At 38.2% G+C, this 60,948-nt stretch overlaps 6 protein-coding genes across 6 annotated transcripts in view; 3 read left to right on the top strand and 3 right to left on the bottom strand.

Moving 5' to 3' along the window:
- The window catches only part of LOC140933952 (ras-related protein Rab-28-like), a 6,062-nt gene extending 5,530 nt beyond the window's left edge, over positions 1–532 (top strand). The window contains exon 8 of the mRNA XM_073383633.1: positions 1–532. This exon is cut by the window's left edge and continues 91 nt beyond it. Within this exon, the coding sequence (XP_073239734.1) occupies positions 1–8 (8 nt within the window). The 3' untranslated portion in view covers positions 9–532.
- A 1,618-nt stretch (positions 533–2,150) lies between these two features.
- On the bottom strand, positions 2,151–9,525 carry LOC140933953 (uncharacterized). The gene is made up of 4 exons (XM_073383634.1): positions 9,370–9,525; positions 6,205–6,329; positions 5,071–5,309; positions 2,151–4,502 (listed from the first exon to the last, which is right to left on the bottom strand). The coding sequence occupies exons 1-4, from the start codon at positions 9,502–9,504 to the stop codon at positions 2,614–2,616; spliced, it is 2,388 nt and encodes a 795-aa protein (XP_073239735.1). The 5' UTR covers positions 9,505–9,525; the 3' UTR covers positions 2,151–2,613.
- A 38-nt stretch (positions 9,526–9,563) lies between these two features.
- On the top strand, positions 9,564–17,480 carry LOC140933954 (suppressor of fused homolog). Its single transcript, XM_073383635.1, has 10 exons — positions 9,564–10,092; positions 10,572–10,706; positions 12,351–12,487; positions 12,761–12,933; positions 13,035–13,120; positions 13,492–13,564; positions 14,208–14,527; positions 15,245–15,383; positions 16,332–16,400; positions 16,784–17,480. The coding sequence occupies exons 1-10, from the start codon at positions 9,950–9,952 to the stop codon at positions 16,850–16,852; spliced, it is 1,344 nt and encodes a 447-aa protein (XP_073239736.1). The 5' UTR covers positions 9,564–9,949; the 3' UTR covers positions 16,853–17,480.
- A 4,377-nt stretch (positions 17,481–21,857) lies between these two features.
- On the bottom strand, positions 21,858–29,335 carry LOC140933955 (mitoferrin-2-like). The gene is made up of 4 exons (XM_073383636.1): positions 29,083–29,335; positions 26,770–26,992; positions 24,176–24,232; positions 21,858–23,509 (listed from the first exon to the last, which is right to left on the bottom strand). The coding sequence occupies exons 1-4, from the start codon at positions 29,197–29,199 to the stop codon at positions 22,968–22,970; spliced, it is 939 nt and encodes a 312-aa protein (XP_073239737.1). The 5' UTR covers positions 29,200–29,335; the 3' UTR covers positions 21,858–22,967.
- A 3,782-nt stretch (positions 29,336–33,117) lies between these two features.
- LOC140936041 (fibronectin type 3 and ankyrin repeat domains protein 1-like) lies at positions 33,118–40,285 on the bottom strand. The gene is made up of 13 exons (XM_073385618.1): positions 40,134–40,285; positions 39,545–39,583; positions 38,961–39,126; positions 38,376–38,500; positions 37,890–37,971; positions 37,183–37,260; positions 36,558–36,623; positions 35,819–35,984; positions 35,531–35,576; positions 35,071–35,165; positions 34,661–34,738; positions 34,169–34,213; positions 33,118–33,598 (listed from the first exon to the last, which is right to left on the bottom strand). Exons 2-13 carry the CDS (start codon positions 39,549–39,551, stop codon positions 33,500–33,502), a joined length of 1,053 nt encoding a protein of 350 aa, XP_073241719.1. The 5' UTR covers positions 39,552–39,583; positions 40,134–40,285; the 3' UTR covers positions 33,118–33,499.
- A 379-nt stretch (positions 40,286–40,664) lies between these two features.
- LOC140933958 (WD repeat-containing protein 11-like) lies at positions 40,665–59,898 on the top strand. Its single transcript, XM_073383638.1, has 28 exons — positions 40,665–40,806; positions 42,099–42,168; positions 42,244–42,285; positions 42,651–42,978; positions 43,519–43,747; positions 44,160–44,917; positions 45,307–45,391; positions 45,628–45,725; positions 45,868–45,943; positions 46,381–46,489; positions 47,155–47,283; positions 47,975–48,079; positions 48,207–48,313; positions 48,879–48,993; positions 49,332–49,500; positions 50,200–50,311; positions 51,850–51,909; positions 52,436–52,501; positions 52,707–52,800; positions 53,147–53,395; positions 54,257–54,352; positions 54,798–54,868; positions 55,621–55,715; positions 56,119–56,216; positions 56,990–57,070; positions 57,965–58,029; positions 58,743–58,825; positions 59,241–59,898. Exons 1-28 carry the CDS (start codon positions 40,742–40,744, stop codon positions 59,366–59,368), a joined length of 3,783 nt encoding a protein of 1,260 aa, XP_073239739.1. The 5' UTR covers positions 40,665–40,741; the 3' UTR covers positions 59,369–59,898.
- Positions 59,899–60,948: the final 1,050 nt, after the last annotated feature.

Here is a 60,948-nt window from a genome sequence, read left to right on the forward strand (position 1 = left end):
TTCAGTGAACTTATGGATGTCTCGAGTTGTTTTGTAATTATTTACAGCTAGGAGTTAATATACAGACAATTTATTTAAACCTTTCTGAATGAAAATGACGGTTACAGAAGGCGCAACAAGGGAATTGTACTCCACGCATATGTATTGATCAGAAAATTAATTAAGTCCTCCTTCTCATCCCAGTTCTAAATTATTTCTCAAAAGAACAAACTGTAGTTGCTTGGTGTTGCAGATGGTTTGATCATCAAACGCAAAAGATTAACAAGACAGTGAACAAGATTCACACCACAATACAACAGATAACCAAGAAAAGGTTTCTGCAACACCAAGAGACCCTGAAGAGAACTTTACTTTAGCTTTACATGTGTAATTCTATTCCTAAATTAAGACAGTGTAAGCTTTTACAACACCAAGAGACTCTGAAGAGAACTTTACTTTAGCTTTACATGTGTAATTCTATTCTTAAATTTAGACAGTGTAAGCTTTTACAATACGCCATTTGCACATCTTCTCATGATGCACCTTATTTACCTCCTAAAGTTTTGCATAACCTTTTGTTTTGATTTCTCCTGGGTATTAAAGCTGTCCCAAGAGAAATTGAAAACAATGCTTATGCAAAACTTTGGGGGGTAAATAAGGTGCATCATGGGAGATGTGTAAGTGGCGCATGGGCCATTCCTAAGTTGCCATAAGCCTTGTTTTAAAATAAGGGTAAGTGCTAAGCTTTTGTTTGGAACATTATTTTCACAGGAAAAGTTTTGTACTTAGCCTCATGTTAAAAGAGAGAGTTCCCGGGACTTGAAAATTACCTGTTGCCTTCTAAAGTGCAGTCCAATAAGCTATCTGAGGATCTACAGTAGTAGACACTCAGTTGTATAGTTTTACTTATCATTGTTTGCTGTTACAAGATGATGAATGTATTTTGGGTGTGCCAAATTGGGGCAATCCTTGATAGTTTTTTAAACCGTTTACTTAAGCTTTTAAAGAATTCGCTGGCAATAGAAAGAACAGAAAGTTGTCTAGAAATCGTGTTATTAGTTTTTCCCGAATGGTTTTTGGTGACGTGTATATATTGGTAATATAATTTCACTCTATTATCAATTAACCATTGACATACAATAAATTCAATGTGCTGTGAACAGAAATATAAACAATGTATGACAAACGTTTTTACGACCTTTGGTGCAGTTCTAAAGCTGAAATATATGACAGCCAACATTGTCTAAAAAACATGTCACATGTTCCCCTTCTACAGTAAAATTTTGACACAAGTAGTTGTACTTATGCACCTATCAATGTCACCTACCAATCTATCACGAGGAGAGTATATTGAAATCTTTCTTCGCCTGACGTGCACTGGGATCAATTGAACGTTTTTAGATATTGCGGTATCAAAGTAAACGGAAGCTCTATTTTCAAAACGGAATACCTAATCAGTTTGAAAACGTGCAGAGGTCTACTAAGGAGATAAAACCTTGACGATTTTTTTGTGACCATTTTTGAAGGTAATGCGGAAGTAATCGGCTCGGTAATCAAGACCTTTAATAATAAATTTTTTTCACAGAAGAACACAATATAACATTTTTACATGTATATCGTACCCGTGGAACAGGCACATGAGCTGATATTCTATAATTTAGTTTAAGCTCAGAATAAGGTTAATATTTAAGTTTTGAAATGACTATATGTTGTCACATTTCAATCAAAGATGTCAGTTTCTAAATTTACTAGAAACCAGAACATAGATAAAACTTAGTCAAAGGCAGCAATGTGCAGCCCGGGGTGGGGATTTTTTTGTGCATTTGACGGGAATGATTTGCCAAAATGATTTTCAAACTTTATCGATTTTTTTGCCGGTCACCTCGCCACCAAGAAGTCGACTCGCCGCCAACCAACTCGCCATCAAGAAGTCTAATCGCCACTAAGTACTAACTCTGCAATAAAACACTGTGAAATTAATGGTCCGACACCAACATCGTTTTCGCATCGTAAAACAACTTCCATTTCACTTCTCTCCATAGCAGATTCAAGAACAAAACAGCTAAGTTTTTATCTCTCGTTAAATTTCCATTCGCAGTTTACAAATTCGAATAAACTTGGCGAAGAAGCAAAAATCCTAGGTGAGTTGCAACGTCGATTATTACATAGTTATTTTTGGTGGCGATAAGACTTCTCGGTGGCGAGTTAGTTGGCGGCGAGTCGACGTCTTGGTGACCTTTAACCGTCTATTTGACCTGCTCAATTTGTCAAATGACTCTAGGCGACTTTTCCTGGAGTGTAATTCGTAATGACTTTATCCAGGTTCAAAAAGAGAAAGGAAATATCGTCTTCGTATGTTCACGTCCTCCATAAACGTCGCATGAGGAGGTTTCACGCCGAAGTGGACGTCAAAGAAATGAACCAAAAAGCACGATGCACGTACAGAGCTGTTGTTTTGCTCATAAAACCGATTGTCTTTTGACCTTGTCTTCGTCGTCGTAGTAGCTCAAGCTCCGTATTATACCAAACCCAAGTTTGAAGTTGTAAATAAACATTGTTGACAACAAACTATACAGATTCTGACCCAGGATAAGACAAGTAGCCTATTTTAAACATGACGATACATAGGAGAGTCTAACTGTTGCCATCGCGGCTCCGTTTACGAGGGAGAAATACTTCTCTTGTACCCTCACTACTCGGAGAGTAACAACGAGTTCTTTTAATTTGTCTTTGCGATCGCTTGCTTCTGTCCTCGACTCCTGAGCCCCTCCTTCCTGCTGCCGAGCTGATGTCGTCTGGATCACGTATTCTAGAACGCCTTCTCTGATTCGTCGAATGACTTGACGCGTGCGCCTCTTCTTTACGAGGTCGTCCTCTCCTACGCTTCACGGTAGAATAATCACTCCGCTCTTTGCTTGTCTTAGAATGAGTCTTCCTTTGTCTTTTCTCACCGTGCCTTCGTTGGCGACGGGACTCTGCCTTGGTCGCTTTACCACCTTCTCCGCCTGACTGTTCACTCTCACCTTCCTTTGTGCTTCTTCTCGAGCTGATCCTTGTGGATCGTCGCATAGGTGCCGCGTCAGAAGCATTCTCAGTTTGCGACTGCGTATTGGATTTATCTTGAACCTCGCTCTTTGGCTCCTCATTTGCTTCTGTTTTGCCTGCTTCCTCTTTTTGCTCATCACTAGACATGCTCGAAGAACTGATCTCATCGTCAAATGATGACAAATCGCTTGTATGTACCGATGATACTTCAGAAATGTCTGACTCTACGTCAGAATGTTCATCGGATGAAGAAGTGTGAGCAGCGTGGTCATGGTCTCCTTCAATGGATTCTAACTCCACCTTATTAGAACCTACTTCACTTCTAACTATGTCGTCTTTCTGCAAAGACAAAAGACCTCTTTCATCGGAAATTGACTGCTCCTGGAATGATTTTTCATTTACACTAGCCATATCTGTAGCTCCTGCTTTCTCGCTTGACAAAAGCTTCTCCTCCGATTCGTCAACATCTCTGGTAGCTGGCAGGTCAACAGTCCTTTCTTTGCTCACGTCAGAAGTTAAAACATTTATGTTTGTGATCTCGCTTTCCGTTTCCAGATCTTTTATGTCTTCAAGTTTGTTTTCCCTAGTTAACTCCATTTCATCGACCAGATCAGTCGATTTCTTTGAACTTTCCAACTTATCCTCTCCATCTAATGCTTTCCTTTTCTTCTCATCCACAATAGCTGCGTCTGTGTTCTTCTCAGGAACTCTTCGGTCCTCAGTTTCTTCAACTATTGGGGTCGCAGCACAGTAATCGCTTCTTTGAATTCCGGCTTCAGGTCTGGAAATTTCATCATCCATCACTTTTACCCGACCTTCATTTTCATCGCCATCAACAATCTTTTCCTGGCCATGGAGAATAGCACGCTCGCTGCTTTCAACCTCAGTTTTAATCCCAGTTGTCCCGCTTTCTTCGGACTTCACTTGCACCTTAACCTCGAAGGAAGACAAGACAGACCTTTCACTGTCATTTGTTTTTTCACTCTTCACATGCAGGAGTCCAGTGACGTCACCTTCCTCACCAGTTTGGCAGAGCTGGCTTGGGGCCAAGCTTTGAATCGCCTCTGTTAATGCGTTGGTCTTTCCTTCTAGGAAATTCAAACTATCGCTGACGACTGCTAAAGGAGAAGAAACACTTTCGTTTGGATTGAAATTTTCTGGTCTCACTCGAGATATCTTTGGTTTGTCATCTTTTAGTTTGTGCGCACTTTCTTCAGATTTTGCAAGCATATGACTGTGATCATCCCGACTCAAACTTTCCGTTTTTACTCTTGATATTCTGTATTTTCCTTCTTTAGTTCTGCTACTCTCTTCTGTTTGTTCCTTTCTACAGGAAGGGCTTCCTGGACTACTTGCTTTTCCTTGTGTTAGGTGGGATTTCTTCACTTGCTGAATTCCTTTCACAGTTGCTGCACTCTTAGAACTTTCTTGAACACCCAATTTTCCTTTTTCGACTCCATGACTTTCATTCTTTGAACCTTAATAAAATAACACCGCAATAACTTTCACAAACTTTCACAATAGAATTAAATAAACAAAGTTTCTTGTTGGTTGCAGCATCTGACATTTATAGTAATTTCGCTCATAGTAAGTGTCCGCCAATCCTTCAAATTCGCCCAACACCCGTCAAACACTTACTGAGTTTACAAGGAGCCGCAGGGTGAGGGAGAATATCCCTGGAATACTGACATGCAGAGGGCCACGTGATTGTAACAAACACATTACTGGCATGAATTGCTACTCAAGCATGAGCAGTTTGACCCAGCCTTCTTAAAATTATTGTAAATCCCCCTGGTTGAGCTCCTGGTTGAGCCTAAGATGTGAATCAGCAAAAAAGAGCCTGTTGCCCAAGCTTGTAAGAGGAAAGCCTTTGGAATAACTATATGAAAGTCTCAAAAACATTTTGCAGATTGAAACGGCAGAAGATTAAGCAATTGCATACAATTTATTGCCCTTTCTTATCTATATGCCCTTTGTTATCAATTTTAAAATGCTTCTTACAAGAAAAACTGTTTACAACCCACTAATTTGTGACTTTAGATATACCTGTTGTAGATGGCACAGGAATGAGCTGACTGATGTCGCAAATAGGCACTGATGGCTTATTCTCTTCCTTGTCATCCCCCGTCTTACGTTTGCGATTTTGGTTGTCTTGGTTCTGAGGGTGTTTCTGCATGTAAATGTAGTTCTGCACCACCCCTTCTATGCGAGTCTGGAAAGCCTTGGACTTACTTTCAAGAGCTTGCGAAATAAGCTGTTTTACACCTCTGTCCAAGACCTCTGATCTATATTAAATGAAAAAAGTGAATGGACTCTATAAAAGACACCCGGCCTAACTTTCTTACCCATACTCATCTTTAGCAAAACAACTCTCGTCATTTCCAAACAAAAATTGATAGCCATTTACCATTCCACACATGGATATCAGAACGTTTTTCTCAAATTTTTTTATTAAGATAACATTAACCAGCAAATAGAATGATATAATCTCCACCCTGAATATTCAAAGCACCTGCATACTAATACTTAACGACTGGATGTACAAGCAGGGGGAAGGGTGGATGCCACCCCAACCTCCTTGTGAGGTTTTTCTGAGTTTTTTCCTAGACCATTAGACATTAGCACCTGACGTCTTCAGTACCTGTTTGTTTATCCCTCATGTGCATTTTGAAAAAAGTTTAGTGTTGATCAGTTACTATGGTTACGAGATATGATGTCACAAGCACCAGGTGGTCAAGCCATTTTTGAGGGAAATTGCATGTTTTTTCGACTTCTTTCAACGATAAAAGTAAATCTTGCAGATAAAATGAAGCAAAGTACTTATTTATGTGTTATTTTACATGTCAAGCACAAAAAATTACCAATTTTCACCTTGTTTACGTGTTTTCTAGTTCTCGGTAAAATCCAAGATGGTGGCCAAGATGGCGACCATGTTTGGTGATGTTACAGGTCTCCAGCAGCAGCACCACCCATAAAATATACATGTACCTCATCTTGTAGAGAAGATCAAAGGCTTTCCACTGAAGGTAAAATTCTATTTGAAATACGGCAACATATCAGAAACTCTAGGGAGCGTCCCCATCAGCCCCTCCCCCCTTTTGTACCATCATGTGGGTATGTATGTCCAAGGGTTAATAACATATGCAACACCCTACTACACTGTTCATGAACATAACTTACTGATTAATGTGTTTTCGCAAGCTGTCTCTGACTTGGTTTTTAGGAAGGGCATCTGACCATGTCTGCTTAGATAAGAATGTTGCTACATGACTTTCTACTCTCTGTGTCAACTGCCGATAAGATTCCTGTTTACAGCAAGGAAGAAAAATCATTGAAGCCAGGCATTCAGAATGATGAGGGCATTATTTTTTTACATCCACTATGCAGTCAGTATAAAGCACAGACTGTGGACAGGGTATAAAACATGGACTGGACATAAAATGCAGAATTCAGACTATGTTTAAAAAACCGGGGCGACTTACTTCTAGGTAAGGTAAAAAAATGATCAAAAGATCACTTAATAGCATAACACGTCGTTTCAATTTATAAAGACAGCATTGTTTGCATATGTGCCCCTGTATTGACCTTCTCATATGGGTTCTTTGTTTGCTCATATCCTAGCCATTGAAATAGAGTTGTGGCCAGTCTAGGTCTATGACTTATTTTTATTTATTTATTTTATTTTATTTTATTTACCACACAATAATTACAAAAAATATAGGAAAAGTAGAAAAAAAGAAGTGGCGAGGAGACCTAACAGAAACTATAGGAGCTTATGAGAGGTTAGGACTCCTCGAATTACAGCCTAGAGCTGTTTCACATCAATTGAAGAAAAGAAGGCGAAAAGTCGAAGATGGAAAGACTTATGAACTGTTCTCATACTTACTCAATAATTTAATCTTCAGTTTTTTCTTAAAAGAGGAGAGGGATTGAGAGTTGATGATCTTGTTGTCAAGTGAATTAAAAAACTTAGGCCCTTGAAAAAAGGGCAAGAACTTCTTCGTGTTTGTATGACATTATGGTAGACGGTAGGCCTGGAAATTTCTTGTATTGTAAGAGTGGAATTGATTGCTTTGAGAGAAATTGTTATTAAACTTTGGAGGTAAGAATGAATTTTTGCAAGAATACATAAATTGGCCCAGTTGAAGCAAATGGATATCATTAAATTTTAGTATACCGAGGTCCTTAAAGATGGGTTCAGTACGAGCATTGAAATGTGATTTATTAATAATTCTAATAATGCGCTTTTGCAGGATAACAAGGCGGCGGAGATTGGTTTTATAGGTCGAAGCCCAAACGATATTGCAGTAGTAAAAATAAGGATAAATTCAGGAATAGTAGAGCATACGTAAAGACGATTTAGGAAGAAAGAAGCTGCATCTAGATATTATACCGATTGACTTCGCAACTTTACTTGCAACGTGTGATATTTCAGACTTCCAATTTAGGTTTTCATCCAAAATTACGCCTAGAAAATTTGTCTCCTTTACTTCAACAATATTTTGATTATCTATACTTATTTGAATATTACAAATTGAACGCTTTTGTCTTCGTTTAAAGACCATAAATTTAGTCTTTTTAAGATTTAGAGAAAGCTTGTTTGCTTTAAACCAGATTGACAGTTTGTCCATCTCCAAGTTTAACATATCTGAGAGATAGTTCAGATCTTTATGTGACATGAATACATTGGTATCGTCAGCGAACAATATCAGATTTAATAGATTAGAAGCATTGTTGATGTTGTTAACGTACAGTAAGAAAAATAGAGGTCCGAGGATAGAACCCTGAGGGACCCCACAAGAGATTTCATTTCTTAATGAACGGTGGCCATTATATTCAACATATTGCTTTCTGTTTGAAAAGTAACTTCTTATCCAGTCCAGTGCTAAGCCACGAATACCGTAATGTTCAAGTTTATCAAAAAGGATGATATGATTTACAGTGTCAAAGGCTTTTGAGAGGTCAAGAAAAATACCTACGGAAAATTCACCTCGGTCAAAGGCTGTGGAGATCTTATCATGCAAGTCGATTAGCGCGAGTGCAGTGGAATGATTTTTCCTGAAGAAGTATTGGTTACTACAGAGGATGTTGAAATTCATCAGATATTGCATTAAACGATTGTAGATAACTCTTTCAAAGAATTTTGAAAAGCTGGGAAGCACCGAGATAGGTCGGTAGTTGGCGAAAAGCAACTGATCATCAGATTTAAAAATAGGTATCACGCGAGTGATTTTCATTTCATCGGGAACAATACCATGCTGGATGGACAAGTTTATGATATGGGTGAGTGGTTCAGAAACAAGTAGAATGGACTCCTTATTAAATGAATGTCATTGGAATCTGGTCGTAGCCAGCTGCTTTGCCTGGAAGAAAAGTTTTCGCAATCTCAGCGATCTCATCTTGAGTTATAAGGTTGAAGAGTTGAAGCTTATAGCCCGAAAAAGGCGTATTAAAGGGATAACATTTTTGTCGGTTGGTTTTATTTCTTGATGTGATGCTTTTCAGATTTATGTCTTTTATTGGTTTAAAGCTAAACTGTAAACTAAATTGTCCTCCAACTCTTTTTTTCAAAAAATCAAATTCAGTTTTATTTTCAGTAACATCAAGTATTGTCTTGAGCTTCCTTACCTATCCAATTTTAAGGCTTCACAATGCTTGCCTTCCCCATGTACATCGGGGAGACGAGATTGTGTGAATGAATGTTAATGTGGGAGGCTAGGACTACTCTTTTATGCTAATAAGCAATACGTTTACCACATGTTTACTTAACTAGAAGAGCTGTTTATAAAACAGTCCCTTGCCTTATATCAAGTTGGTGGTTTCTAATGTATCTCTTATACCCATTTGATATTGTATACCCAGTCTTTTCACAGTCTGTAGTCTGTGTTTTAAACTGGCTGTCTAACAATGTTTTCTTGACTGATTATTGGCATTATTTACTTTATTTTCATGTCCATTGTGTTTGATTAAGCTGTGACATTTTAAAGACAAATTAGATGGTAGTCAGTATTGGGGTGTACAGTGATGTTCTGGAAGAACAAGCAATTTGCAAAAAACAAAGAGAAATGTATGCCAAAAGATAGCAAAAACAGTGACAAACAACCTCACATCTGGAAAAACATTTGGTGGCAAATGCCACAGCGTGGAAACTCATATTTTGATACATGAGTTAGACCGAAAAATTCTTCGGGAATAGGCATGTTTGGGATTGCTTGAGCCTTTATCTCCTCTTCAACAAGAATTGTCACACAAAGAATTGCGAAAGAGAAATAAGCTTAAACTTAAATGGAAGGTTGCAGATCATTGAATGTGATATTACTGACTTCACCTAAATATTAAACTAACCTTTTGTTCAAGCTCTTCAATGCAGTCACGTCTAAATTGGTCGAAAATGCCTTGTGACTTTACATATTCAACAATCTGACCCACTAAACGTCGCGATTTGTAATCAAGTTTTGCTGGTGGTGGTTCAGCCGCCATCTTGAATTAAGCGATATCCCATAAGTCATTGGTTGTCACGAACTCGGCCCAGTCTATCTCAAACACAATACTTCTTCGCACATCAGACATTCATGTTTGCCAAACAGAGTTACTCTGTTTGTACAGCAGCACTTTGCTGGAGCATTTCCATGGATCCTTAAATTTACTCGTTGAGCTTATTGAATTTGGTGAAGCAGGCACTTTTTAGGATATACACGGCAGTCCTATTCGGACATTCGGCGCGTTCGCCTAGCAAGATCATCTTCGATCGACGAACAGATGACCTTCTGAGTTTTCACTTTCCGCGTAACTATACTCAACACCAGCACTATTTCTAGTGGACAAGCAGACCTTAATAATCATTGGTCGGTTTGTTTTACCCACATAAGCAAGAAAACTGTGAAGGGATTTTGTAACATACTGACTTCGATCTGAAGCCATCAAGATGTCTGCCGGATATCGTGGAATTCCAATGCCTGCGCCAAGCGTTCCCACTCCTCGCGGACTGCAAGCGATTTATGCCACATTGAAACAAATTTATCCCGACCAACCTAATCCGCTACAAGTCACTGCATTAGTGAAATACTGGTTAGTGTACTTGCAAGTTAATCATGTAGTTACTTATGCCCTTACTATAGTCTTACTGGCAGTCAATATGCTGTAGTTTTTAGTGCGCGTTTTGATACGTACTGAGATGTGACGTTCCATCGGGACGTTCCAACTTTTTTTTCCACCCCCTCCACCTACTTCCGCCCCCGCTGAGGATGGCAAGTTTTTCCAAAGGAGGATTTGGTGTTCTTATCCCCTAAGCTGACAAAATTTCAATCTTTCATACTTTTTTTCAAACATGCTTATTAAAAATTGACTAAAAAGATTTAAGTTTTCAAAGGATTCAGACACAAAAAATGGAGATTCAGAATCTTTACGGGGGGGGGGGGGGGGGGGTTGTACAAAAATTAAACATCCTATTTCCAAAGCAAGTTTCAGACATCACTGACTGCCCTGAGCAAGACCACTTTTTCAGTTGAACTCCAATTTAATATCTGGTGGTGTCTTTATCTTGACAGGCTTGGAGGTCCTGACCCACTGGATTTCATCAGCATGTTTAATAACCCAGGGAGTCCTATGGACGGTATTCCATCTCACTGGCATTATGTTTCATCTGGATTATCAGACCTCCATGGTGATGGCCGTGTCCATGAGTAAGGAGTGCATTATTTAGTAAACTTTTTGCAGTCTCTGTCAGTTAGGTATACTGTAGGTGGAAAGAAATAGGTTCTGCAGTGTTTTCAAAATCAGCCGTCGGCCGTCGCATCCGACGGTATTTTTTTATTTGCGACGCCTACTTTCCCTTAGGTAAATTATATGACAAATAAAACTTTTGATAAAAAGTGGTAAGTGTTCACAAAGCTGTTGCGAGCAAGCAAACTTGAAATTTTTCTGGAGAATTTCGCCAAAACATCTTGAGTCTGCTTTTAAAATACGTTCTCTGCGTAATACGTTGAAAAAACATTGAGGACGAGTCGAAGACCGGGTCTCAGTTACAGGGAACATTGTAGTTAGCGGTTTCTGAAGCGACTCTATATAAAACGCCACATTTCGTCTCCAAGAACACGGCAAAATGGCAGAAAAGCGACAGCGTGGTTTACGGGAGATGTGGTCGCTGACAGTGACAAACAAGAAAAAGAAAAAGGATGCTGCAGGTAATAATGTGGTTAAAGCGTACCCTAATATTGTGGTTAATAAAGTTACTAAAAGCATCAAAATTTATCAGTATTTTCGATATCTAAAATTTACTAGTTCTGCGTCTCAAAATGCGGGAAAATGCGTCTCCAAGAGTCTAGGAATTCAAAATTTCCTGGGGGGGCATGCCCCCAGACCCCCCTAGAGAGCAAGGCCCTCCGGGCCTTGCAACTCCTACTCAAATAAACGCAACTCCTACTTCAAAAACTGTTGAAAACCCTGTTCTGATTTCCTGATTCTCCAATTCATATTTTCCCCTATTTTCGCCAAGTAGATGTCTTTATTTCCACCCTGGACCTTTTTGTTGCATAATTTGCTCATTAGAAAAATTTTACATATTCTCGGTTTTCACATGACATCACCAAAATTCAAAGGAAGGAATTGTCGATTCTTCTGAGTTTCTACTTTCATGAGGTATTACTGCGGCAAAACACCTTTATTTAAACAAATCTTCGGTTGGAAAGGGTTTTCCGTTTTGCAAGAGAGGACACTTGAATTTCCAGGCTTTTGCATGATATGGCATTTAGCTGGTGACCAGGAAAGCTCTTAATAAATATTACTTTAATCTTTATGAGTTCTTTATGAATTTGCACATTTGTAGTAACACTCAAAGACAGATCTTTCTGTTGGTTTCTGGCGGCAACATTTGTGCCCCTTCCAAGGGACACCAACATGGCATCTCCATACAAAGCTTTATAAATTTGGGTAAAACCTTTTTCCAAATATCCCACATATGAAATGTTGCACAGACCTGATTCTTTGCGAGGCTCTTTGTATATTTATCTTCTTTCATTTCCCAGATTTGGGACTTTCTGTTTTGAATGGTTTGCAGTTAAATTTGTGATGGTGTAACAGTGAAAACAGAGAATTTCTTGAACTTTCTACCATGCCACATACCATTAACCAACAGTGATAGCTTTTACTACAGTGTGGGCTAAAGTGGGCCTCCTTGCCATGGTTGGTCAAGAAGATATCTAATCTTTTTTCCCTAAAAGCAAGGAAATATCTTTGAGTGTGACACTTGGCATCAGAAATCCATGCATATTGTTCAAAATTACTTAAGATTAATTGCTTACTGTTGATGAAATCATCATTTTGCACAGGGTTACCAGGCAAGACAGTCCTAGTGGGTTTGGGTTTGAGCTCACATTTCGACTGAAAAAGCAAGCTGGAGAGACATCACCACCCAGCTGGCCAGCAGAATTACTGCAGTCTCTGGCCCGTTATATTTTCCAAACAGGTGTGCAGATTACAGTTGGTTTAAAAATGCATTGCTGTGACAAACCATTTCGCTAGCTATGGTTACACATCTAAGTCAAAAGCTTGAGAGAGAACATAGCAAAATGCACTAGAAAAATACCTGTATGTATAATATAAAATTAATAATAAATAGTATATCATCTATCTCCTAAAATGAAACGGATTTTATGGGCCCTTTTTTCTTAATTCACTTAAATTTTTATCTTTGATTGACTTCTGAGAGTGGCCCTGTAATTTGTCTTTTCTTCAACAGATAACACATTACAGAGTGGTGACCATGTGTCATGGCACTTGCCATTAGACCAGACGCCTTCCACTGCTGGTCAGTATGACTGTAACCCATCTCACATACAGCACATGTTAATGGCAGATGACCCACAGTTGCCACTGATTACAAGTCCCTTGGGATCTGTGCGCTTCATACAGGTTAGGCAAATGTTAGGAGAAATTTGTGTGAATTACTTCTTTAAAACTAAATGATAGTTTTGTTAATGTCATCAAATTTAAAGAGGCTTTGTTTTATAAAGGTGGTTGGAATTTGCTCAGAAGAACTACAAGCAGCTCAGCATTGGAATGGCCCTGCAGTTTTGGATCTTCTGCGAAGTGTTCCCCCGTAAGTGGTGTACATGTGATCCCCCATAAAACGATATTATGGTGGAAATTTAGAGCAAAATTATGCTTTTGGAATCCTCAAGGTTCTAAATGGTACAAGTTGTTATATCTTCCCCACTGAGCTGTTGCCTATTTTTTACTTTTCTCATTTATACAAACGAAAACAACAATTTTTGTCTACATGTTTAAAAAAATATTGATTTCATTTTAATGTATTAGCTATTTTAACACCACATAATTATCATGCCATAACTACCCGTATTTCACATTTTTTATTATTTATTTGGTAAGGAGGAGGCAGATCAGATCAGGGTGCAGATCAGCATGTGTTTTATTCAGTTAAATATCATGTTTTTCATCTTTTTTTTTAAGGGCTGGTGGACCCTGGCTCATAACAGATCTGGATAGAATAGAATCAATTTTTGTTATTAATCCCAACCTTCAGGTAACTTATAATGTGTTTTTATTTGCTTGAACTATAGTCGCTACCATTATTGTTATTACCTATCAGTACACTTCTTTGGTGTGGAAATTTTTCATTAAAAATATCTTGCTAGAAGACAGGCCGGACTTATGTTGGGTCAAAACTGCTTAATGTACTCTAAGACACACTTTAAAGGAAAGTCTGATAAGAAATACCAGTAACTGTTTTTAATCAACACTCAAAATGTTATGACTTGTGTACAACAAAGTCAACCAGGGTCCCCAACATTTTATTGGTCAATCAAAAGTCACATTCATAGCGAAATAAGCCATCTGACTTAGTAGTTTGTAAGCCAATCAAGACTATTAAGAACAACAAATAGCCCTCAGTTATGTTTGTTACACTGTAAGTATTCTAAATTACTGGTATAGGCTGGAGTTATCAATTTGAATACTTCTAACATTGTCTAAATATTATTATTTATTACATGTATATTCCTGTAAACGGATAGTTCAAAGGTATTTTTATATTTCTTTACCTGCTGGCACATCCGAGCTTTTGTTGAGGCAATTTTAATGAAGTGAGGTTGTTCACCTTCATTTAAGACAGGGACTTAGTTGTCCTTTTTAATGAAACTTCAGTAATATCTATCACTGTAAAACAGGAAAGAGTGTCAAGTGGAATCAAGAAAGAAGGTTCAAATCTTAGTGGTGTATATGCAAAGTGTTGGTGGGAAGAAAACTTTATCAACAACTCTCCAGGTCACCATGCTGGATTTCCTCCAGGTTCATCTCACGATGCCATGATAGTGAGAGATGTTGCTGCTCGCTTTCCTGTGCTACCACCAATAAATTCAGGTTCTGCATTAGAGAGAAGATCGGCTTGTAGCAGCGTTTTGAGTGAAATATCACGGACAAGGACACTTCGTGGAGTTCATCTTAGGTTTGGGTTGGAAGCAGCGATGCTTTTGCCACTTGCTATGAGGTAAGTACTGTGTGAGCTTCAAGGTCAATGGTGCATAAAAAATTTTGGAGCCGATCATGAATCTTGGAATGGTTATGATGAGTCTCAAATTCTCATTTTTTGTGGACGGTACTCATTTCATCTTGAAGTCTTGACCATTTTGCTTAAAGTCTCAGATTCTTGATAAGTCTCAGATTTTACTACTAACCATTCCTGTTTGTTTAGCACCTTTAGGGGGAAATAATCTGCTTTTGAGTCATATCCACATTTTAATGAATCGCCATATACAATCACTTCTTATATTAAGTAACCAGCTCCTCTAAATGGCCACCCAATCAAAATACCGAGCTCGACCGAGCACCCGCAGTGATAGTTTCTCTCACAAGAGATCATATGTGACTGCCGAGTCTTGGCATTTTGGGAAGGTGCTTAGTTATCAGTAAAATAACAACAGCGAATAATTAATTCAGTTTACAATTGAAAGTTCTTAGTCATTGATTTGTACAGTGAATGTATAATTCATTCTTTTTATGACTAACAGGGTTGTCAGTAAGACTTCTTGTAGCAGGAGAAAGGTGTAATGTTACAGGAGAATATTTTTGAAAAAGCCTCCATGCCTGTACAAAAAGAAGTCATAGGCTATCGAACATTACCCAGAGAATTCTGTACAATAAACGGAGAATTCTCCGATGCCTAATGAACACCCTGTTACTCCTTTACTGCTTTTATTTTTTTCAGGGGCCGTCTTAATCATGGGCGACACTTCACATTTCACAGTTCCATGAGTGATATGGCCATCACATTTCTAACTCCCAATGTCACAGGTTCCATAACAGATAATGATCACAAGTTTGCTGCCTGTGGTACCTGGCTTCAGGTGTGTTAAGGTTATTTATTTGAAATGTAGTATCAGCTGTGCCTCATTTCTGGATCTTTGTGTCAAGCAAATGACTGTTCAGATCTCAAAGTTTTGGAGAATTTAAGTCTCAACAAATCAAGTGTTTGGTTGAGGAGATTAATGTTTTGTTTTTCTGCAATAACGATAGTAAATCACATTCTTGGAATTGTTTTAAGGCAAGGAAGTTGAGAAACTCTTGTCACTGGAACCTTTTGATTCATGCATATCTAAATTTGAATTTTGAGATAGCAGTATCACCTTTGAACAACCATGTTGGACTGTAGCTTTCAATCTTGCTTCTTCCAGGTAGTATTTGTTTTGTCTTTTGGACATAAAGGGCTCCAAATTATTGACCAAGCCTTATAGGACATATAATAAGTGCTTGATGAAAACCGTAGCTACTTCTGCTTAACATAGCAGTCTATGATTAGATGACAGTCTCTCTTTGCCTCTAGCCAGAATTGCATTATCAAATTATAGTGTTTGTTATAGCCAGAATGCCGGGTAAGGTTCATCCAGATGGGTACTTCAATATTAAAAACAATTGTGCCATACTTTTAATGAGCATGTTGTATCAGGGTGCAAAGAAAGTCAGTTTTACGGCTTGCCATTCTGGCAAGTTGTCGCTAGTATGTACTACCCCAAGAGTCTTTTAAGTAGCCAAAAAAGATTTTTGATGAGTAGCATTGATAACAGTTCTTCTGTAATTTGACTTTCCCAAAAAACTTCACTTGCCGTTAAGTTAAGAACAGAATTCACTAGCCTGATTGCAAAATCCACTAGCCCTGGGCTATTGGACATGACTTTGTTTGCACACTGTGTATTGGCCAGCTGTTCATTCAAAGAATATTCTTTCAGAGTACTTCAGTTCCAGTTAGCCGGTATTACAAAACTGACTTCTTGCCTGCTCTTCATGTGTTTTATCAGGTTTTGATTACAGAGGACTTCTTGCAAAGGCTTGATAAAGATGTGGATGAGTTAACAAGACCTAGTGAGGTAAATATTGTCAAAATATTGTCTACTATCAGTGACAAACTATCATTGGCAAAGGTCAGGGTTGGATCCCTGGTCAAGCCTCAATTTTTTCAGGTTCTTTTTCAACAGCTTAGTTAATGTTTATTCAACTGCGAGGATCATATCCACTGTTATACATTTGCAAGACGTTTGTTGCTCTTTCCTGCCAGGGCTTTACAATAAGGATTAAATTAGCCCAAATGACATATGATCTGGGTGGGTACAGGTGGTGACAAATAACAATGGGAATACGTGTCAGATAGTGTCAGATTAAAATAAACCAACAAGGAATATTTTAGATCTGGATTTATTTTTCATCATCATAACCAATATCTTTGGCTTAACGATTTTATTCCTTTTTCCAGATCAGACTTCCAAGAGAGTATCGCTGGCCAAGATATGGAATGGTCATCTCTGTTCTTCCAGATGAGTGACATGTTACCAAACTTCCGACAAGACCTTGACTGCTGTATCTAAACAACTGAAAAAAAGGAGATCCAAATCTTTAGTTCCCAACCATTATATGACTCTGTGTTGTCCCAGAAGAAATTTCCAAACCTCGTCTACATGCGCAGTTTTTTCAATGATCTAACATCCAGTCCATACTTGCTGAGATGTCATCTGCCTTTGAATTTTCAATATTATTTTGTTTCCAAAGGGTCGAGCAATTTTAATCCAGAGTGGAACATTGTATCATTTACAAGGAGACTGACTGGGTAATTAGTAATAGATCTTAAAAATGCCGTGTGGTAAGCTGTTTGGTATGTAGTATATAATAGCCTTTCAAAAATGTCTGGGTTTGATGTAAAGAGAATGAATTTTATAAGGCTGTTCACTTTTACCAGTTGCACTTAATGTATCACGTGGTGTGATAACAATTGCATGTACTTGTGCAACAATAATAATTTAATGAAAAATGATTAGCAGGTAATTCACATAGCATGTATTTGAGAAAAAACAATTTAGTGCCCTAACCATTTGCATGTTTTAGTTAACTTTATATGTACAGTTTATACACACAAATAGCAAATCAGTCTCAATAAAATTCGTAATTTTAAGCTATTCGTATTTTGAATGTTTTATGAAATTACCAGTTATAATAATAATAATGATAATAATAATAATAATAATCTTTATTGAGATAACTTTTTCATGTAAATTATAGTTAAAATGCAGAATACACACAATTAACGAAGACGTTAAAAAGCTAAAATAAAACGGTGAAATGTGAATTTGAGAGGCAGGCTTGCGGATGACAAGAATGTCATATATATATAAATGGCTTCTGGCTTCTTTTAAATGCTTTGAAATACGAACATGGTGTTAAGTGTTGTTGCTGTTAGAGAAAGAATTGTTCTCATTCACCTTACCTTTGCCTCTATCATTTCTGTATGCAGACTCTGCGCGGCAAAAAATGGCTCGGTCACAAAAAAAAAAAAAAAAAAAACTGACAGAAAAGACCCCAATGATCTTCCCTACCTTTCATTCAAAAGGGGGAGGGGTGAAAGCACGGACAATTAACAAGCTACCGGGACATTAGAGAAACACTTGTCTAACTCCCATTATAATGCTTTGGTTGTCTTTTTCTGAAGTGAACATCTGTAGACTAGTATGGACAGATTATTTCTTTGGCTTGCAAGGGACCGACAGGGAAAGTTGCATTGTGAACGCTTCTGAGACAGTGAAGCAGGCAAATTCTCAAGACCCCCATATAGTAAGGGTTCATTGGGCTGCTGACTGCATGATGCAGTGGTTTATTATTTTGGGAAGTAGCCTTTCTGACTACTGAATTGAGTATCTTTCTGTTTGACAGAGCGATCTACAAATGGCATATCGATTATTCCTTTCTTTAAAGGAAAGACTTTTGCGTGCACGCAGGGAGAGAATTGCAACAAGCCGGGGCTTTTCCTTTGGGGGCAGTGGGAGGGCATTGTTTCTGCAGCTCCTGCACAGGCTAACAACATCATCGAATTCTGTATTTAGATCATCATTCGGTGTAGACATAGGGCCAATAACTCCACGCAACAATTTTGAGTTGGACTCCCAAATCGTTTCGCCAGACGACCTGAAATTACCAGTCCCCTCCCCGCAAAAATCGGCCCCATTGAAGGGGGAATGAGACACGCAAAACCTTCTGGGAGTTCCATCCACCATTTTGTCATTTTGCTGCACAGACGACGTGGCCTCCATTTTTCTACTGGGCGTTGCCCTTATGGGCAGCCCAATAATAATAAGTTTTACGGGTTTGAATTGTGGGGCTAAACACAGTTTTAAGTTATGATATGAGCTTCTCCCAAGAGAAGCTTGTAAGCACTGATGACTACTAAGCGTTCCCTTTACCAAATCACGCAAGCCCGCCTGTGTTAACTTAAGCTCGAAAGTTAATTGCAGCGGGAACTCGCAAAGGATTCTCTGGCTACACGGGCAAAGGTGAACCAGGCTTGTACGGGAACACTTGCCTTAAAAGAGGCACTTATCCTTCAGTCTTCCTAACTTCCTCCCCCAAATCACGTATTTTACACCGTCTGCGACGCTAGCAACGAGGGCGTAAACTTGAGAAGAAAAAGTTGAGGGTCTCTCCGTTTTGTTGTTGTTGTTTTTTTTTTTTGCGCTTTTTGCGCCTCCCGCTCTCTCCTGACAACCTTGTCTATGACTTGTCCCCATGGGTTTTTCCATTTTCCCAAGGGCATTTGGAAACAAGAACTTTGCAAAATTTTGGGGTATGCAGAGTGTGTTACTGGGCACTGTTGAAATGGTGAATTAGGAGGAAATTTAGGAATACCTCACTAGCCTGTCTTCTATTGTACTTTATAAGATCAAAGCAAGAGCATGCAAAGACAGCTTGCTATCCTTATTTGCAAGACAAGCACTGCCCGGATGTACAAATATTAACTGCAAGGTTGTTTTAACAATTGTACTCAAGAGAACCACGGGTGGGGACTAAAATGGCTAATTAGTTGGAGTGGTTAGGGGTGTCATAATCAGTAAGTGATTGTGGGCATTGAGATATTAATCGAATCTTTATCCAGGATAACCATTCAGTTCAAGTTACTGTTATCAACAGGTTCCTGCTGACTAAGAATTTTAATTCTTAAAAAAAAACTGACGAGAATTACTAAAATATATAAAATAAAATACACATTAAAAAAGCAAAAATTCACTAAGTTAAAAACCGTTTAAAAACTACAACAGAAATTACGAGTTATAATCGTCCAAGGCTTTCCTAAATAAAACTCAAGCATTAACGTTTCAGATGTTTCTTAAACTTAAAGGCAATGAACTACACATCGAGGCTCGTAAAAAAAAATAAACTGCGGCGCGCAAAATCTATTTTGACCTTTGGCAGTGTTCCATTGTTTCTAGTGTTTTTAAAAGCTTTATGATGTAATCGTTGAAACATTTCGATATGGCAAACTCTGCAAACTAACGATAATTTGCAGTAAGAGTAATATTGGAAAGTTTTGTGTCCCGAAGCAAAAGATAAGGGCTTAGATAGGGAGGCTAGTTGTTACAAGCCTCGCAGAGCTCCATGTTAAGGCAAACACTATAAGTAAGGGGGATGGCGAATTTGATGAAAAGTGCGAATATTTTCATTCAACATACGCAGCAGCGTATGGATAGTCACCCTAGAGTGTTGCAGTGTGGATGAAAATACTTGTCACGTGACTTGTTGAAGCGAAAACTCTAGCCCATGGCCAGTCCTAACCCTAACTGTTGAACTAACTCACTTGGAGGTCAAAGCACCATTTGCAAGCCCCAGAAAGCCCCTTGGGTGTGTCAAATATCTAGGTCACGTGATGCAAATCGCTCCCGTAACCCTTTGCGTCATGACTACGGCATATGTTTTTCTGTTATTTTGGGCTATAAATGGTCATGTAAGGAGTCGCCATGGAAATACCTGCGTCACATTTGCGTCATATGTTTGCTGAAAGAATACAGAGGTGAGAGGTGGTTTCGCGCTGAGACACCAAACATGCTTCGAATCAGACATGGCGGTTCACGAGTGAAGTCATCTCCCCGGCCGTTCTGTGGACGGATTCTTGTCTAGTCTCTGTGCGACGTTTTCCCAGTCCCTCGCAGTCAATTCACATTGGTGACGTATCCCAGGCTTGGACCACGTGACCCAAAGCACTTTTGCCGCGTGGAATAATGAGGCCTAGGGACTAGGAAAGACGGATTCCAGAAAGTTTCGAATTGGAAACAAAACAATGGAAACAATATTTCACTGGTAGCTCTGGGTGGCTCTACACTCATGGTATGAGAGAGAGAAGAAATTCCAAGTAGATACCATGGTATGGCCTTGAGAATTGCTGTAACTTTAAATCAATTTTTTGCCTTAAAAACAGACGACAAAGAGGTGTAACTTTTGGTGTTGATTTTCGGCCAAAAAAATAGCTTTTTGGACTTCAATGCCCAACGAACGACGATATAAAGTGGAAATTGGGAGTTGCAGTTGGTTTGTTTGCTTTCATAATAATGCAAAATTTACCATTTAGTGCTATGAATAAATGACCAAAAGGTTGTACTAAAGCTAAGTACAAATAGTTAACGCATGCATGTACAGTATTTTTTACGCAAATATGCGTTGTTAGGCTTTTAATTAATAAAGGGTTAAAGCAGTCAACTACAAAAACAGCATGGTCTCTTTTGTAAAAAGTTGTCAATTGTTAACAATCGAAGATCACTGTTGCGCAGACTGCATTTCGGGGAAATGATTTCGAGGCTTCGTTTCTCAATGGAGCGGATCAGAGATACTGATACCTTGCTCCCGGCTTTGCCTGGTACCCTCAAAACCTGGCAACTCCTAATACTTTTAAGGCCACCGAGACATTCAAATTGAACGAACATGCCAATAGCTTCTTCCCCTGGTTAATCAACGCGATGGAATGAGCTCCCCTGGATTTATGGTTACTTTTCTCCTAAAATCACACAATAAACCACGGAGGGGTACTCCATTATAAAAGCCATATAGGTAGGTGCCGCCCCTAAGGGTGTGGTTTTTGCGCCGTTACGGTCTGTAAACGGTTATAGATTTTCGAGGAAGCTACGGGTGTATAAACGTATTTGTCGTTTCGATTCCCAATGATTCAGAAAGAAAGAGCAATATACGAATTGGAAATGGATTTTAAGAAATGTTTTTGTATGAGCTCTAGTCATTGTTTACATAATTTTAAAAGCGGGAGTGGCTTACAGTGTGTACATAAAAGCAAGGACGACTTGAGTCGTGCTGGTTCTAAAATAGGTTTTTCCCGAGTTGCCTCAAGCTTCCGCTTCAAAGCGAAGTGCGCCGGAAGTGAGAGTATTCTATAGGGCTTCTATAACCACAATGAAAAGAGGCCATATTTGTGTGGAGTTGGCTAGATGAAGTTAAGAAGAAAGGGAGTCATGCGGGAACTCATTAACGGAAGGGAGATGGTGCAGCATAAACAGAGAAAACACTTTCAGTAATATTGTTGATCATTTTATTTCCTACAAAATTATTTTTTTACTACTTTTTTCAGGAAACTGGCAAAACCCTCTGCTGCCGAGCTTCTGGAAAGGATATTATGTCTATATATTTTTTTTTTAATCTCATACCAGTTTAAGTGGAAAATTTGACACAAACCCAGCAGGAAAGTCCTATCTTCATCTCTGCAATGGGAACTGTGTTTAAATAAGAGCAGCCACTCTCAGATTGTCAATCATCATCGTGTTTTAACCATTATTTTTGTTTTGTCATGGTAAACAAAATTACGTAACGAAATGTTATTTCTCTCAAAATGCAGGCATAGATACTGCCTAAAAAAATTACATTAAAATCTATTACAGTTTCACATCAATGACATACAGCTAAAAATGTTAAACAATACACCACAACAACAATAAGAAATTAGGAACTGGCATGAAATCTCTGCAGCCGAAATTCCTTCTTTAGTCTTTTGACTTGAAACGTGACAACACATAAACGACAAGAAAATTAAGGAACTGGCATGAGACCTCTGCAGCCGAAATTCCTTTTTTAGTCTTGACTTACAACAATACACAACACATCAATGACAGGAAATCAGGAACTTGCAGCAAACCACTGCAGTCAAAATAACTTTCTTAGTCCTTTGATTTCATTATTACAACACATCAACAGCAGGATATTAGGAACAGGTATGAATTCTTTGCAGCCAAAAACCTTCTTGAACCATCTTCAAATTTCAATGTTGTTTTACCACAAGGAAGAGTACTGTAGCTCAATAGCTGGTTTTCTTGTCTTTCACCATCCTCCATTAGGTTTTTCATCTAATTTATAACAGCCATCACTGGAATATGGGCAATGACAACCTCATGTCTTTGTTCTACAGGGACTAATGCATAAAAAGACTTGAATTCTGACAAAACCTCTGCAGCCGAGAATTCACTCTTTGTCTACATGTTATCCACTACTACATTCCTTGAAAGACCAACTTGTAACACTCAGCACAATTGCCAGGTACTCTGTGATGGCAGATGACCTGGATTTGTATTACTGACCTTACAACTGATTTCACAAGAGTCTGAGATTCTTCCCGTGGGAACTGTTCATACTGGTGACAGTTCATACTCAGCTTCAGTCTCTGCAAAGTGCAAGAAATGTTTGAAGAATTCATAAACTGACCAGCAAATGGCACAAGATGGCATCTGGTAGAGAACTCTGGCCCTAAGTCCTTGGAAATAACCAGAGAAACCACGTAATCTGTATATAGAGCGGAATGCTGTTAACATTCCACTCACATAAACAGCATGTCCTTCAGGTTTGCCGACTATGGCAACTGCTCCTCTTTCCTGTGTATTCAGTAATGTCTTTGCTACATCCAATGGTGTTGTCAGTGCCGCAGCCACAGCACCAGCTGTTGCACCAGCAACTACATGAGTCTTTGGATCGTATCCACGAGTTGGGTTCATAGTCTCTCGTGTAAACTCATACACTGTGAAATGTAAAGTCTGGAAGGGAATGTTCATGGAGAGCTGTGTTGTGTAACTGCGATAGAAGGCTCTTACTCCTTCATCTCGTACAACAGTCCTAACACAGTGAAGCACGCTACGATAAGGGCTTCCATAAACTTGCATCCTCTGCTTGACCACTGATTTGTTGAGCAACATGAAATGAAGACAAGAAGCAATGTCAGTACAATCAACTTTTCAGTGAGGAAATTTATCTTTCTTTCAGAATTTCCATAATTTGTTCTAATTATTACTATACTTATGCTATAGATCCCTTCCATTAAGTCAGTAAACTTCATAAAGCAAATAACTTTTCTCAATAACTTTTAACATTCCAAAACTTTAACTTTGTATTGTATCATATAAAACAAATTCATAACTTTTAAAGTCCTTGAAAATTGCACAAGGCCTAATCCAACTAGAAAGAATAACAAAGCACTAGGTTCACATGGTATGCCTCTATGATGAGGAAATGCCCCATGAAATGATATTATTATTCAAAAACTCATTAATAATTCACGAAGAAAAAACAAAAGAAATAAATTAATGTTTTATATGAGTGTCTTTACATCTGATAAAGACAAGGCTAAACTTTACGTCTAATTTTTTAGACCAAAATGACCCCAAATCTAAAGTATAAGTACAAGAATAAGTAAGTTGATCTAATCAGAGATTTCGAAGCTGTTCAAAAAACTTGCAGTTGTACATTATCAGGTGGAAAAACTCTCGGCTTTGCCTTGAGGTTTTTAACCTGATAATACACTCCTGGTCATTTTTAAATGGTAAAAAATAAAGACACAATACACCTTCTATGGGATTCATAGCACCATCATGGAAAACCGTTGCACATACACCGGCAATACCTACAGAAGGAAAATAAAATCAGCCTTAGGATCAGTCTGTTTGAGATCATCAACAATTGTCAACCCTCTGAGCCAAGTTACCAAAACAAAAACTAACCCTTTTTTTGACACAAGCAACTATACTTCACTATAAATTGATGATTATTTGAAAAAAGTAACAAGAGAAAACTTCAATTTGATCACTATTATGATTATCAAAAACATTGAAAATAATAAACAGACATGGATGAGTAATATTGGAGAACATTAAAATGGATGGTACATTATATACATCAAAAAGTGTACCCTGCCTTTTCCAAGTTTACCTCCATTTGTTTAAAATTGGGATCAAATCAAAGATGAAACTTAAGTCTACTCATCTTCTTTCAATTTCCATTTCCTTCCCTTCTTCACGCTGTTTATCAGTAACAAATGTTTCTTTATGGTAGAATATAAATGCTTGCCTTTTCATGTGCCCTAAATTCGAATAACCTTTTTATTGCAGTGACTTGCAGGTCGAATGAAATTTCACTCTAAGTAACGTTCACAGTGGGAGTTGATGTTACTGACTTTAGCCATAACTGAAGAGAATAAATTAAACTTAAACTTGCAAAAAGGCCACCAAAATGGTCATTGTGGAACAGGCCACATTAAAGAGGCACATCAAAGAGAAATCCTACACTGTATGACTTGATCTTTTATAAGCAAAACTACAGTTACATTGATGGAAGAGAGAACATAAGCATTAATAGGTCATAAATAATAAGTGGATTACAAGTACTGAAAGATTCACTTCAAATCTTATAAACTAATCAAACCATGACAGGAATTTCTCCTCAAAGGAGATCTTGTAAGCTGCAACTATAAAATAAAAGCATGACTGTTCTACTTAACAATACCTAATTCCAGCTGAATGCCACCAACTGCCCTGCATGTTAAGGGTGTTAGTCAAACACACATGTCGTAGCATAAAGCAATAATTATCATAAAATTAATAATGTCAGCTTTGAAAAGTACTTTTAATTGTGATTTTTTACATGGCAGGCCAACAAAAGCCTAACCTAGAATGATAATTTGTACATAATTTCTTGGGATAAGGACTTGGACAGAATGAACAATATCTTTGTTCATCAAGGCAGATATTGGTGATAAAATCAGAAAAAAATTGTAACTGCATGTAAGGTTATTACCTCAAAATTCGTTGAAACTGAAAACTACTGATTGATCTACTGTTAAAAAAGAATTGTTTTATTCTGTGCTGTTCAAAAACAATCAGGAGGTAATATTAAAACCAGTCAGAAAATTTCTGTTACTTCTTCGTCTGCTTAAGGACGGTCCCCTGACATACACATAAATTATTATAACCCTAGATAATAATAGAAGTAGCTTACAGATAAAAGATTTCAAAAATGCAAGTTTCAGAGCAGAAAATAAAAGACCAGAAAAAAAATTGTCGTTGTCATATTTTAATAATGACGATAAGTTAAGACAATATTTTGACATTTCTGGATTATCAACAGGGCCCGCGGAGCGGATTTTCAAGTGGGGGGGCTAATGCGAACGCGTTAGCGTGAGCCAACTAGGGGGTCCGGGGGCATGCTCCCCTGGGAAAATCTGAAATTGAAGTCTTCTGAAATGGCTAGAAATGGATCTAAAACTGCCAAAAGTGAAGTTAATTTTTAGTCCTTATAAAACAACGAGTAACAAACTGGCCTTCACGTTTGACCAAATTTAAATGAATAGACTAACTTCTAAGCTAAAACCCAACAGACGCAACGGATGACTGTCATCCGGACATTTTTAAGTCGCATTCTTTGAAGGTGCCAAAGTGGCTTTTTAGATTTTCATTTAGAGCTGAAAACTCATTGGCAACATCTATAAGACAAAGTTTGTCTGTTCTCTGCTTGTGGGTATTAAGTATTGTCAGATTGCTAAATCTTGTTTGTGTCATCGTCGAGCGTAGCCACGTTTTCAGTTTCCGAGCAGAAGTAAAGGATCTCTCGCCTGCTGCACTGGATGCTAGAAGTTTACATAGGGTTATGATTTCAGTTATCATACACTTTTCGGCTTCAGAAAGCTGCTTGATCTTGGCTAAAATGTCATCAAAACAGGTAAATTCTCCGTCCTTCATCAACACCTTAAATATTTCCAGTTGAACATTCAATGTTCTAACATCAACAGCCAAAAAAGTGAGGGGGCTAAAGCCCCCCCCAGCCCCACCCCCTGCGTGGTCCCTGATCAAAGCTGATGAACTGTAATTTTGTTTTGCCCTTAACCCTCACATTGTCGTCAGAAAATACTTGTTCCATTTTGTAAGACTTTTTTACCCCATTTTCTTCACAATCTTGTAGACCACTAACCCTTAAAAAAATGATGACAGTAAGCCGACTGTAAAAGTTTTAAAATTTTTAGAGCTATGGTTGAATTTGGGTCAAAGACGCTACAGTCATCTTGGTGTGCTAAAAATTACTTTCCAATCATTTTCCACGAGAAGTACCATCCTAAATCTATTAACTAATAGACATGTATATCCAAGAAGATTTAAGCAGAGCACCTACCATGTGAAAGTGGGTTATATGTTGTTTGATTGCCATTAATAAACTTCTTAGTTGCCTCATATGTGCTAAAGTACAATGCATGTGCTGGTCCTGCTCCTAGTGCTACCACATTAATTCCTCTGAAAGGAGTTAAAAGACCTTCTCTTGTTACCATACTTTTGAATGCATGATGCATATTTCTGTATATCGCATTTGGATGAGGACGCAAACTCTGCATTCTTGTCTACAAAGTAAAACAACAAAATAATTAATATTTACAGGTGAGCCAAAAGCAAGCCTGCAGACCTATTCTTTCTCATGATTCACTGTTGCATCTCAATAATTTTGGTCACCAAACACTGATTGATGAATAATAAGAGTTCGTGCCTTGAGTTTGTGCTGTTATGAGTGTTAATTTCACATGAGCGTTGTCAGGCATTATCTTTGCCTGGGAATACAGCTAGCTGTCTCTCCTCAGTCGTTCCTAATCGTTCGCAAGGCTATCTGTATCTATGTAACTATGATTAAAGCAGTTGAATTCAACAACAGTCTTGTTTAATGTGTTGTTATCGGTTTCCATGATCCGCCGTGATTCCTTCTGTTTGCAACTGGAACTATTAATAGGGACTTTCTTATTTACGTACACAGTAGACAATATTATCCCCGATAGTCCTGGGATGCATATGAGTAGGCCCTTGGGCATTAATGCAAGGCTAATGTGGGAAACTTCTCGCCAAGAGTGCAAGTCTAATGCAGGGAACTTCTTGCCAGGAGCCTCTCGGAAGGAGGTTCCCTGCATTAGCATCGCATTCATGCTCAAGGGCCTACTCGTCCCAGGCCCATTGGGGAAGACAAATATGGTCTATTATGAAAGCGGCTCTCAACATCAATCGTACCTTTAAGGTATACGTACATGTTCGCCCGCACTTCCTAACCATTGGCTACTGCTAGTTACATATTAAAAACTGGGAAACCATAAAGTGCAAGGTTGAACACCATCCATTACAAAGAAAACAAATTAACAACGTTGACACAAGACTAGTGTCAAAAGCTTTTCATATTGTCATGGCTTAAATAAAACACCCATAAAATTACAGCCAGATTCTGTAATATTACTAGTGTCAGGATGACTATGTTATTAAGTGTCAGGGAAAGTTGTTACCATCCGTTTATGAATGGTGTCACATGTTAAGATCTAATCCTGGTTCAACACACAATGCAGTTTGCATCCTCTAACAGGGATGGTGACACAAAATGGTAAAGTAAATACACTAAAGCTGAAATTAGTGACCAGCTTCAAATAAGCACTGCCAGTCTAGGTAAAAATATTCAATAAACACAGGTAGATAGGCTTTGGTACTTTGGCCATGACTTTGGAGATATCTAATGAAAATTATTTAACACTTAACATTTAAAAATCAGACAAATTTACTGGCAAAATATCAACATACAAATGAAAAAAAAAGCCAAAAATTTGTTTCTCAAGGGAAGAGATGGAATTAATTGTAAGTTAAGAGATAAAACAGGTGTCCTGCCTTAATAAAAAATGTTGGTGTAAACAAGCCAGATGATACATGGTATCTATAACTCAGCTCACCTGCACGGTCACAACAAACAACAAACAACAAACAAATTATTCATTGATATTTAAGACCAAACAATGAAAATAAGACCATAATACTGCAGTGTCACGGTCAATGCAAATTCAAAAGAATATATATTGTATTAAGCACTTGTAACACAGCGAAATATGAACCCGGGCATGTCAATGATGCAATTGTACTACTCCCTACTAACTCAAGTTTCTAAGAAACTGTATTGGATTAAGCATTATCTATCTGTATTTGTTCATAGATCTAAGCGAAGATGCTCTGTTAATGTAGAAAAAAAAAATTCTGTCTTTTTTAGCGTTGGTTACATTTTATTTTTCACTGATATGCCTACAAAACAAATATTGTGAATTTAGAAGCTTAACTGATCAGTGGATAAGAGCCAAGAGGATACCTACATATACACTGTAGTTTACCTAACAATACACAGACATTGTAGTCCTATTAGAAGCAAACTAGGTGGATTGAACAATGCGTGCAAGAATTTGAACACTCTAATTCGACGATAAGAGTACAAACTAGAGGTAAAAACTCACAAAACGGCTTTCACTAAAGACAACAACCACATCACAGAATACGTGACACGCGCAAGGAAGAGCTTACTAGAGGAAACACAAACGAGATGAACGAGTACGATTCACAAGCAAAACCTCTGTTAGGCCATGATTATGTAACAGTCGCGTTAATTAAGGACCACAAGTTCATAAATTCTGTTTGATCGTACCTTCACGCAGTCAACAGGGTACATCACACAGTGCTCCATTACGCCTGCCAGCGCGCCCGCAGCAAGATGAACGGTCACTCTTTCTGTTGGAAGGCTTTCATATTCTGATTCATCCATAGCAGCAAGGGGGAAAGTTATCGACTCCAGCTTTGAAATACTTGTGATACCCTCAAACTAGACCAAAATTTACGTGTTTCGTAATCATGCGTGTTCAGTGAATACCCGCCATATTGGATTCACAATTCTGCTTACTCAGAAGCCATGTGACTCGCTTCCTGACCAATCAAATGTCAGAAAGCTCGGGTAGAGCCAATCAGATTTTAGTATTGTCTTTAGGACGAGCGAACGTCACGAAGTTTTTTGGGTCCTATTCAGCGAAGCGAAAGAGGAAAAAGTTGATGCACTCATTAGAATTTTAAGGGGACAGACTAAAAATAATTGTTGTTCATGGAAATGTCTAAAGATGGCTCTAAATGCAGTAACTGTCCATTAAATGTATGCGTTTTCACAACTGGTCTCGTCGACTCAGTGATCGTACGCGTCGGCTCCATCCTCAAAACGTTCAATTTTTGCGCTGAGGCTGAAGGACTTCCTAAACTGACTGCCGTACGTTCGCGCTTCGTGTTTTTTTTAATGCATTATTTTCCAATTTCATTTGCGTTTATCATTTATTCAAAATAGTTTTGTTTTGTCTCTGATCACACCCCTTCATAACAGTTGGATTATACCAACATTGACACCAGTACTCTGACGTCAGTGATTGTACATTGCAAGTTGTCAATGATTGACTTCACGCAAGACAGCGGCGCAGCAAGGCGCAGCAGCTCCGATTTGTTTCAGTGGAAGCCAAAGGGTTCACAGCAACGCAAAGAAGAAATAATAATTATTTCAAGAATACGTAATGAGAAGCTGTGGAGTTTCAAGAAATGAAGAACATGGAAATATTTCAAACGAATAACAAGACATTTACATTTATTTAGTGGAATATGAAGAATAATGCAGTAGGGGAATGTTACACACCTCGGCCATAACACCCTCTTCCATCGGAATAATTCCTGATCAATAATCGTTAAATATTATTTTTTCTATTTTGTAGTACGGTCATCTCACCACCAAGAAGTGGATTTTCCACCACCAAACAACTTTGAAATAATTCACAAAATTAAAATACCTTGGATTATTTACCTAGGATTTTTACTTTGTCGTCTTATCTTCGATCCTATAATTCACGATCCTTGCATCGAACTTCTCATGTCCTTTAATAATACTCTGACAACCACCACTCATTTCTTAGAAAATATGACAAAGTAATGGTTAAGAGAAAATTCATCTCCATAAAAGTTCTTTTCATTTGTTTTGTATACGTTGTAGTTAATTTTTTATCTCAGGTAATTTTCATTTTTCTTTTTCTTCGTAACATACATTACCATACCCAAAAACAAAAGAAAAACCAAAAAATCACCTGAGATAAAAAATTAACTACAACATATACAAACGGGACTCTTTAAAACAATATAAAAAGCTAGGTAAGTCAGTCTCATCTTGGTGACGATTTCGTTGGCGGCGAGATGTTTTGGTGAAAATTTACTGCTTTCTTTTGATAAATTTTTTCTCAAAATTTTCCCCTACTCAACCTCAAAGTTCTGACGAGAAAGTTCTTACTGAACAAAAAAAGAGATAATACGAAAGGCAATGTGCCAATGTCATCAAACCACGAAATGCGGAAATCGTAAACATTTCTTCCAATCAAGGAAGTGAAGGGGAAAGGAAGAGAAAAACAGATTCCAGGAATTTTCCTAGCGCTATAAATAGGGCTTTATAAAAAGGCATATATTTAAGACGTACCAAGTATTACTCCTAAGCTAGTACCAAAAACTTGTCCTGGTTATATATTTTCTTCCGGCAAAATAGTGCGTGAAAAGTTTCCAATCACAATCCTAACCATTCGAGCATATGATCTCTTGTCCTATGAAAGAAAACACCCATAACCCCCTGCCCCTCCTTTTTATGGTATTCTTGTGTTTCTTTGTCCGCTATAGTTGCTGCCGAGCTCTGGCAAAGAAAAAAATCAAATTTCCTACGTAACGTTTTTCCCTGTTTTACATTTGTTCCATATCATACTCCTGGATAAGCTTTTGACATGTTTGATGCCCTATAGCTCGCTGGTTACTGTAAACTCAAATACTCTATATATTTCATATTCGAATTTTCGTTTTTATCAAGTTTCAAATTAGGAATTTGAGCGACATGTGGATTTTTTAGTTGGGACTCGCTCTACACGTTCTAATGTTTTCAAAATGGTATTTGAGTTTCAATTTCTCAAATGACGGATTTTATTTTCAGTAACACCGGCACTTGATTTCTCGAATAACGGCTTGACTTTCAAGAATAACTTTGGATTCATGTCAGCCTGTCTCAAATGACCGTTTCAGTTTTGGGTATCTAAGATTACGGAAACAAAAGCTTCATCTACGAAACAAAGGAAGCAGAAAAAAAATGAAGTTAAAGTTTTCCGCGGAGAGAGAGTCAGGGTGCTGTCCATATGATCGATTGGGAAAAGTGTCGTGTCTTTTCATGAAAGAGGTGGAATCACCGAGGAGACTGACAATGCAAAGTTAGATCGGATATGGTTTGAAACTTTCATTCACCAATCTGCGGGCGAATTTTGTGCTTAATTGATGTAAAATGTGTGTAGTTTCAGTTTACCTCTTTAGCTTCCGAAAACAGGTTCAGTTAAAATTCACCTCGCTAACTCAATGTTTGGATTATGTAATAGTGCACGGTGGGGGACTGCTTCCTGATCTTTATTATTTCGGGTACTACTTTTGCGAAGAATGCGCCGTTTCTTTCAAAAAGCCGCCAAATAAAGTCACTAAAATGGACGTCTCTGACCATTCTTATCACATGGAAACTGTCAAGGTATTTATTGTCGGAATTTTATTGAACCTGTATATCAGTCACATAAACACATTTTACAATTGCTAAGAATCGCATAAATTTATTCCCCGTGAGAAAACTAGATTGGAACAATCGCAAAAATTCCCAGTCCCTGAAATACAAAAAAATCACTCATCCGCAAACTCAAACTTCCACCACGTCAGCTCATCAGTAGATTGAAACATGTGGTCCCAAGATTTTTGTACCGGCACAATTTTTTCTTTTCAAACAACATTTCGATATGAGCTTACTTACGGCTGAAAGTTGGGGTTTAAAAATCGTCAAACACTATAGATGCAGCCAGCTTTCCCAAGTCTTTACCGGCGACATAAAGCCAAACTTGGTGGGCAGTTACAAAAGTGTAAAGTATAATATTGGGCCACTACAAATTGCGACGGCGGAATCCCTCCAAACATGTAAGCTTTAAAAGAATGAAATAAACTTAATTGAGAATGAAAGACCGTACACAACGACAGCAAAACGTTGACACTCGTTCACCATTACGGTGCCGGGTTCATCCTGTTATAAAATGAATGAAGGCTTGTTCATGCAGCGGTGTGCAATCAGGCATTTTGCCACAACAACCAAAAAAAAAGCCTTAAGATTTTGTTTTCTTGTTATTGACGCCGCACTGGAATTAATTAAAATTAGCCTCTCCACTTTTCTACAGAGATGTTCAAACGGCCGCGTATAAAAATAAAATTCGTAGGTGATTTTGACCAATAGCGCGGAAAAGTGGGGTACGAATAAACGTGTGTGGACAGACTAAAATAATTTAAAAAAGAAAGCAAGAATGACCTCATTGTGAAAAAAAGGGAAGCTCCCAAATATGGGCTCCCTGGGGGGCTTATATTCGAAGGCTTCATCTTTGGAGGATGATTTTTGCGTTTCCAGTTTGGGGGGGCTTTTTCCGGAATGTTACGATGTTATTCAAAGTTTATTTTGAAGGAATTTTCAAAGGTGTGATTTAACTTTAGTGTATAGTGTCTACTCTCATAAAAAATAGCTGTCCACCAATGTGCAAGCGAGAATTTTTTTTCGGGTTATTGTAAACTACTTTAATTTTAATTTATAAAATACACTAGGAGAGAAAAGGTCGCTTAACCAAAAGCAATCTTAGTTAATTTTATTGACAGCAGCTTTTTTCATCCAAGCCCCGTCTGTAAAAATCCTATGAACGTGATTTGCAACTTAAAATACAACGTAAGAATTATTAAATACCGATTCAACTTAAGAGAAAAGCATTCAAAATTCATCGTCGTTAAAACATTCTTTAAAGAACATCAGATACAGCTGAAGACATCGACGCAAATTAGGGAACTTAGTAAGAACGTTCACGCCGGAATGGTCACTTATTCTTCATTGTATTTGGTTGGACATTACGAACTTACTATTTTATGCAAAAGAAGATCGGGCAAGGAGGTACCAGTAAAAGGACAAAGAAATATTCAACTGAATTTCCTTCATATCATGCTGTCGTTTATTCACTGGAGTCCACTATGTCTGAAAGCGACACTTGAGCATCAACTTCTGTAGAGTTTTTTGTCATCGTCAATGACTTCAAGTAGGAAACAATCTCCTAAGAAAAAAGTTGGAATTCAAAATATATGTGAAAAGACAACATATGACTGGCGGTCTATAACCGTTTTCGCATTATCTAAGATTGCGTGCTTTTTCAAGACACCAAATATGCCGCCGTGACGTCATATGAATTATAACTAAAACAACACAAACCTCAAATTATTCACATGACGTCACGGCGGCATAATATTGTATTGGTAGCTGCTGGCACGTGCGTGAATACGTTCTAGCACGTGTGTCACACTTTTATTGGTTCATTTCCTTGTCACTGACCACTGCTCACTTTCTGATGTGACGTTTTAACAGAGGCCGTAAACACACGACGCACAATTTTTCTTTCTCTTTCTGAACTTGGAGACCGTCTTAATAATTCAAATTCTAAAGAGTTCGGTTACAATTGACAAGTTAAGTGGGTTGGAATAATGGCAGTGAAGTTTAAAACAACGCAAAATCAATTTAAAAGTAGTTTTTGCTGTCATCACCGTTCTGTAACTTAAATTCCCTGCTGTAATTTAGCCACCATAATCAATCACAACTTCATCAACTCACGTCTCATTTTTTTACTTACCTTTCTTCCAAAGGACTCAGCAAAATCAAGAGCTGTCTTCCCATACTTAAAGCAAAACAAAATATATAAGTATGTGCAACTCACCAAGGCCCAGTTGTTCGAAAGGTGGATAACGCTGCCTATCCACCTATTCATTGGATAACGCAGTTGGTTTCCCTAACACTTATCCACTGGATAGTGATTTATTGGGTGGATAAAGTTATCGACCGGGGCCAGCTGAACAATAACAACAAAGAACCTTTGTGTGTATATGGGTGTGGGGGTGTTTTGTTTCTGGGGTACAAAAGTTTGAATATGGACAACAAGTGTGTGGTTCTCCATGTAGCAATCACTCATGTGTGACCCATAAAAGAGTGCAAGGCTTCCGCCAAAGAGTACAGGGAGTACGGAGACGAAGGGGACCCTAAAGATGAACGTTTGAGAGCTACAGAAGACAATACAATTGGCTGTTGTCAAGAACAAACAGATGTACAACAGAGAGTGACCTCCAACCTCGTTTTCAGCATGTATGTTTGCTCCATTTTCAACAAGAAGTTTCACCAGTTCCAGACCACCATTTAGGGCAGCAGACTAAAAACAGGACATGAAACACAAACTGTAACAAATGTTAAGATTTTCTTTATCTTAATCTTTTTGTCAGAGACCAGACTCTCATGGCACAATGCAATTAAGATGGTTTCAATGATAATAATAAAAAAGGTAAACTTCAAGCCAGTGACAATGATATTTAAAAATCCGAAAAATGTATATCTTCTCAGGAGGCAAAAATATGACAGTCACAATAAAATAAGGGGGCAAGTTCCTTGAAAAAACGTATGGGACTACCAATTAAAATTTTGTCTGGCACACCAGCACCTAGCAGAAAGGAAAGGACTAAAATATATTTGTCCTTATTATTTTACCATCAATGAAGTTTTCTTGAGTTTGTCCACTTTGTTCACATTGGCTCCATTTTCAATCAAGATCTTGGCCACCTCAACATTGCCATTTATTGATGCTAAAATTTTAAAAGGCAAAAAAACATAAAGAAAGGCAGCATCAAGGCTGAGCTCTAGCAGTTCCTAGCGGCTACTAGTGGCACCTTACTCTTGCACTGTACTATTCTTCATCTACAGAAAGAGTACAGCCTTGAGCATAAACGAAAGGCAAGATGCTGCTTCATTTTACTAGCCTAGATCTACGTGGGCAAGAGGTAACTGAACATCTAATACTTTCTTCTCTTTCTCTACCAGACTTTACTTTCCTTTCGTGCAAATTATGTGCGATGAAAACACATTAGCTGAACCACACAGCATGTTTACTGTACCCTAATTTTAAAATACAAAATTAAAATTAATTGGATCAATATTTTTCCTTACATACCAAGTCTCATTAATGCTGAACAACCACACTCATCTTCAACATCAACCTGGTGACAAAATTATCCAAGCTTCAATAATTGCTTTAATAATTAGCACTGCTATTTCTACTGAGCAAATACCAAATCCATTTCAACACCTAGTTTTGTCATTTAAAAGGACGGTGTAAGCAAATTCTTTAACCTATTCAATATTTTGTTATCTTTAAGTTTCCCACATTTCTTTTCTAAACTGTGTCCTTATCTGAACCACACCCCTCAGCCACCTAAGCACTTAAAAGTTTTTTTCCCACCTCAATTTCTTTATCCAACAGCCATTGTATGCAGCCAGGTTTACCACCATCAACTGCCCAGTGAAGGCAGCAGGATCCACCATTATCTCTTGTATCTAGTGATGCTCCTTGATCATAAAGCTGAAGAGCTACCTTTAAATGACCACCAAAGCAGGCCAACATCATGCTAAAATAACCATGAAAAATTAAGGCAGAGAACAGAGAACTTTGTGATCTAGTGAAAACAGCATTCTGATTCCACTTACGACTCCGTCGTTTAAATTAAGTGAAAATTGGGTCGTTGGAGTCACAAGCAAAGTGTGGGAAAGTGCATTGTGATTGGTTTATCCCTCCACTTCTGCTTGCAAATCTGACAATCTGGTTTTCACTTGATTGTAAACAACAGAGTCATAAGAGGAGTCAGAAGAAAATGGAAACGCTCTGATTCTTCTGACTCCAATTCTGTTGCACTTATGACTCCAATTTTTTATTTTCACAAGGACTCATAAGCACTCTTACGACTCCGACTCCATCACCAGTGAAAACCAGCTTTTAGAGGCATTTCTCCCGGTGAAATTAATGAATGGCAGAGAAATCACACATACTGCAGAGCTAAAAAAGAAAATCCTCTTTATAGCTGGAAAATTTACCAGAGACTGCTATTTCTAGTGGGCCAGTAATCAGGTAACTGACAAGAAAAAACTGACAAGGGGCAGCTAGTGGTGTACATTCACAATTCCAGAGCTAGTAAATAAGTCACCTGTTTTTGCCACTTGTATTGGAGAAGTTAACATCTGCCTTATGTGCAATCAAACTTGAAACAATACTGGAAAGTAAAAAATAGGTATCAAATACAACAGTATTAAACAACTACAGCAGTAAATAAATATGAATTTCCATTACAAGTATATACATATTTATTCTACATAAAAGTTGGTAGTTACTAATTGCTTGAGACAAAAAGACACAAAGTTGAGAGAAAAGGAGGTAAATGAGCAAAGAAATACAGTTGGAGAGGCACCTGCTCATCATTACACATACTGGTACACAACAAATGTCTACATTTTGTACTAAACAGGTAAACAATAACCACGGTTACTAAATATTTGAGCAACATCACGGAATGCATTTTTTTGGACTCCTATCGTGAGAGGAAATGTACTTGTCTTTAATATCACATTTTGTTTTGCTTCGTATCAGATTATGTTAATGTTCTGAGATGAAAGGCAATAAAACTTAAACTGGTTTGAACCATAACAACACCCATGTTTTAAATCTAAAGTTGACAGATGATACTTGGCTTGTTTTAAAGATTTGTCTTTGAGGAATTAAGTTTGACTATGACTGCAGAAGTGCAGAAAGGGACAATAATAATTGATACTAACCTCGTATAACCTTTCTGTGATGCAATCATCAAAGGAGACATGCCGTAAGTGTCCGGGGAGTCAACTAAGTTCTCACCACTTAAATAAATAAATAAATAAATAAATAACAATTGAATATGGGTTAAAAAAAACAGGATTTTAATACGGCATCTCCCAGCGTCCTGATGGGGTCAACAAATCTTCCAAACAAAATCCAGTGTTAGCTTTTCTGAACTGCAGAAAATATTCTTACCTCAAAATTTTCCAAAATCCTACTCAATTTAGTTTTTCAAATTGGGTTACAGTTTTTAATGTCATTTTATACATGTTTCATAGTTTACAACCAGTTTTTCTTTACTACAATCATACAAGTGCCGAACTGTTTTTGATTTTCTATCAACCTATCTAGGCTGGAAATTTTCCTGAACCAAGCTGACAATTTCTTGGATGCTGTCTTGCATATGTCCATCATTGCAGCTCTGATTTCTAAAACTGATTCAAGACCAGTGTCTTCCCGTCTTTGTTTGATAAGATCACCATTAATGGAAAAAAAATCACTGTCAGCTGGGAAAATTTGCTTTCATTTGACAAACTGGGCAAGTTGGAATATTCCTATAGGCATTTTCACTAATATCATCATGCTCCCCATGAAGGCCCCTGTAATGGTTTCATATTCTTTAGCTCCAACATCTGAATCGACTGTGCAAGATGTTAATTCAGTGACACACCTTTCTTCAAGAATTGCTACCACCTTATCTACTTCCCAGTTTAAGACAGCATGATGAAGATCATAACCAGATAAAGGAATTCCTGTCAAAAATAATGGATAAAAGCCAGTGTTTGTTTCCAATACAAGTACACCGCGGCAGTTGTTTGGTGCTTCATGAAATAATTTGTTATGAAAACTTACACCTAAGGTTCCCAAACCTAGCACCTTTTATTTCTCACTAATCAGTGAGTGAGGTCTTAGTTTTCGCACCTACCTGTTATTATTGCAAAAACTAATACCCCATTTTATTTTTCTTGCTAATCAACCCTAACTGGAAATGTCAGTGCTAAAATTTAAAGTAGCTTCTGCCTGTGTAAGTATGAGTTTATGTTACCATGATCCCATATTTTCATGGAAATCTCAGTCCCATATAGCCCTAACAAACTATTTCTTAGTTCTTTGATGACTGTTAATATGGAGGATCAGTCAGGCCAGGTTTACTTACGTGTTGTTGTTACAGTGATAACTTGACTCCAGGGACTATGTCCATGGTCATTACTAACACGAAGACGGTAACGATATGTCTTATTTTGCTCCAAACCTCTGAAAATATTGCTCTTGGCAAAGCCACTAAAACATGGGTCACGAAAAAAAAAAACATTAATTCATATAAAGCAACTTCACATTAGGATGATCAAGTGTCAATGTTACAGGTCAAATTTTATTTCAGGTTAATTTTGATTTAACCTAGGTTGATTCTCAATTTCTAATGTCTCCTAGCCCTTGAAAACAAGGAAACTGAGAATCAAACTAGGATGAAAATTTTCAATCTCAAATCAAATTTGACCTGTAGCATCAACATCAAAATTTTGGGAATAAATAGCTAGACCAGAAAAAAATATAAATCCAAGGTTCTTTGTCTAGGGAAGTGCGGCTCAAGTCTCCATAACTCTGGCTATATAGAAGGGGGCGTAAGGTGTTTGAAATTCTTTGTTATATTTCTTCTTTTGTAAAATTTCACAAAAGGACTCAGTTTTCCCGGATCACTGGTCATTCTACTGAATTAACTGCCCAGCACAAATGTACTCACTTGTAGACATTCCCAAATCCTTTCCTGGTATCGTCTTCTTCTTCCTGAATACAATATCGAAGTCTTCCCCCTGACACGTCTTCAGTGGTTACCGCTTGGTCCCAGTATAGTTCAATACTGCTAGCTGTCACCTTACCAACAATAGGGGGCGCAGGTCTTTCAGGAACTACAAGTTTATGGAACAATTTTCATCAAAGGAAAAGTTTAGTTCAGTGGTGAATGAGAGAGATGACAATAATGATATTTTTTTCTCTCTGTCTTAGTTACTGTCATGCTTATAATTTACCAAGGAGGAAAAAATAGCTGCTTAAAAGAATGAAGAAATAAACATTTCATTAACATAGCAAATACAAAAGCAAACAAAGGTGGACAAATTGAACTAAGATTAAGCAGACTGTAATATTGGGGTGTTTGAAAGCTTCTCATACGCTCAATTTCGGTAACTTAAATGTTCATTCTCATAGTCCCCGACCCCTGAGAAGCGCAAATTGCAAAACTAACAACTATTTGACTAAGTGCTACGACAGTCCTTTTAACAGTTAAAAAGTATGTGTTATGAAGCAAAAAGATCATACAAAACTTACCTGACATTATTAAAATTCCATGACAAGTGAATTAAAGAACTGCAAATTAATGATTTGAAGAATGTTTAACTATAAATGAATAGTCTTTAGTGTAGCTCCCATACCAACGATTGTGTTTAAAAATAAGTTGTCATTGCAAATTGTGCAGCAGAAGTATATTTTTCGAAGTCATAGTAATGTTAGTGCATTGAAGTCAAACAAAATTTGCATCTAAAACACATTGTCATTCCTTCCTTGGCAAAAACAAAGCCCGACTTTCATTTTTGCTGGTCACCGCTATGATATATTTAATCCTCAAGTTCTAAGCTTAAGCTTAATTGAAAGTGCTAATTTGTTTTATGGCATAAAAGTGCAGTATTACCTTTAGAGGTTAGCAACCAGCTACTAATTGGTCCCTTGAGAAGTAAATTGTATTAAGATGTCTCTTAATGTCCTTAATAGAAATACTCGTCAAGGCACCACTTAGTTTCATTCGTCCAAATCAGTTTTTAATAAAAGATTTCATGGGGGCCAATGGAAAAGAAGAGGACTTCGCAGAAACAAAACGCTTTCTTAAAAAAGGTTATTAGCACGGCGCTCGTGCACTTACCCTCTTGTCACCATTTTACTTTGCAGAGATTCTTGACTTTCAGTGAACTTGTATAAATGAAAAACTTTTCCTCTGAAACTGACACTTTTCCTCTTGAAGAATGTCCCCAATCAGTCTCTATTTTGTGCCAGTACAAGACAAACCGTCAGCAGCCGTCAGCAGCCGTCAGCAGCATCTCGCTTCAGACTTCGCGCCATCGTTCTCTAGACAGCTTTGTTTACAGGGGGTAGGGTAAGGTAGACAAGAAAAAACTTTTTTTCATCATACTACTTTAACTTGCAAGAAAAATATTTGTTTGTCCGAGAGCAGTAATGGTTCCGTTTTTGTTTTTATAAAAACATCTTTTTGATTTTAGTCATGCATTAAGGAAAAATAAATATGAACTTTTGAACTACCATCTTCACTCCCCCCTAGAAAAACTGTGAAATAGACTAGGACCAGCGGTCCCAGCGGCTCAAGAAATGAAACCAAGATGGCGGAAATGAATTTGAGCTTTTAGCTGGTTTCCTTTTGCTTGCCCATGATCTTGTTGTTTGGAAGAAAACAGTAATAACTACAAACTCGATAGCAAATGACATATTAGAAACACTCTACTTGCCATTACTACAATGAAGCTGTCTCCGCGTGTTGTGCCAGGAGCACTTCATTCACAAAATCGAGGGGCTTGTGATTGGTGAGTTTTCATTGCCGAATGTGGGGGGATTGGTGAGGCTGGTAATTTTACGGAAGAATATTATTTTGTTTGTATTATGTGCTCTTGATTTCTTCAAGATCAAGAGCTATTTTGAGACGTAACAATTTTAAGGGAACTGCAGGCGGCAGGGGGTATTTTGCAGAACGCCAAATGACTCTGAGTTTGACTCTGAGTTTATGCACCTATCGATGTAAACCCCGTGTGGGGGAGTGCGGGTAAGGGATGGGGATTTGACAAATTTTAAAATTTTTTGATCAAATTCCCCAGGGTGGGAAACGAAAGGTCAATCAAAAGTGTCAAAAAAGCCCCCACCCCATTGGAAAAAATCTAAACAAAAAATACAAACAATGCTATAACACACGATGAGTCTACATGATGGGTCAGTGATGGGTCCACTTCAGATCATTGCTAACATAAACTCCAAGCAGCTTTATAAACTGTGACCCTTTCGATTCTGTTGCCAACGATGTATTCATGCTGATACCCTAAAAGTAACTTTGGGAGCTCTCATTGAAGTCACACTATTGTTCTGATACAATACAACAGACAGAGAACCACTCGAATGTTGGCATTATTGGCCACTTGTCTGAGGGGCAGTTTCACTGATTATCAAACCGATGCATTAGTTAACAACGATAATTCTGAGCGAAGAGAGTTTATAATCTCGTCAACCTCAGACTAGGGACATACATACACGCCCCTCACTAAGAGGGCCTCATAACTGTTCACAAGTTTGTTTGATGTGTTAATGCCTTTTAAGACAATGTCATTGGTTATAGACCTGGGGATGGAACTGGACACCTGAATACAACTGAATTTCATGGAAAACATTGTTTTGGAGAGCAAACCAAATTTCTAGGGAATGGGGAAATATGTGTTCTTTCCAGCCAGCAGCCTGACCTGTTATTGAACAGATCTCCCTCCTTTTCATATGGAAAAGTACTGGGCCCTGCTTTATTAGCTGCTAAAACTGACCTTTTCCTTAAATAAATTTGAGGAATGATGAAGAAAGTTGTCCCTAGGAAATTCTTATGTCCATCTACCATTATTTCCTTGACTTACCATTACCTCCGTTCTTCTGATCTCTCGTGTAATTTAAGTTAAGCTACACCAGCCTCCTTTGAGTAAACTCCCTTCCCTCCTCCAATTAGTTGGTTGAGATTTACAATGTAAAGTAAACACCTTGGGGTGGCTTGAAGAAGTAATGGTCTCTTCTTTGTAGAAACTAATAAATTGTAAAGGCATTATCTAGTATCTTTTGTCTTTTTCAGGGGATGGCAGTCAGTCATTGCTTATGGGTGTCAAAACTTTGTGGTTGTTTTTGATTCCAAATCAGTACAGGTACTAAATAAAAAATGCTCATGTATTTGATTGTGGTTTAAATTATAGATTTTTATGGACTGTTTGTTTTTGTAGGTTATTCAAGTACTTAACTTGCACACTGCACCCTGTACAAAGGTAACTATTATCTTTCACATTGGTATGTTTGGAATGTAGTTGCAAACTAAAGGGATCTTTGGAAAAAGTCCATGTGACTTACTATAAACTTCCAGATTCTTCTTTCAACTAGGCTTACATACTTGGGACCTTATTTCTTGAATTTTTTTTCAATATTAATTTTCAGTAAACATTATTTTTAACTGGTTTGAGTTTTAATATGTAACAAGGGAAAAAGTTATAAGTTTTATGATTTTGGTAAGGCAATGTCATATGTGATTTTTAAATCTTATTATATGACTAGCTATTCAGTGAAACCACTTTTTCATTGTGATTGACCAGTATAAGGGATGTATGATATCAACGTCTCTTATGTGCTGTTTTAGGTAAAATGGGCCCGTAACAACTTTCACCATGACCTAAATTCACCATATGTTCTTCGCTTGGCTTCTGGAGATGCAGCTGGCAATGTGATTGTTTGGGACATCTCCCAAGGTAGCTCAGTAGCAGAGTTTTCTGATGGAAACAGGCCAGTTCTGGATCTAGAGTGGCTCGGAACTCAGGATGCTTGTCACGATCTGTTGGTGGTGCTCCATGCACCATCATCAATGATTCTGTGGAATGCTGACACTGGAACTAAACTGTGGAAGAAGACTTTCCAAGAACCTTTACTATGCTTTGCTTTTGATCCCTTCACTTCATCTAATGTCACTTGTAAGTAACTCTGGAAAACAGAGTCTCTCTGATGATGAGTTGCTGTAATTTGTTGTAAAAAAAAATATGTGCATAATGTTTGTGTGAATTATATTTCATTTCCGTTTTAGTTTTTTTAAATTTTAATTTTGTTACACTGTCATAGATTCTATCAATGAAGTGATTATGTGAAAATTGAATCCAGTAGTCATTGTCACTACAGGTACCAATTTTAAATCTGAAATTTTAACTGCATTGCATGTGAATTCACTGCTCATTTGCAAGAATCTGGTACTAATGGATACAATTTTTAAATAAGAATTCATTTATAGAATCTTTAAAAGTATGTTTTACCTGGCTTAACTATAAGTAGCAATGATGTTGATTACTTCTTATGCACACTGTTTGTTACACAGGTCACAAAGATACCAAACTTCATACACATACCCTCTAAGGACACCTCTGCAATGCAGATAGTTGGATGACTGTCCCTGTTGTGTTCAGGGTTGACTGTGTCACTAGACTGAGTGTTATTAATATTATTTTCTGTTTTGACCTCAGTGATGTGCCAAGATTGGATCCTATTTATTAATGACTTTTCCATCAACAAAGCACCAGAGAGTAATGGCCGTAAGTTCTACCTGACAAGTTCTGGTGCCTCCTCACCCAGTAGCAGCTTCACAGGGTCCCCAACTGCAGGACCTGATAGTAAATATTCATCCAAACCTTCAACTCCCAGATCTGCACTGGCTAGAGTCAGGATTTGGGCAGGAGGTGAATCAAGAAACAGGTACACACAATACAAGTATACTATCATCTCTTAAGGGCATATAAATTCTTTGTGCTGTCATTTTGGAAAACCCTCATGCTATAGTGTCCTGCTTTCATTTTAATGGCATGTAGTACGTACTACACATATGATAACATTTGTAGCATGCAAATGTCTATGATACAGGTCAAATTTGATTTCAGGTTAGAAATTTTTCACCTAGGTTGATTCTCAATTTCCATTGTCTCCTAGCCCTAGAAGACAAAAGACACTGAGAATCAACCAAGGTCAAAAAATTTGAACCCAAAATAAAATTGGACCTGTAACAGCCATAATGGCTTAGTTTACCGTAGAGATTTACATTACACTTTAAGTAAGTCTTTAAATCATCACCCCACCCCAGCAAGACAACATAATTTTTCTTCTGTTTCAGGGCTGGAGAGGAAAATGTTGCTTTCAGTGACTGCCTTCAGCTTGCATACTTACAATCTACTTGTCATCACCTTCTCGCCTTGTTTCCTAGAGAAGTAATGATCTTAGACATGGAGATCAACCAAGCTGTGTGTTCATTCAGTTTGGAACGAAACAGTCCTTCTTTTCTTCACATCATTCCCTGTCAGCAGCGTGATGTCCTTATGTGCTTACATGAAAATGGAAGTGTAATCATGCGAGTGCGAAGACGTGTACCAAAGAACCCTTATTTTGTAGAACCCAGTGATGAAACTACCAGTGATGCAAGCACATCAGTGGATATTATTTACGAAAATAAGTGTCAGTCAGATCCTTTGCGACTCAGCAAATCAAGCAGATTGTTTGGTTTCATGTGTTGTCCCGTAAGTGAAAGAAAGGTTGCATTGTTGATCAGCGATGGTAGAATTATTGTTTGGGAGTTAAAAGCCACAAGACTCCAGACCACAGAGGCATTACTGATGTCAGAAGAAGCTATGACAGCATCACTGCCATTAGATGCTGAACTTGGAGCTTTGGATTGCAGCATTAATCCCAATTTAACTCTTTCAAATGTGATCCCTCCACCACTTTCTTCTGGGAAAGTAGTTCCAAATACAACTCATTTCAAGTTCATTATGAGCAGCCTGTCAAGCACAGTGTCATCTCCTCCAACATGTGCTGTCATGTGTCCACCCTTAACAACGAAAAACTGGTCTACCTACAAGCCACTCATAGCTGTCGGTAAGCTGTCAGTAAAGTTGCAGTCATGCTCAAGTGATTTACCTGTAATGTGCAAATTGAAGTTTTCACTGCTAACAGCATAATGTTGCAATGATGGCAGTGAATAGGAATCCATCTGCACCTTGTCCCTACTTCAGAGTGTATACAACCTTTGCTTCTTTATATGATCCTCATTTATTACTTGTCTAAGAATCACACATTTCGGGGAAAAGAAAAACTTAACATCCAGTGGCAGATTGTAAAAACGTTTGATGTCTGGAGTAGCATTTTCACACCAAGTACCAGTATATGGAAAAGAGAAACAAAGTTTTAATGATTTCAGAATTCAAAATAAAAAAGGATTGTGATGAAGAAATTTCATCTCTTACCTTGTTTAATTTTCTTACTAGGTAACAGTCAAGGATGCATTCAAGTTTTCAACCTTGGAACAGGATTGCTTACCAGAGAATACACCATCCATACTTGTGCAGTCAAGTAAGGCTAGATGCAGATTTTGTCTTTCCAAATCCTGAACCTTCAACCTTGATGATAATGATGTTGTTGATGATGATGATGATGATGATGATAATGATGATGATGATGATAAATACAACAATTACGAATCATTATTAGTTATATGTCCTAACCACAACGTAAATATTAATGAAATATTTTTGACTCTTCTGTTTGGTTGTTTTATCTTTCTTAACCTTTCACCTGTTTTGTCACAGGGGGATAACCTGGAGTAACCTGCGCAGTTTCTTCTCCTGGGCTCAGTCATCAGGAAGTTCCAGCAGAAATGAGTTACAGCTTGTCAGTATCAAAACTGGTATGATCATCTCATCTGAAAGTTGTCTTCCTTTTTTATCAACAAGCTTTTTAGTTCAGCTACAACAACAAAATGGTCTTTGCTGCAGACTTTAGAAAAAGTCTTCAGTTCTTCATTGACTTTTTATCTGGTTGCATTTAAGGTCAAAGTACTCCCATTCAGCTTGGCAAAGCAGCCGAAGAATCCACAGTAGAAGCAGTTAAGGTGTCTCATCTGAGGTAAGTACTACAAGAACTTCTATGCCGTAAGGGCCGATTAAAGTTGCAGTGAAAATTATAACAATGCAACATGTTTTGATATTTGTCACTAAGACCCAAAAGTATCAGAAATGGCCAAACTATGTCATGATATCTTCCAAGACCCTAACCCATTGTAACATTAAACAGGCATACACCAGGGAAGTTGTCTGGATTTTTGGCTTGACAAGAATATGTAGCTATTGCTGCAAAATCCAAAAGCAACTGTCATATAATAAGGAGCAATTAGACCATTTTAAGCAACCATAATAATCAATAAATTGATGGATTTTGCCAACAAGATGCAATCCTGATTGTGAAATGCCAGACTGTAATTTGACTGTCAGTTTTTTTTCCAGTACCAGCAGCTGTATCTTTTAGTTGATGTTCTTTTTTTAGCAATTGTTTTTATTTGGCAGGCAATACTTCATTGTCATAATCAAAGACAGGCCGCTACAGCTGTGGGATTTAAAGAACTTAACAGTTCTTAGAGAAATGCCATCTAACTTCTCATCAGTGACTGCTTTGGTATGTAACAGTCAGCCGGGAAAATTAGTGTTAATGGAAGAATTTTTGGTGTAAGCAGGACATAAATGTCAATAATGTGTAATAAACCAAACTCCTGCTTTTAACAGGTTCTAGAATTGACAAAAAGTATGGTGTACTTGCAGAACTTTTTTTCCAAGTAAGACATACTAGGCTTTAAGTGTCATGTTTTTGTTTGCTTTGGAATCTTGGACATTTGTTAGTTTTGTCAGTCAGTTGCATTTTAAAATGTCCCAAAAATGCAATTTGATTCAGAGAAAAATGTCATTTTACTGAGCTATCAATATAATACCTGGCATAAAAGAAAAAGGTAAAGAGTCCTTTTTTTTACGTCGGTGGATTGAAATAGTCACCTGACTAAAAAACCTGAGGCCAGAGGTGCACTCATTTTACCACCCCACCTCCTTCTCCATCAGTACTCCGTTTTATGGATATTTTAAGCTACTTTAAGCTACACAGAACACAAAGAAGTCAAAAGAAGGATTTGTTGTCACACCTGAAGTAGGAAATTTGGAACTTCCCACCCAGAAGGCTGCTCACTAACCAACTGTGCTAATCCACATTCCTCAGCCCATTGTTAAGTTATAGCTACCATCAACGTGTAAGCAACAGAAGTAACTAAAATCTGTTCTTTTTTTCTTTGAAAGGAATGGTCTCCATCGAGTCATTCTAAACAACTGAAAAAGAAGCTGAGTCAGAAGTTAGAGTCCAGTCCATCTGGTATTGCAGCAAATGTCCTGGACCCAAGCAAGGCAGAACATATCACCCCAACACAGGTTCACTGTCCTACTGCTTCTGCTCTGTAATAATATTCTGCTCAACTGAACAAGCAATTTATCACAGCCCAGGGTTATCAAAAGAGAAAGTTAGGAAGTAGATTGGCTGGCGGATAGTGACACCTTTATTTCCTCTACTGTCCTCTTTACTGTCGAACTGTGCCCAGTGAAACTAGGGAAATAGCTGGTGATATTGCCAGTTGCCAGTACCTTTTGACACCTCGTTATTAGGGTTCCTTAACAATAAAATCATGTGTCACATGTTCACCATTACCAGGGTTTAATTCCAGGAATTGGCCGATGAGGGCCCTTTTTCAAGAAGGGGAATTTATTTTGTTTTTTGACCTACCATCTTTTTCATTGTCTTGATTGTCATGGTGCAGAATTTCACCATCGCTAGCACTGCCAGTTGGCTTCTCTGTAAACTTCTAGGCTGATAACAGCTTAATGGTTAACTGAAATATTATTTTATGAAATGAGACAGCGTTTATGTTCTTTTTTATCCGTTGGGTAAATGTGCCTTCAGTAGTGATTATCGTTTCTATACCCCATTTGCTGCACATATGTAAATTTTATGCAGCCTTATTTTTTAAATTGCAGAAACCCTGCAATGCTACCCTCTAGAGTAATCCCTTCATCACTGGTTGACCCTATATTGAAGTTGCATAACAATCAAGTTTGTGTTTTTTAGTCATGGATAAGGGAGCACTTTGTGTGTGTGGATCAAGATAAACTACTTTATCATTTTCTTGTGGAAGGAACAACAGTTAAAGATGGATCCAAAGTTCAGTGTGATGTAAGTTAACTTGTTTACCATATGAGACAGAAATTTCAGTAAACGTTTTAATGATAACTTTTTGGGGTAGGATACTAGTAAATCTTGCAAGTAATACTTGGTTATTTTTGCTGTCCCCACTACCCAGAGTTCCCTTGGTCTTGTCACCTACATAGCATGGAAAGGTGATCTGTTAGTGTTGTCTGATGTAGATGGTAATTTAAGCATCTGGGAACTCAAGGCAAGAGTAACAAGGTTAGTTTTCACTTTAACGCAGTTTTTGTTCTTAATTCAGTAACCAACACAATGCACATGTCACGTACATATCTTATTGTACTTATAATGCACTTTGAAGAATGATGTAATTAAATTTGTTGGGTTTGTGGTGGCTGCTCTTAGAAAACCCTTTTTTTCATAGAATTACCAGTAATTAGTAAAAATGTCATTTGCCAGTAAGAACATTATGAGTTAAATGTCTCTTTAGTCATTGGCACCAATGACTTCATAGCCTTTTGTTTTCATCTTGTAAAAATGCGGAGGAATCTCATTGACTGAGGAGGAGGAGAAGGAGGGAAAAACAATACAAATGAGTGAACTGTAGTCTATGTCTTTAGTGATGGAAAGAGTTGTGTTTCATTCACCTTCACTACTATGCACAAATAAGGCGCCAATATCCCTGAACTGGAGCTGATTCAAATCGTTATCTGTGATGGACAAAAAAAGCAGCTACGTATTACCTTACCAGTAATACTTAATACTCCTCCCCTTATTCAGGGTTAATTTCATCCCTACTATACTCACTACTAGTTTTGTATTTTAGGAGTATGGTTACCCATCGAGGTCACATTAAGAAAATCAAATTTGGTCCAGGAAGAGGAAACAACAAGCTTGCTGCACTCTACAGTGATGGAATTGATATCTGGGATTTGCAAAAGGTAGGTTACACTGGCGGGTCCAGGGGAGAGGTCCAGGGGGGCCCTTATGGAACGGTGACAATTATGTCAAAAATGTGAAATATCGTCAGGCACTGAAACTTGTTAAAACATAACTGAATATCAGTTAAACCAATAATACATTGACGTCATTCATATGTTCGGACGAGAGTGGTTCATGATGATTGTGAGAAAATGACTACTGAGCAAAGTTCTGAGAAATGCTTGGGTAGTGAACTAGCAAGGTATACAGATGAAAACATCAATTGAAAGGTTTAAGTTGTTAACTCGTTTTTGGCCATTAAATAAACATGGAATGAGCTCTTTTTCTCTTCCACCAGTTTGAAGTTTACAGCAGCTACAAACTTCCAAAGGATTCTCCTCCTCTTGTCGACATGGATTGGTTAGCATCAGATTTACCAATTGTGACACACTCAAATGGAGCTATTGTTGTTATGACAATGGGCCTAAAAAGCTCTTCCTCGGCTATGGCTGATATGGACCTTGATGGTAGGCTCCTATGGCACCTTGAGAGTAAAGTGTATCTAGGACCCCTATAAGTGTTCTTTTCCTCATCACCACCTGGCTCCCTTGGAACTCTGCCAAATATACAAGTTGTAAATGACAGTTTCTCGTAATCCCAATTTTCTTAAATTCTGTCAGATTTCATAAGTTCCCGAGATGGATGAGAGAGAATACGGAGTTTTCTCAGAATGTTTAGTCAAACGTACCTCCAATCCATTAGTTGTTACAGCTACTGGCCTCAAATTTAAATCGGCATTCCTGCTTGAGTAATTGGCAGTGAATTTCTAGTTTAGACTACAACTTCTCAGTGTTCGTAGTTAGAAATTTCAACTTCCTACTTGTGAATTCTCTGCTCATGACGTACGTAATAATGAGGAAATTAATTTCATGTATGCAACAACTATGTCATTTCAATTTTCAAACAATGAAACTGATTTGAAAATTGAACCACAACATATACATATATGCAAGTACTTTGTGTAGGCATCACAACGTATCCTAGGGCGGTTTGAGATATGGAAACTAACGTTTACCCAATGACACGTCGGCCATGTTGGTGTTCCAAACCAGTCCTGTGAAAGTTGAACTCTTTTCTTATGCAAAGCTTTCTTTTGTTCCAATAAATTTGCATAGATACTGGTCACGTGAGTGAAAACACTCTATATGTTTGAATTCATTTGATAGGTCCTTTGTGGTGCCCGTATATTATGGAACCTAAGACAAGTCTTATTCTCAAGTCTCTACTTCAACACTCTCTTGGAAGGGACCGGTACTCACTGACGGATTTTTCAGACTTGTAAGATCTATTTAGTGAAAACAGAATCTCATAAGGGGTTGAAACATGTAACTCTCATATGTTTGCTTTGTCCGATGCTCGACAGCAACAAAAGCGTCACTTAAAAAGTGTATTCGCGCTGCTTCAAACTTGATCGCGCTTATTCCACCTCGTTCAGTTCGTCTAAAGACGGTGTGAAAGTTCAGGAAAAGAAAAAGAAATTCGCTGCATTGTGTTTTCGCCCCCCACAAAAGGGACTTTCATGTCGTAGTCGTGTAGTGATGGCAAAGAAATGTACAAAAAAGCGTGATGCCCGTGCAAGGTTGTTTTTGAACCTGTTGCCTTTTTAAGGCCGCAGCGAGGTTTCCAAATATGGTACTTAGAAAAACTGAATATTCACAAGCATTGAACGCGAGTTACACGTTTCAACCCCTTATGAGTTTCTGGTGAAAGTTCGAATCTGTTTTATCAATTTTTAGTTCCATCCTATCTTACAGATCGAGACCAAAATTGTCCCTCGAGGCAGCTTGGTAATATGACTTTCTCTAGTAAATAAAAAAGAGAGAGAGAGAGAGCCTTGAACTCGACTCACCACTGGTACCCACGTACATCTGTCGCGCTAAACGAAGAATAGAATTACCAAAACGATTATTTGAAAAAATAGTTTTTAAAGTGTTGTTGAACCCTAAAGCCTTTACATCCGTGTACGAGACCCAAAGACGCTTTTCCTAACTTAATCGGAACTTTTCTTCCCACTTATGCACTTTCCTTCTACTTCACCTTCTTACACGTATACGGTATATAAGAAGCATTAAGACAGAATATATCAAAAATGCGGACAGTGTTACAACATTTAAAACAAAACTTAAAACATTTCTATTCAGGAAATGTTTCAATTGATTCTCATGCTTAACATTTTAGGTTTTTTTTTAAAGTTTTACAATACTTGATCATTGATTTTCATGCCTTACATTTTTAGGATTTTTAAGTTTTACAAGTTGGTTTTAAAGTTTTTACAAACATGATAACATTTTAGGATTTTTTTTAAGTTTTACAATACTTGATGTATGATGTTACAATTGATTTTCATGCTTAACGTTTTAGGATTTTTAAAGTTTTACAATACTTGATGTATAATGTCACAATGGGCTAGAAATGTAATGATTTTCAATCGGTTTTCATAATGTAAAGCGCATTGAGGATAGAAATGCGCTTAATAAGAATCTATATTATTATTATTATTATTATTATTATTATTATTATTATTATTATTATTATTATTATTATTATTATTATTATTATTATTATTATTATTATTATTATTATTATTATTATTATTATTATTATAGTGAAAACCACATCATCTATTTGTTCTTTTTTTACTGACGTCCCTCACGCTGTCACACGGTATCGTTCAGAAAGAAAAACGAAAAACAGCAGTCCCGGCGTGCTGTAAGATCTGGTCATTCTGGCTAATTATAGATGTTGAGCATAATCAGCTGAATCAAACAAATACATCTACAATGGAAGACAAAAGTAAAGTAAATTTTTTTTTTTAGGGAATTAGAAAGTAAAGAGTCCCTGACTGAAATTCAAAATCAACTGAAGATGATTCCACAGTAAGTATTGTAATTTACTGCCGTAAACTGGGCTTGACTATATATTTACATCTTAGACACCTCTCTTTCGCAAACGGACCGTTGCATTATTCTGCTGCTAAAACAGGCACATGGTTCGATTCGCTACAAATGGTTGTTGCATTATTTTAATTTATATAAAAACCGCCATTCTTAATACTCCAGGAAATGTCACCCAAGCGTCTTTGTACTTTATCTGATGCTATCCCCCCCCATTAGGCGTTTTTAACAGAAACACTATTCCATCCCCTCCCTCTCCTGCCATGAGGTATATCAGAGTCGCCCATACTCAATTATGTGTAGTTATTTAGCTTACGGAAACTATTCGACTGTTATTGCGAGTACATTCTTATTTTTCTTTGACATATTAACAGAGAGCGAAAAACAAGAATGTTTGCAAAATCGCCTCATGTTCGCGTCACCTCTCCGAGAGGTGATTTTTCGGGCGATAAAGAGACCAGACTAACCTTCACGTTAAGATCTTGTGTTTCGATATTTTTATTTCCAGAAGCACCACAGATCTGCTGATGAACACAGCGCTGGGGACCGCACAAAAGTGTTTTTTAACAGCACAGTGAGTTATATGGTTCAAAGTGTTAATTCATTCATACTGATCTGCGCTCAAAAAGATATGTTTTAATGGTATGTAGTGTAAATAATAGTTATGGCACTTGAAGTCTATGAAAGCGAGAGAGTAGGATTTTAGAAATTTGCCATTCGGGAAGCCAGTGATTTCAAATGTTGTTTGTGAAAACTCACTGATTATTATTTATTTTCAGTTTATTTGGAGATGAAGCTGAGACAGTGTTTTGGGAGGTCGCTCTTCACTACCTCAGACGAGAAAAGTCAAGAATATTATGTTTGAAACATCAGGTAACATATTCGCGTACAGGTTGCAGTCAGTATCTCACTTCCGGAAATGAACACTGTACGTTTGAAGTTCTTTACAACCATGTCAATGTTGGTTTTCTTTACTTTTTTCAATTGACACAATTGAAAAACGCTTCATGGCACTGATAGACTGCATTTGTGTGAAAAAAATGACTCGACTTCATCCCTCGGCCTTCACTGTTTGACCAGAAAAGCTGAGAGGATGGGAAAAAAAAACATTCAAGTTATTTTGGGCCTCACAAACACTGTCAAATTTGTTGAAATTTACTGTCCTCTTGTTAACATGTGTAGTGTGTTACTAGTTTATTATTCACTGATTTTTTTTGAGACTGAACACCAGCCCTCGTACAGTGGTCGTTCAAGGTCACAGTCAGTTGACTTCTTTAATCCATCTGAATCCACGACCAAAATTAAACGAAGCTACAGTGCCCGGAGCCTGGATCTACTATCAATAGATGACGACCTTGACCTCTGTGGCCGAGAGGAAACTGAAGCTAGTGAGAGCTTAAGCTGCAGCTGTTACCCAGTCTCCCTCGACACCTGTTATGATATTATCAGTGACACCGATGCTTTTCAGGTGTGTGTCTGTTTTAAAACAGGAAAGTGATAATTTGCAAACCCTCACAGTCACATTCATTTATCAATACACTCGCTGTCCACGGACAAATGTTGATTACACTGGCCGATATTCGCTCATCTTGACCATTGCTTATAGACCTTATACAAAATTAGCCAGTGATATTCGAGCATTGATCAGGTTTCGCTCATCTTGACCACTGCTTATAGAAAATTAGAAAGTGATATCCTATCAGTAATATATAGATTTAGCCAAGGCTAAGACGTAGCTGCCGTATAATCTTCTTCAAACAATAACCTCTACTCAACCTACTTATGAAATGACTCCTGGCCGTGGGTTCAAAACTTTCACAGTTTTAAACTTGTAACCATTGCAAAGAAATCCACTTCGAGTTAAGGCTGCGATCAGACGAAAAGTACTAACTTGTCAGCGGATAACTTAAAAAAAAAAACAGGTAACCCTGATGGTTCGACACCTGAGCCCGCGATACGGTCATGTCATACTGGTCAACGGATACTCTGTTTAGACAGCTGTCAATTGACCACAACATGGACGTGCAATATCAGGTTGTACGCTCCCACACTAGCTAAAAAGTGTGACATTTTCACATTGGTTTGCCTGTGGCGCGGACGGGCAGGCACTTTACTACCAACATTCCTTGGGTGGAGAGTAGCCAAATTTTCTTAGCTATGGGGGCTGTTGAGCTCCCTTATCAGTTCATTGAATTTAAGATTTTAAGTTATTGAAAATGTTAATCCAACACTGATTCACCATCAGTGTCCAATGTTTGAAAAACTTTGACCACTGTAGTTGGTAATTAACGAACAATCCCAATTTAACAATGCAATTTTCGCTATTTAGAGAAGTCAGCTCGATCGCCTTGCACTTCATGACAGTAAACGATCCACATATGATCACACAAGGAAATGTGCCGAAACTCTGGTGCTGTTGGGACAGGTATGCCGGAACTCTTTATTAACTCAGTTTCGACATGATTTCAGAACGGTTTTTCTCATCTGTTGGGTTCTTACCATTTGACCTTTTAGGTGGGGGGGTTGGGTGATTTCAGAAAAAACATTTAGTAAAGAGACCAGGAGCAAAACAAGTTCTTGCATAGAGTTATAATCTTATATTTACAACAAGAAAAGAGCGTTTCTGCATTCCTTTAAACAAAGGCAGCAATTCAACGCTGGGGTGGACAAAATACAGTGATTTGTATGAAATCGTCCACCCCTAGCCTCGATCTCGATCTGATTGTGTGTGCTCACTAGGGCAAAAAATTGATCACATCTTTGTTTCTCTCTCAACCACGGTCGTAGGCTTGGAAGAATTCTTACCTTGACCAAATTATGAAACCTTTCACGGTTGACCCTTATGTCATGATATTCTGTTGTTTTTGTAGGCCGACAGAGCAGTTCAGCTTTTCTTGGAGACAGATGCTGCTAATGATAACTATTATGTAGACTCTCTCAGGTATTATTACTCTTTATCTCAACCGTTTTCTGATATTGGAGCCTTTCCTCAGCCAGAACATGCTCCCAGCAATCTCACTTCGTCTTTTTAAACAAACTGGGGACCTTCAGCATTAACGACGACGACGGAAGTGAAAACATCACTAAAAAAATGAATTTGCGTCCTTTCAAACTTTATCGCGTGTATTGGAAACCGCACATTTCGTCAAATGTAGGCGAGTTTTCCTGGAGTTGAATTCTTAACGACTCTATCCAAGTTCAAATAGAGAAAGGACAATTTGTCGTCGTACGTCCATGTCCTCCACAAAACGTCGCATTGGGAGGTTTCACGTCGTAATCGTGCAGTGGACGTCAAAGAAATGTACTAAAAAGCGTGATGCACGTGCAGAGCAGTTGTTTTGCTCATAAAACCTATTGTTTTTTTTTACGTTGTCCTTATCGTCGTCCTCGTAGTTGCTTAAGTTCCCTACTATGTCACGGTCATCGTCTATTTGTAGTCCGAGGAGCTGCGCTTCAAACGGATATTGGTCGATACTGACAATCAGAACACTGAACTTAACCTCAATTCCTGTCATTTGTTCCTCGGACGCCTTTCATATTCTCCTTTAAGACCTTTCCTGAAGGATGTTTTTCAACCACTACAGGGCTCGTTTTTTCTCAGAAAAATATCATCTGAGAACACTGGAACCAAGCGAGAAGAAACTAAACTAATTCTGAAGCAAAAATTTTACATTTGTTCCATTTCCTTTTTAGAGCATGTCTTGTAGCAACAATCCGTTCTTCAGGCGCATCACAAAGCACAATAAAACTTGTAGCAACAAATCTTATTGCCAGCGGTAAATTAGCAGGTTGGTACGTTTAACCTATTTTATTAGACTGCAAAACAGTCCGTGTTTTTGCGTACTCAAGTACGTGCGCACAGTCAAACACAAGGCTCTCACGCTTTGCGCGTTTAAGATTATTAAGCTACGCTGAACCGATTTTGAGAAAAAAACCGACTGTTTTGCAGTCTACTATTTTATTAACTTACGTTGAGATTCCGGCATCTTCAGCCAGTCAAATATGGCGCCCCTTTATGTATCACTAGTTCTGACCAGTTTTGGGCATTCTTTCTCTCGAACGGAAAATATCTAACAATTTGACCTGTGTTGCCCGTACAAATGTCGCGAAAATGTTTTCATTTTGTGCTAATATTGCGCAATATCAAGAGGGGGTGAATTGTTGACGTTTGCTTTGTTTTACTGAATACAGAGGGAGTGCAGTTGCTGTGTTTGATTGACAAAGGATTAGATGCCTGTCGATATCTTCAGACCTACGGGGAATGGGATCGAGCAGCCTGGCTTGCAAAGGTAATAAGAAAGGACATGACCAACCACAAATGTGACGACACAAAACAACAGGTTAAATAATAGCTGATGACACTGCTTCTGTTTATATGTGTCCCGCTTCAAATCTTTGCTGCTCTCAGTAAAACGACATTTTAATATATGCAGCCGGATTAAAAGTTTTTAGCTGGTCTGTGAAGCAGGTCTATTTGGTGGCGCGCGAACCAAAACTATGGCTGAGCCTGGCGCGCGAGTTAGTGCACGAGCAGAAAGAAGAGGACGGCAAAACGCTCGTGTGTGACAAACGTAACAAGGCTATTACTTACGTGTTCTTTAACATAAGATAAAGTAAGAGAAAAGATAAGAACAGGTGTTGGCGGAAAGCGCTTTTAAACGGAATTACTGTCACGCTTGTCCCACAAGATTTACGGTATTTCCTCTCCCGTCCTGTTGCGTAAGCGTACTATTGTGGGAATACAGAAGGACGGGAACGGATGACAAGTACAAGACGACAGTGGATGTTTTTTTTCTTTCTCTTCCTCGTTTCGTCCATACCCTGTTTCACCAAACAAAGTAGCTCACTACAAATCGACTGCAAACGGCTAGACTTGATTAATTTCCCTTTTTGTAAGAAGCTCTGTTTATAGTCACAAAACCAGTACAACTGTAAAGAAGTTTATAAGAACGCAAAACCCTTTCTTGACTCTTTTCTTGGTCCGTGATTGGACAAGAAAGGAGAAGATTTATTTTAGTGTCCTTGATTGCCTGCCTGCTTGCTTGACTAATCTAAATTTTAGGCAACTCTCAACTACCCTGACTGCGCTGAGGTGATGAGAAGATGGATTGAACACCTTTCTAGTACATACACCAGTCAGCAGGTCAGTACACAATAACAATTAAGCCTCCAATTTAATAGTTTATGACATAAGGCTATGCTCGGCTAGGGGGCTTCAAAGGTAGAATGGTTGGTTTTGAGGTATGTTATGTTGAGATGAGAGCGTTTGCCTGTCTTCACACTATACCTGATAGCTTTTGCGCCGGCACGAAAACCATATTGGATATGGTTTCTGTCCACACATAAGAAACGGTAGCAATCGTAAAAGTGGACCGTCACATATTATTTCAGCCACTCTTTGTCGCAGTGTGAACAGATGTTCGGACAGTAAATGAGTAGGAGCCAGGACTGGAACCCCCTGAGCAGAAGTATATATTCCGAATTGAGGAATGGGATCTTGTGCTCTAAACCCTCTAGGCCAATCGCTCCGGTACGATGTGTGAAGTGTGATATGTGGAATGTGTGAACGGCTTGTTCCACTTCTCTGCCGTCACCGTTCATGCTGAACAACAAAGCCTTCAATCTCGACACAAAAATACATAGGGTGTGGTGTAAACATTGCAGATAAAGTACGAGGGCTTAGTTTCCAGGCGTTTTGCTATTAGCTATCGTTCTGTCTCCGTGTCGATCCTGTGGAGATTCCCACCCCCTCACGAACATGCGGTATTTCTTAACTCAAATATGATCCCTATACCACTCTTTCCCGGGTCTTGCGGCAACTGTTAGTGGGACTATCACACCAAGAGCATTGGAAGCGTGACCGAGTAAAGAGTGGTCTTCTCTTTTGCGTGGATACGTGCTCCAGTTAGCGGAGGAAGACTGTCAATGTTTGAGTCATTTGTACGCAAAAATGTGGCCCTACGAAAGGGATTTGTTATAACCCAACCTTAGCTAGGCTGTCATGTTTTTTTTTTTTGTTTTGTTTTGTTTTTTTCAGAGCAAGGCTGTATTGGTGTTACTTTCTTTGGGCAAGTTCTATAAAGCTCTAGATATGTTGTACAGGTAAGTGGAAAAACTGTATAAGATAAGGATATAATTTAAGTTTCACATGGTTGAAAACAAGAGCGTCGAAAACGGTTTTTTAATTCCATTAACTTGGGTAAGTAGAAATTAGGCGTGAATCGTGTTGAAGCATCGTAGCTCTTCTCTCGAATATCCGAATATAAGACTGGGGAGCGAGCTTATTATACGTTTACACGTGCCAACCAGCTAACCCAGCTTTCACTCCTCCCACCTTCACTCTCATGTGGCTTGGATTCTGGACTTCTGCTATACTCACGCTGCAGGCGTCGCCTATCAATATTAATGTGCCAACCAGAAGCACATATGTTCTTGACACAAAAGATGCTTTTGTTTCACTTGTTACAAATTTGAATTACAATAACAATGTTTGTAAACAGTGATGTCTCTTATAATGCTTACAATCACCCTGTGGTAAGATATTAAGGTTTAAGGGAGGAATGAGAGTAGTATAGTAAACACCAAATGTGTGTTTTTTGTGAAGCAATTCACGAAAAAAACTGCGATAAAATTGTTGTTAGCTTGCGGAGAGTGGCATCACTGCATGATGTTTATCTCGTACCCAGATCTCTTTCGGTCAGTTCAAATGAGTGACTACGATGGTGATCTCAGTACAAGTTAAGGAAAATGTAATGTTCAATTTTAGCACAAACGCGCGCGGTCAGATGTACCTTATATTTATTATTTATCTGCAGCATGCGGTATTTTGACCGAGCAGGATTGTTTGCAGAAGCTTGTCAAGAGTTTGGTTTTCTTTCTCCCGAAGAGGAAAAAAACAGTATCCTTGCAAAGCTTAGTTGATTTGAACTGCTTCCCATGGTGTTGTCTCTGAGACGCCCTGCCAACAAGAGCCACCAGAATATGATCATTAGTTCTATTTCAAGATTGTTCTTGAGGTTAAGAAGAAGTTATGTAGAATAAAACTGCTTAAAAACGGGGGAACTAGTCAGTGTAGTGTAGAGCCTGTAGAAAAGCCTCGGGTAGTCCATTTCTGACCTTCTTTTACGCAACTTCGAGAGCGTGGCGTTGCGTGATAATCTGATAAAAGATAGTTAGAATTCATCTCACGGAAGGTGGGGGCCGCAGCGGGGAAGGAAAAGGAAACACGCACGTACCCGACGAGTGGAGGTTTCTTGCAGACTGTGCTATGTGTTATCGAAAGTGTATAATATCCTTGACTCGTGTTGTATTAGCTGCACTGGTCCATGCTGTGTACACTGAGTATGCACGCTATCTTCATGGTCTTGGACTAAAAAAAGCTGCTTATTTCTTCGCTAATAAAGCTGGACCAAAGGCTAAGCAACTCATAGATGGACTGTAGATAACAAGATCCAAGCGAGCGGTTTGCTGTTTGCTAATTGCAGCAAAGTACTACAAAGTATGTGTACCAAAAACAGCTTTTCAGGAAGCTGTTTCAATAAACGATGTAAACATTGGGAGACCTAATGCGTGATAAAGATATTGAGTAAAAAGGCTGCCTGGAGAATTGTTCCAAGCTCAAACAAAGGCAATTAATGATGTAATTTGTAAGACGCATCTTTCTGTATTTCATGTATCAGTGGTACTAATTATACCTTGCAATATATAGTGAACCGATAGACTTCGGTGGAGATCATAAAAAGTAGCAATTATAAAACCAACTCAAGTTTACAGATGTCCTTTGTTAGAAGTTATACTCGAATTATGATTGGTGTATAACAAAAATTATGTAAGGTACTTTGAAAAAAACTTCGTTAAGTCAATGCAGGCACTGCTTGTATTTCAATCAAATCTATTTTAGTAGAATAATACCTTTAAAAAAGGAACAACTTTCATTTAAAGAAAAACGAAATTAAAATTGTTAGATCATGAGAGGAACTGTCTTTATTGTTCTGTATCATTGTCTGGGATCAGGTCTGCTACTCTCCTCACTCCCTAACTTTTACCGTTCAAAAGGAATTGTTTTACAAAAAGCGACGATTCTCCAAGTAACAAAATCCTCTGTAGACGTATTCCTCAGTAAAGAACCCAATTTATTAGTACATAATGTATTTGCCGGCCGGCTATGCCTTACACCATTAATTCTGGTAGAAGAGGGGAGATGAGAAAGATGTAGCTCGCGTGTAGCTTGCGTGAGCGGGGGAAACGTCAAAGGGAACAGGAAAATGACAACACTCGAAATCCTTGTTACCACGTCTAACATCGCTATCTTTATTAGTTTTGTTGAAACCGTGCAACTCTCATTTTGTAGTGATATATAGGGAGCTCCAGTTTATGCATTTTAAATTTACTTCAGACAATGGACTTGGGAGAACCATATGACTGAAAAACGTTAACGTAAGCCTGCGATCAATTAAAAGCTAATAACTGGTCAGCGGAAAAAACGTGACCTCGATGAATTGTCACCTGAGCCCGCGATATGGTCATGTGACTCTGATCAGCTGTCAATTTATAATATGGACGTCTATCATCAAGTTAAACATAGGTCACAGCCTGCCACACTAGCTAGAAAGTTTTACATTTCACATTAACTTCCCCGTGGTGCGACAGACGAGCGGACAAACGGTCACGTGATCACCAAAATCTCTCGGGTGGACGGATAAACAAATTTTCTTAGGTATGGGGATCCGCTCGCGCACGCCTGGAGCTCCGCTATTAGTAACTCCATGTGTCTCAGCCAATCGGAATTTAGCGGGCGCCAGCGGCCCCAGAAATGCGACCCTTTCGTCTCCCCATTACCGTCTCCCTTTCTCTCTCCCGCCCTTCTCGATGTCAAGGGCCGTTGAAGGTGGTTCAAAGGCTGACCGGTCGCTCACAAAACTCTGTGAAAATTTATAAGCACGCATTTACCAGACTTTTCTTATCAGGCTGGATTGTCAAGGTTTTGCTAATTACTTGTAAGAGGAGATCCAATCCTGCTCA

Source organism: Porites lutea, chromosome 4 (assembly GCF_958299795.1).
Source record: "Porites lutea chromosome 4, jaPorLute2.1, whole genome shotgun sequence".
NCBI classification, from domain to species: Eukaryota; Metazoa; Cnidaria; class Anthozoa; order Scleractinia; family Poritidae; genus Porites; species Porites lutea.

Bases quoted from the DNA above. Each gene is read 5' to 3' on its own strand.
- LOC140933953 (XM_073383634.1), bottom strand. From the start codon at position 9,504: ATGGCGGCTGAACCACCACCAGCAAAACTTGATTACAAATCGCGACGT. The intron at 6,330-9,369 runs GTTAGTTTAATA...TGCTGTAAACAG, and splicing joins TTGAAGAGCTTGAACAAAAG to GAATCTTATCGGCAGTTGAC. The intron at 4,503-5,070 runs GTATATCTAAAG...TATTTTATTAAG, and splicing joins TCCTGTGCCATCTACAACAG to GTTCAAAGAATGAAAGTCAT.
- LOC140933954 (XM_073383635.1), top strand. From the start codon at position 9,950: ATGTCTGCCGGATATCGTGGAATTCCAATGCCTGCGCCAAGCGTTCCC. The intron at 10,093-10,571 runs GTTAGTGTACTT...TTATCTTGACAG, and splicing joins ACTGCATTAGTGAAATACTG to GCTTGGAGGTCCTGACCCAC. The intron at 10,707-12,350 runs GTAAGGAGTGCA...CATTTTGCACAG, and splicing joins GGTGATGGCCGTGTCCATGA to GGTTACCAGGCAAGACAGTC.
- LOC140933955 (XM_073383636.1), bottom strand. From the start codon at position 29,199: ATGGATGAATCAGAATATGAAAGCCTTCCAACAGAAAGAGTGACCGTT. The intron at 24,233-26,769 runs GTAGGTGCTCTG...TTCCTTCTGTAG, and splicing joins ATATAACCCACTTTCACATG to GTATTGCCGGTGTATGTGCA. The intron at 23,510-24,175 runs GTGTATTGTGTC...TCAACAAATCAG, and splicing joins TGCTATGAATCCCATAGAAG to TGGTCAAGCAGAGGATGCAA.
- LOC140936041 (XM_073385618.1), bottom strand. The intron at 38,501-38,960 runs GTGAGTACATTT...CCCATGTTTTAG, and splicing joins GGATTTGGGAATGTCTACAA to TGGCTTTGCCAAGAGCAATA. The intron at 35,985-36,557 runs GTGACTTATTTA...TGGTTATTTTAG, and splicing joins AATACAAGTGGCAAAAACAG to CATGATGTTGGCCTGCTTTG.
- LOC140933958 (XM_073383638.1), top strand. From the start codon at position 40,742: ATGAAGCTGTCTCCGCGTGTTGTGCCAGGAGCACTTCATTCACAAAAT. The intron at 44,918-45,306 runs GTAAGCTGTCAG...TTTTCTTACTAG, and splicing joins CAAGCCACTCATAGCTGTCG to GTAACAGTCAAGGATGCATT. The intron at 58,826-59,240 runs GTATCCTTGCAA...GTGTTGTATTAG, and splicing joins TCCCGAAGAGGAAAAAAACA to CTGCACTGGTCCATGCTGTG.